The sequence below is a fragment of the Bos grunniens genome, chromosome 3 (genome assembly GCF_055505025.1).
Source record: "Bos grunniens cultivar Pamir isolate PY7600 chromosome 3, Bosgru_T2T1.0, whole genome shotgun sequence".
Lineage (NCBI taxonomy): Eukaryota > Metazoa > Chordata > Mammalia > Artiodactyla > Bovidae > Bos > Bos grunniens.
Genome location: NC_141167.1, coordinates 4,806,703 through 4,877,499, shown reverse-complemented (window position 1 = coordinate 4,877,499; position 70,797 = coordinate 4,806,703). Strand labels below are relative to the sequence as shown.

At 46.3% G+C, this 70,797-nt stretch overlaps 1 protein-coding gene and 4 long non-coding RNA genes across 9 annotated transcripts; 3 read left to right on the top strand and 2 right to left on the bottom strand.

The window, feature by feature from the left end:
* Positions 1–380: 380 nt before the first annotated feature.
* Positions 381–4,138, bottom strand: LOC147374883 (uncharacterized). Its single transcript, XR_015161481.1, has 2 exons — positions 3,436–4,138; positions 381–783 (listed from the first exon to the last, which is right to left on the bottom strand). It is a non-coding gene; the product is annotated as an uncharacterized LOC147374883 (long non-coding RNA).
* Positions 4,139–17,130: 12,992 nt separating this feature from the next.
* LOC147374882 (uncharacterized) lies at positions 17,131–19,171 on the bottom strand. Its single transcript, XR_015161480.1, has 3 exons — positions 19,015–19,171; positions 18,646–18,912; positions 17,131–17,762 (listed from the first exon to the last, which is right to left on the bottom strand). It is a non-coding gene; the product is annotated as an uncharacterized LOC147374882 (long non-coding RNA).
* Positions 19,172–24,835: 5,664 nt separating this feature from the next.
* Positions 24,836–33,345, top strand: LOC147374881 (uncharacterized). The gene is made up of 3 exons (XR_015161479.1): positions 24,836–25,161; positions 25,767–25,878; positions 30,204–33,345. It is a non-coding gene; the product is annotated as an uncharacterized LOC147374881 (long non-coding RNA).
* An 8,079-nt stretch (positions 33,346–41,424) lies between these two features.
* COPS8 (COP9 signalosome subunit 8) lies at positions 41,425–54,247 on the top strand. Of its 4 annotated transcripts, none has more exons than XM_086394193.1 (8): positions 41,425–41,580; positions 43,358–43,428; positions 44,528–44,576; positions 45,727–45,859; positions 49,298–49,405; positions 51,499–51,561; positions 52,508–52,555; positions 53,239–54,247. In XM_086394193.1, exons 1-8 carry the CDS (start codon positions 41,503–41,505, stop codon positions 53,316–53,318), a joined length of 630 nt encoding a protein of 209 aa, XP_086250319.1. In that variant the 5' UTR covers positions 41,425–41,502; the 3' UTR covers positions 53,319–54,247. The 4 variants fall into 4 exon arrangements, with proteins under 4 accessions (XP_086250319.1, XP_086250320.1, XP_086250321.1 ...); XM_086394195.1 differs by having other exon boundaries at positions 41,548–41,778; XM_086394194.1 differs by lacking the exon at positions 49,298–49,405.
* Positions 54,248–68,247: 14,000 nt separating this feature from the next.
* LOC147374879 (uncharacterized) lies at positions 68,248–70,441 on the top strand. Of its 2 annotated transcripts, none has more exons than XR_015161477.1 (3): positions 68,248–69,076; positions 69,489–69,883; positions 70,288–70,441. It is a non-coding gene; the product is annotated as an uncharacterized LOC147374879 (long non-coding RNA). The 2 variants fall into 2 exon arrangements; XR_015161478.1 differs by having other exon boundaries at positions 69,076–69,204.
* Positions 70,442–70,797: the final 356 nt, after the last annotated feature.

The window sequence follows — 70,797 nt, the reverse complement described above, 5'->3', positions numbered from 1 at the left end:
GACTTTCAACATCGCCTGAAGTAGGTTAGATGAAATTTTGAGGAGACGAACAGATCCACTTAGGGTGAAACTTGCACAATGTTAGGGAGTGTTTCCAACGCTTTGCGACATTTACCTCGTCTATGCAAGCTCTATCGTCAGTTACCTAAGTCTTTTCTCTGATTCGTTTGAAAATTTAAATAATTTATTTCCTTCCTGCACAATAATAACCAGTAAAAAACTGGTTTCATGTTCCAGCAATATGGTTGAGTTATATTCCAATTATATTTTCTCTAGTTCAAATTAAAATAATTATATCAGTAAAAAAAAAATTCATGCATCTGTCATGCAAAGCCCTCTCAAGCATCATCTGGGGAATCTTGCCACACTAAACAAATGCCAACTTTTTCAACTTTTTATTCTGTACTGGAGTATAGCCGGTTAACAGTGCTGTGATTCAAGCGCACAGCAAAGCGATTCAGCCGTGCATATACGTGCATCCGTTCTCCCCCAGACCGCCCTCCCGTGCAGGCTGCCGAGTAACACTGAGTAGAGTCCCCGGTGTTACACACTAGGTCCTTCTAGATGATCCATTTTAAATACAGTGTGTGTACCTGTCCATCCCCAACTAAGTAGACCTTCCCCTCATCCTCCCACCGACACCCCCACCACTCCTGGCAACCAGAAGTTTGGGCTTTAAGTCTGTGAGTCTGTTTCTGCTCTGTAAATAAGTTCAAGGAAATACCAAATTAACGCACCCATAATAGTCTTGAGCTTCTTCAATCAGCATCGTTGGCTCTGGACCTGAAAAGATGGCACAGGTCAAAACTCAGGAGGGCTGAAGGCAGTTTGTATGGTGGCCAAGCCCATACAGCCCTCCCTGCAGTCTTGGCTTTGGCGCCAGGCCCACTGCTGAGCACAGAACCAGTTTGCCTCTGTAGGCCTCGGTGTCCTCATCTACACAGTTGGAATGTCTCTTAAGGCACCGCGCTATTGTGAGTACTGACATCCATTCATTCATAGACGTTCACTGAGCACCTCTCATGGATACTGAGAACTGCACTTGACTCCTAGTTTCAAGCAAGTACCCATCCATGCAATACCCATCCGTCATCAGTCATCTACAGGTCTGTTCAGGAGATCTCTCTGTATATCTGTTTATTCAGAAGCACAGTTTAGTCGCTTGGAATCAACATCCTTATTTCTAACTTTCCATTTAAACAACTACTGAATACCTGGATTTTTGTGGACCCTACACACAATCAAATGCTAATTTTTTGTTGTTATTGAACTACAGTTGATTTACAATATTGTGTTAGTTTCAGGTAGACAGCTTCAGATTCTTTTCCATTATAAGTTATTACAAGATATTGGAGGGCTTCTCTGGGGGCTCAGATGGTAAAGCATCTGCCTGCAATGTGGGAGATCTGGGTTTGATCCCTGGGTTGGGAAGATCCCCTGGAGAAGGAAATGGCCACCTACTCCAGTACTCTTGCCTGGAGAATCCCATTTCAGAGGAGACTGGTGGGCTACAGTCCTTGGGGTCACAAAGAATCGGACACAACTGAGTGACTTCACTTTCAGTTTTACAAGATATTGAATACAGCTCAGTGTGGTATAAGTGCGTTCTTTTGTTTATATAGTTTATGCATAGTAGTATATATCTGTTAATATCATATTCCTAATTTATCTGTCTCCCTCCCCAATTGTTAATTTTAATGCAGACTAATTTCTGCCTGTCTGGATCTCCCTATCAACCTGTAGCGGAAAGAGACAGCAATCAACTAATTTCACAAGTGCACATATATATATATATATATAATTACAATCCAGGAAAAGTTCACAGAGCAGAAAGGGCATCCGAGCATGTAAGACAAAGGCCTTAACTGGGCTACAAGGTAAATATGATAATGTATATAAAGCCCATTGGAATAAGCCCTTGTCCACGTTAAGCTGGTGTTGATGATTAAACTAAAATACAGGAGGAATTCCCAGTCTTTGGTCCAGGCCAGAGACACTGGACCAAGGAAAAGACCCCATCCAGCCTTTCTGTTTAGAAGTTAATTGTTCATTAAATCACTCCATGAACATGGTCACCTACAGTACAATTAAGTTTCTTTTCACGACTCTCTATTTTCACTTTTCCTGTCAAAGAAACATTCTGTGATATTGTTTCTAAGAGAATGTCTGGACAGTGTAGACCCTGCAGAGGATTAAGTCGCTATGCTAATGATCAGTAGGGGCTGACTCAGGAGCTGGGTCACATTGCAACAGATCGCATATTTTCTAAAAACCTAGAGAACATCATTAAACACCCAACAGAACCCCGTGGAGGTAGCTGGAGATAGTCCAAATGACTGCACATCACGGGCTCCCACCTCTGTCTTATCTAACTAAGGATGTAGGGCGTTTAATCCGATAGCACAATAGCGATTTAAAATATTTATTTTTACCCTGACATATCGTTTATTCAGTTTTACTCCAAAACATCACCTGGATCTGTGCGTGTTGCTGCTGGAATCATGCAAAGGTAAACATTTAGATTATGGTTGGATGACCTAATTATTTGGAAAGTTGTAATGCTTTTTTTTTTTTTTTTAATTTCCCTTTCTCTTACAAAGGTACAGGAAATGGAGTACTTGTTGAAAGTCACTGTATATGTCCAAAGGGGAATTTATAATACTTAATGACTTGAGATTTCACTGCTGCTGAGTCCGCATTCTTCCCTGTGAGCAGCTGAGCCAAGAAAGGAAATCACAGAGGAGTCTTTGATGTCAAAGAAAAGCAACTTGAATGGCAGGGACGAGGATAATGGGAATGATTTCCTTAGAAAAGACAGGAGTAACATAAACTAGAACGCAGAGGGCAGCAAGGGAGCCCGAAACACTGCACACCGGGATTTGATGTTTACTCTATAATAATATCGAGTAAGCGTTCCTAATATTAGACACCACGCAGTCACACACCCCTTTTTCCTAGGGTGTGCTTAGTTCTTTAGAAAAGGTAGAAGCAAACCAACTTTTACAGGAAAAATGTAAAAACCCAGCACTTAACTACCTGGTTTTTCAATGAAATAAAGTAAAAAGTTTGGCTCAATACATTTCCCCAAAGAAATCTGACAACATGGTACTTGGATAGTTTTCCTAGCATTCTTCCCAAGGTTTATCATTTGAATGAGGTCATCAGGGTGACAGATGAAAGCCGTTACCATCTGTAGAATTTGTACAAAGGAAACTTGTGGTAAACTTGAGAACTCCAGGAAGATCTGTCCCTACTTTGTCACCTTGGCCTTGTTCTCCTTCATTCACTCATTCAATCATTGAGCCAACATTGGAGGAAGCATGTCAGACAGAGACAAGAGTTTGTGGGTCACCTGCGCCTCCCTGAAAACTTTGCAAAGCTGCCTCTGTCTCACTCACCATCACCACCCTTCCCATCAAAAAGACTCAGACGCACCTGATGATCTGGCACCATGCAGGAGCCTGCTGCTGCTGCTAAGTCGCTTCAGTAGTGTCCGCCTCTTCGCGACCCCATGGACTGCAGCCCACCAGGCTCCTCCATCCATGGGATTTTCCAGGCAAGAGTACTGGAGTAGGGTGCCATCGCCTTCTCCAACGCAGGAGCCTACGAGAGGGTAAATATTTTCAAAGGCAAGAAAGGTCGACTGCTGCTGGTAAAAGAAAGAAGTTTGGAAAGTACAAAGGAAATTCCAGCTGAAGCTCTCTGAACCAACCCACTTGTTAGGTGCATAACTTTGCAACTCTGACCAGTGACTGATTTGCAAAACAACTATCCTGATTTGTAAAAACCAGGTTAAATAAATGTGTTTCTTCTATGTTCTGTTTAATTTGTTATATTCAAAGTTCTATGAACGTGTAAAGTGTTTAAATTTTTGTTCATAAAAATTAGGTTCAATCCATCTGGTCATTTTTCTTGGATGAAACAACACATCCTCACAGCAGCACAGTTTGCCCACAAAAAGTAAACGGCAGAAGTGCTGCCATCCCCAAAACGTGTGTGTGGACTAATGAAAGCCAGGAATAGGGACTTCCCCAGCAGTCCAGTGGCTGAGACTCTGCACTCCTAACACAAGGGGCACAGGTTCAATTCCCGGTCAGGGAACTAGATCCTGCAAGCCACGCAGTGCAGCCAAAAAAAAAAAAGCCACACGTAGTGTCTGAGCACCAGCCATGTGGAGGAGGAGAGGAAGTTCCTAGCAGCAAGTGGGATGACCATTCTGAGTCCCCAGAAGGAAGCTTCAAGGGGAGCATGACCTTGAAGGAGCTATTTGGTGAGAGGGTTTGCTTACGAGTCGTGCAGAATTATCAGGAAATATGCAAGGGATGGTTCCCCAAAGGAAAACAGGGAGAGGATGCAAGCAATGGGCAATAGTCCACTGCCAACATGATAAAAGGCGACTAGATTTTCTAGAATATTCCGCCCCCTCTGATGAGTGTCACCCTTGAGCCCAGAGACCTCGTTCACAAGAGGAAAGGGGGGCACCTCTGTTGTGTAAAGCACAGGCCAAAAGGGAGAGTGAATCCGTGTCATCCTGTTCCCTGGTCCTGGGGTCCTTCGGAGGGAAGGCAGGGGGAGGGGGAGGGGTGCACACAAAGCACTCGGTTTGCAGGAGAAGGTCTTGTAGACGTGGACAGCTCAACATGAGAATCCATCCTCCCATGGAGAGAAGAGGGGCCCCAGCACGGGTGGTGGGGGACAGAAAAGCACTCTGCGAGCTGCTTGTCAGAGTGTCCCGGCTCACTCCCATCCTCACTCTTACTGCAAGCCCTCAAAGCTCTGTCTAAAGTCTGACTTACTTTGGAGAAGAAGATAAAAGGCATCAAAAGCCAGGGACTTGAAACATATCTGAAGAGTCACCTTTACCATGTGGCCTTGGGGGTGTTTTGAAACCCTCAGTCGGCTCACTGATTTCAGAGAAAAGGCCCAGGAACAGACACTAAGTTTTCCTTGCCAAGTGGAGCCACTACCTGAAAACAAGAGCCAGGCACTTTCTTACCAAGAATTTGGAAAGAAAGGAAATGCTATGAGGCTCCAGGAAAGAGACGGTCTATCGGTGAGGAGCGGGCCCTCGTCGGGAGGCTCCGTCCCATGTGGCTGGTGGTGGGCTCAGCGGTGCAGCAATGGGATGCGTCCACAGTTATGAGGACTGCGGTGAACTCTCCAAGAAACTTTTTGATGACAGAGCCAGCAGGAAGTCTCGGCAGTGGAGAGACAGACAGACCCTGATCATGTTTATCCAGCAATTTCCAAGAACAAGGGCCATTAAATAGAGTGGACACAAATATTCTGGCCACTAAAGTGATGCTTTCTGCTAGTGGGGAGAGGTTGTCAGCAGTCTCCACCTCTGCCCTGATTTTCCCTGAACCAATGTTCACCTGCCTACTTCCTATCTCACTTGACCTCCCGGGTCCACTAATCCTAAGCAGGGGGTCCTAGCTAGCAGACTTTGAAAAAGAAATATCACCTATGAAAAACTAATAAATCACCTTTCTGACTTATTTCATTCACTCATACCATCAATATTCACTGCAACTTCCTATATGCTAAATACTGTGCTACAGTTTGATGGCATCCAAATTTGAATCAGATACAGTCCTAACCCTCAAAGAGGCTCCATTAGCTTGACTCCATAAAGTCAAGAGACTTTATGACTCTAGAGACTTCGATAAAATCCTCTGACACTACAGTTGTACGGTCAGATGCACAAAGAGAAGCACCACCTAATTAGTCTGTGAGCTGCTCAGTGGTCTGAGCTAAGGTTAAATTCCTGTACAAGATTTGTCTGGGCTAAACCTTTAACCCACCCCATCCTTTAATGGGTAAAAGCTAAAAGAAGGTAGAGGAGAAGAGAAGAAAAAGCAAGAAGGTGTGTTATAGCATGGTACGTTTGAAAAAACCTTAAGAATTTTGGCATATAGTTTGAAGTAAGGAATGATGACAAATGAGGTTAATTACACAGGAGCCAAAAGTTTGCAGGCAAGTGTTTCTCGACAAAGGTTGAGTGGACTTCAGGGTGGGATAGGGTCCATAGTAGTGAGCTATGGGAAAGAGATTAATGCCCGGCCAGCAGGAGCAAATTTGCAACTTTACTGGGAGACATAAAAAGAACCCTCAAATAAAGGTTTATATATACTTGTTTATGAAAAGGATGGCTTAGTATCACAAATTCATCATTTTTCCCAAAGTCAATCTGATCCAATTCTAATGAGAGGACTTTTCCTGGTGGGATGGAAAAAACTTATTCTAGAATTCTGTTTTGGTGAATAACTAGAAGAAGAGATATTATTCTCCTTGAAATTCATTTGTTGGAGCCCTAACCCTTGATACCTTAGAATGTGACCATATTTGGGGAAAGAGTCTTTATAGAGAGGCAGCCAAGTTAAATTGAAGCCGTTAGACTGGACCTGAATCCAATATGACTGTCATCTTTATAAAAAGAGGAAATTTGGACACAGATGTGAACAGAGAGTAGATGATAGGAGACACAGGAAAAAGGTGTCCATCGACGGGTGGAGGAGAGATGCCTGGAACACATCTTCCCCCTGCAGCCTCGGAAGACACCAACGGAGGCAACACCCTGATCCCGGACTTCTGGCCTCAGAACTTCCTGTTGCTTAAACCAGCTTGTGGTATTGTATAATGGCAGCCCAAAACAACTGATACACAGTTGCTATTAAATAGATGCCTTATTAAATAGATAATGAAATTTATTATAAATCTATGTAACTGCACATTATTATACAGGAGCAAAGACAGGCAAAGAGACCAACACAACAAACAGAACATCCAGATGCATTAGAAAAGAAAAAATTAAATCTCACAATCCTGGTGCTGACATGCGGGCTCGGCAGGTACCTGGGCAGACATCTTGACAAAACAAATAAAACCAAAGATCCACTTGCCGATGACCCAACAATTCTCCTGTTAGGCACACACCGTAGAAAAGTATCACATGGACAAAAGATGAATATATCTGTACTCACTTCAGCCTTGTACAACATGCAAAGAGAAGGAAAGCACGTAACTGCCTTCGGTAGAGAAATGGACAAGCCCCTTACAAGAGATTTACTTCATGAAATCACTTTCTTGCTCTGAAAAAGTCCTTATTTCACCGTCATTTTTGAGACATATTTTCACTGGGTAAAGAATTCAGGGTTGGCAATTTTTTTCTTTCCAAACATTAAAAATGTCGCTCCAATAAGACACTGGGGCATTCTCACTTGCGTTGTTTCTTATGAGAAATGTGCTATCATCCACACCTTTCCTCCTTTTATCTTATTTGGCCTTTTCTCTTGTTACTTTGCCTGACTGCTTTTTAAATGTCTCTGTGTGATTGGTTTTGAACAATTTGATTCATACGTCTTCGTATACTTTTCTTCATGTTGCCTGTGCTTGGGATTGCCTGAGGTTCTTGGATCTGTGGGTTTATAATTCTCAGCCAATTTGAGAAAATCGGAGGTTATTATTCATCCTACCGTCTCTGTGTCCCCATCTCTTTAGGGATTCCCATTACAAGTGTATTAGTTTCCATGTAGTTGCTCACTACTCAATATTCTGTTCATTTTCTTCATTATTTTTCTCTCTGTGTGTTTCATTCTGTATTATTTCTATGGCTATGCCTTTAAATTGACCAACCTCTTCTGTAGTATCTACTATGGTGTTAATTCCATCCAATATAGTTTTCACCTCAAGGAGTTTGATTTATGTCGTCTTTTACTTTTCATGTCTCTGCTTAAGTTTTAAACATAGGAAATACCGTTATAATTGTACTTAAATGCTATTGTCTAACATCTAACACCTGTGTCAGTTCTGTGTCAATTTTTATTTTTTCAACCTTTCTTATTCATTTACTTTTTAATTGTTTATTTTAATTGGAGCATAATTACAATATTGTGATGGTTTTTGCCATACATCAACATATATTGGCCATACATATACAAGTGTTGATTGATTTAACTCCATTTTTGGCCATGATTCTCAGCTTCTCAGCATGCCTGCTCTTGAAACTTTGTATCTCTATCAAAATTATTGCGCTTTATCCTGAGATACAGCTAAGTTACTTGGAAACAGCTTGATCCTTTTGGATCTTGCTTTTAAGATCTTCTAGGTGGGAAGAGAGCAATGCTCAGGCTAGTTCTAATTTATTGCCCACCAATTAAGGTGAGCCCCTCCTCTGTGCTCCAGCCAAACATCTTGTGGGTCATGAAGTTCTCCAGTCTGGCTAGTGAAAGGAGGCACTCTTCTCTGACTGTGGTAGCAGCAGGCAGTCTTACCACTAATCCTTTTGAATGGTTCTTTCCCAAGACAGGTTTCCTTAAATGCATGCACCAGGGAACATTCAGCTGAATTGTCAAGAGTGACTCTCTTCATCTCTGGAGTTTTCTATGAAGCCCTTGCTCCTCTGTATTCTGACATGTGAGCACCATGATTTTCCTGGACTGCCAGCTCTGACTTCTCAACTCAGGAGTAATGGAGCTCTGCTGGGTCACCCCTGCCCTGCACGTGACTGTAACTCTCAAGGCAGCGAAATTGGACAGTTATCAGTTTCTTGTCTCACAGGAGCACTAGCTTTCATCATCCAAAGTCCAGCATCTTGAAAGCCATCATTTCTTATATTCTGTCTGTTTTTTGGTTGTTTCAGGCAAGAGGGTAAATCCAGTCCCTGTGTTTCCACCTTGGCAAGAAGAAAAAGCTCTTTTGACGGAATAGAATATTGCAGTTTTAAGAAATGAACTAGAGTAAAAATTAAGTTTATGCCCATTAATGTCTATCTTGAAACTAAGTATTGAGTGAAAAACATCAGATTTTAAAAGTAAGATATTCTGCCTGAAACCATTTACATAGTTTGAAAATACACAAATTTACCCTGTGTATGGATTTTGTATACTAAATGCATAAAAGTGTGGATAATGAAAACCCAAGCTAATGTCAGGATTATGATGCCTCAGGGAGGAGATAACTGGGGGACAAGACCAGGAAGTAATAAAAAGAGGGCTTAAAATTTATCTGTGGGACTTCCCTGGTGGTCCCGTGGTTAAGACTTTGCCTTTCCACACAGCGCAGTATGAGTTCGATCCCTGGTCAGGGAGCTCAGATCCCACATGACTCATAGCCAAAAAACCAAAACATAAAACAGACACAGTGCTGTAACAAATTCAATTTTCAAAAACTTTTTAAAAATGATCCACATTGAAAAAAAATTCTTAGAAAAAGACTTTATATGTGATGTCTTATTTTTAAAAAATAAAAATATGAAACAAGCATGTAAAAATATTAAGAAATTAGCATTACTTAAATCTGATGACTGGTTTATTAATGAACTATATTCTTTCTGTACCTTCAGATTATTTCATAATTTAAAACAACTATCATTTAGATTATTGGTAACTACTGCTATCAAGAATATTTGCATTTACCCTTGGGTCTCAGATTCTCTGCTTCCATTTACATAATTAAAAAGCTCACAGAGGTGACTTCCTGGGGGAAAAGAAGGCCTTCGTCTAAGAAAGAAATATCCAAGATAATACAGCTCCGAAGAGGTATATTGTTCTGAGTGATGAGATGTTTTTAGAAGCATAAGCAGAGTTCTAAAAGTACATTGCTGCAAAATATTTCCCTATGGAAAAATTCTTTTGTAAATATTCATTTAGAACAAACTATGCATGCAAATTCTGATCATTGTCTTGCTTCTAGGGAGATGACTATGCGTGTGTGTGTGTGTGTGTGTGTGTGCACGCGTGTACATCTTTCTCATTCAACTTTAACAGGAATAGAAAATCTCAAAGACTTGGGAAGATCTGTGTGCAAATCCCAGGACTATCACAAGGAATATAATTCACTTGACATCTACTGTATAGTATTACTTAAAGCTCACTAACACCCTGATACGTGAGTGGATGTTAAGACTATTATCACACATTACCTTGTTGGGTGAGGCGGGGCTAGACTATACTCCTGTGAGTACACGTGCTGTTACCCTGGAAGACCATGGGGAGCCACACTGTTCAATGTAACAAGAAGAGACAGTTCTGGGAATAGCAAACGAGCAATTGCATCCTTTCTTTGTCGGCATTTCTGCTAATCTGGCTTGGACTCTGATGCAGAGCCTGTGCTCTGAAGGTGGGAACATTGGTAGCAGCTCTGAGCATTTCTTGCGGTCGTTGTCCTTCCATTATCCCCCAAAGTTCCATTTATTGCTGCTGTTTACTTGCTCAGCCATGTCTGACTCTGATCTCATGGACTGTAGCTCATCAGGCTCGTCTGTTCATGGGATTTTCCAGGCAAGAATACGGGAGTGGGTTGCCATTTCCTTCTCCTGGGGATCTTCCCGACCCAAGGGTCAGACGTGTGTCTCCTGCATTGGCAGGGAGATTCTTTGCTGCTGAGCCACCAGGGAGCCCCTAATTCCATAAGTCCTTATTAAAAGTTACTGTCCTATCTCTGTGATGCCTTGGGGCAGCTACCTTGGTTGTTGTCAATGTAACTTGGAAATAATTGGAGGAGGACCACTTCCAACGATTGAGCTATCAGGGGTCTCTCAAGAGATCCATGTCTGACTTGTTGAAACGTGGTTTAGTTTGTAGTTGTGGATTGGTGAGGACAAGCCATCTGGACACAACTGTCAGGAAAGAAACAGAAATCTGAGTTTGGCGCTCATGACGTTCTCTTACTGCTCTGCAGCAGGAGCTCTCCCTCTCTTTTCTCTTTCTTGACCAACTCAACAGACACTCAGTCCTGACTGTCAACAGGGTTTAAGTGCAAGTGAGGAACAGCAGTGTTACTTTACCGATGCCCTGAACCCACTTACCCTCATAGAGAAGCAACCTTTACAGATGCCCTGAACCCACTTACCCTCATAAAGAAGCAACCTTTACAGATGCCCTGAACCCACTTACCCTCATAGAGAAGCAACCTTTACAGATACCCTGAACCCACTTACCCTCATAGAGAAGCAACTTTGGCACTTCAGTACCGGTATTGGCAATAATGACTCATGCCCAGGCCTGCAACTGATCGGTCTCTCAGGTGAAGGCGACCAAGCACAGAAGAGGAGGGGGGAGGAAATAAAGGAAAGAAGAAATTGTCAATATGCCTCTCCAATCAAAGACTTATCAGGAAAACGGAGCCCACTCTAGGTACTTCCAACAAAGGAAATGCAATACAGGAAATGGCTTAAACAGGTCCCGGGAAAGCAGAGCATTTAAACAGGGACAGCAGGCAAGGTAGAGATGGAAAACAGAGGGCAGCTCCTCCCAGGGCAAGGAGGTCATGAGGGGAAACCAAGAGCCGCCCAGGATCCGGCCACTCGGTAGAAACGGCAGTGGTGGCAGGTGGATCCGGCCAGAGCTGGAGCCCTGAGAAAGCTTGGTTGTGGCTGGAGATGCCACCAGAAGAAGGGAGGAGCCACAGAGCCTGGTTCTTCCTGGCCGCCTGCCCACCAAACCTACTTGTCCAGGACCCTGAGGGCAAGAGAGCCGGGAGATGGAATCCCAGTGAGGTACAGCAGTTCAGGGAAAAGGCAGGGAGTGGCTCTGAGTGCAGTTGCCAAATTAAATACAGATGCCCCATTAAGTTAGAATTTCAGATAAGCAATAAGTAATTTTTAGTGTAACTGCTTTATGCAAAATTTGGTACATAGTTATTCAAAAATTTACTCTTTTGCTTATCTGAAATTCAAATTTAACTGGGCATCTTGTGGGCTTATGTGCCAATCTGGCAGCTCCATCTGAAAGCAAACAGCAAAATGTTGGCACATACGACAGTGAATGCTAACATGGGCTCCAGAACACCCCTTAGTCCAGAGGGTAATACCTGTGAAGGAAGAGGGCTTTTGCAAAAGACTAAAGGTCCATTGTATGGATCAGGTCCATTTCCTGATGCTGAGAAAGATTGAAGGAGGGAGGAGAAGGGGACGACAAAGGATGAGATAGTTGGATGGCATCACCGACTCGATGGACATGAGTTTGAGTAAGCTCCGGGAGTTGGTGATGGACAGGGAAGCCTGGCGTGCTACAGTCCATGGGGTTGCAAAGAGTCGGACGTGACTAAGTGACTGAACTGAACTGACTGAAATGTCCATTGCCAAAAAAATGAGACTTAGGGAGAGATTAAGGAGTTAATACATCAGAGTCTTCAAAATATTTCATAAGAAAGATCAAGGGCAAGGGGATTCCTGTGGATGTTGGGAAAGAAAGCCTGAGACTGGGATCTGGGAGTGGGGTGTTGTACCTAGGATTGTTGATAATGGAGAGGGCCCCTGACTGAAGTCTGCAACTCATTAGAGGCCAAAAGATGCTCAGTGGCAAAATCCAAGCAGAAAGAACATAGTAAGGCATCATTTTGAAGGGTGAAGGGGAACAAGCTTTGTGTTCTTCACCTTCCTGTGCTGTGGTGAAATAGACAAACCAGAAAAGAAGTAGAGAAAAATACTAACCCTCTTTGCATCCCAGAGATGATTAGGAGTTTGGAGCAGGGCCAAGTGCTACCTTCTGTTCTTACAGAGGAAATTATAAAATTGCATAGATACAGGGGCTAATTTGGAGAAGGCAGTGGCACCCCACTCCAGTACTCTTGCCTGGAAAATCCCATGGACGGAGGGGCCTAGTAGGCTGCAGTCCATGGGGTCGCAAAGTGTCAGACACAACTGAGAGACTGCACTTTCACTTTTCACTTTCATGCATTGGAGAAGGAAATGGCAACCCACTCCAGTGTTCTTGCCTGGAGAATCCCAGGGACGGGGGAGCCTGGTGGTCTGCCGTCTATGGGGTCGCACAGAGTCAGACACGACTGAAGCAACTTAGCAAACTTAGCAAAAGGGGCTAATTTGGGGTATTGGATTACCAGTGGGTCAACTAGTCAGCAGGGCTGATCGAACCCAACCTCTCCCATAGGGTCCTCTTTTGTCATCCCTTTTTAAGCATGTACACACATGCACACATAAACACATTTACACACATGTATACAAACACATACATACACACACATACACACACATATAAACACATATACACAGACACACATACATACACATACACACACGCACGGAAGGCAAGGAAGGTGATTCAGAAACGATTCACACTGCCCACCCCACCTAAACACGTGATGAACCTCCCTTATTACAGAGCAGTTGAAACACCGTAATTCCCAGGCCTCACTCCACCATCAATATCCAAGTCTTGAAGTCACGAGGGCCTCAAACACACTTACAAACAATTACCGAGGGTGGATTCTCTGGGGCAGCAGCTGGGACTGGTCCGTGATGAGCAAACCATGCCATGAGTATTCGGAGGTGAGCTACTATCTCGTGAGAGGCGTGCTTCTAAATATTTCATCCACGGCGTTCCAATAACAAACACAAATGAAAAAGGCCTTGGTCAAAGGCTCAGATGTGGGCAACTATTCAAGAGAAAGCTTTTGAGGGGCTTAGGCAGAAAGCTTTCTCTTCTAAGCCCAAGTTTTGCACGCACATGAAGATTTTGCAAGAATTTTAAAGATCAGAAAGTAATGTCAAGTTTATGCAGCTCGCCCAGAGTAGAGTCCTGGCCTCAGAATAAAAGCTAAAAAATGATTTCTGCCGGCAGCAAGTCTCACTCTACCTGAAGTGGAATCAGTCTTCAATAACGTAAGTTATGGGTTAGAGGGAGTTATAGGTAGAAGAGACAGATGTTGAGAGTGGGAGAGGGTCTCTGCAATTCAAGACAGCAATTCTGGGACAAAAACACACAAGGAATGGGGCCTCCCGGGTTTTGATACTTTTCCTAAGTCCAACCTCTCTTGGCAAAATGATCCATTGGGCAAATATTTCAATAAAGCTTCCTCCTCAGGGTCCCTATTGGTAGTTATCATACACAAGTCCCACCACTGTTACCACACAGTCTTCAGAAGCAAAACACGGGGTCTTTAGATTTAGACTCTGAATCCACAAGTCCAGTATGGTAAGTACCAGTCATCTATAACAATCCTATTGCATACTGAACATGTGGTTGGTTTTTAAATTATATTTTACTTTAATTATAACTCAGTTGGTAAAGAATCTGCCTGCAATGCAGGAGAGCCTGCATTCCTGAGTCAGGAAGATTCGCTGGAGAAGGGATAGGCTACCCAATCCAGTATTCTTGGGCTTCCCTTGTGGCTCAGTTGGTAAAGAATCCACCTGTGATGCGGGAGACCTGGGTTTGATCCCTGGGTTGCAAAAGATGCCCTGGAGAAGGGAATGACCACCCACTCCAGTATTCTTGCCTGGAGAATCCCATGGACAGAGGAGCCTGGGGAGCTCCTGTCCATGGGGTCGCAAAGAGCTGGACACGACTGAGCGACTAACAGTCTGTGAATCTACCTCTTCAGTTTCATGAAGCCTAAATGCAGAGCAAGTCTTTCACATGAAAATTTAGCCTTGAGATGTAAGGATAAAATTCATATGAGATTTCAAAGACATGGTAGAAAAGATATACAGGTAATGGATATAGTAACTACGGACGAGAGATTGTCTTAATAATCTCTAACCCTGGCCCTAAAATAGGAATTTAATTGAAGGTTACCTCAGTCTTAACTGGAAGACAGCTGCCCAACGATTCTAAGGCATGTTTAGGAGTACATCTGGAGACTTCCCAGGCGGTCCAGTGGTTAAGACTCCGCACTTCCAATACCTTCCGCACAGGGGGTGCAGGCTTGATCCTTTGTCAGGGAACTAAGAACCCACATGCCATGCAGTGCTGCCAATTTAAAAAAATAAACAAAACTGCTTGTTAAGGTGATGTCCTAATCACCAAGCCTGACTTTCAGTTTTTCAGAAGTAATGATAGCCGCTGGAATATATGAAATCCAGGGACTGCGTAGAGTTCAAGTGCCCATCAGATAAGGCCAAACCTCTGAGCCATATTATGCCCATTTCATTAAGCAACAGAAACCATAAGCGGAGAAACAGAATTTTATTACATGATCCTGGGCTCATGGGTTGAAATGAAAGTGGCCAGTCATGGCTGGATTCTTGCCAAGTTTTTCTCTCTATGGTCAGATAAGAAAGGAGCCCAAAACCTTAGAGGTGAAATAATTTATTTGCTAAAACCCCAGATAACTGGCAAGGAGATCATATTATGACCCAAAAGAGTAGTTAACAGATTAGGGTCTTTGTTTGTAGAACCTCACTGAGTCACGTGATGGGAGAAGAATTTAGCCAGTGGAGCTGCCTGCCAATGGGTCTGCTTCACGCCTGGTGTTATGGGTCCACAGACACCGTTTAATTAATCTCACCGATGGCAAGTCTGCAGGCATCAGTGCTGAGCCAGGGGCTGGAACCAGGGAGAACCTGCCTGCCGCCTGGGAAACAGCCGAGGGAGGGGGCCCTGGGCAAGCCCAGACTTGCAGCGAACCCAGGCCAGCCCCTGCCAAGAGGGGCCTGGTGAGGGCTGTCAGCTCAGGTCGGCCAGCACACCCCTGGGTCCTCATCCATCTCAGTTCCACCCCTGGAAGATGTCAGATCTGCGAACCCTCACGCCTCTGCCAGAATGAACGGCGTAAGGGAGGGGCGGACCCGGGGCCCCAGGTGAGGGTGGGGGAGACAGGACTCCCTTGTCATGGGATCCGGGGAAACACAGCAGCAAGGAGAAGGCACAAAACCACTCATGTCCAGGAGGGGGCACTCTGCCTCATCGCTGATGAGCAGCGGGTATCTTGACAGTTATGAGAGCCCTAGCCCTTAGCTGGGGGTTTTGATAATATTTTTAAAGTACCAAATACCTCCAATGAATTGATGCTTTTGAACTGTGGTGTTGACTCTTGAGAGTCCCTTGGACTGCAAGGAGATCCAACCAGTCCATCCTAAAGGAGATCAGTCCTGAGTGTTCATTGGAAGGACTGATGCTGAAGCTGAAACTCCAATACTTTGGCCACCCAATGTGAAGAGCTGACTCATTTGAAAAGACCCTGATGCTGGGAAAGATTGAGGGCAGGAGGAGAAGGGGACAACAGAAGATGAGATGGTTGGATGGCATCACCAACTCAATGGACATGAGTTTGAGTAAGCTCTGGGAGTTGGTGATGGACAGGGAGGCCTGGCGTGCTGCAGTCCATGGGGTCGCAAAGAGTCAGACATGACTGAGCAACTCAACTGAACTGACAGCATCTTTATTTTTAAAAAAGAATAAAAATTTAAAATCATCCATAATTCAAATCCAAACACAGACAACCACTAGTAATATTTTTATAAAGCTTGTTATTATATTCTGAATTCACTATTTTTTTTAATACAAAGCATTTATTGTGACTTAAGCACAGAACTGTGCTGTGAGCCTGAAGCCTCCACTTGACATTCCCTCGGCCCCCCGGTTTGGGGGAATTCACTGGTTTTAGCCTGCTGTTTTCATTTCAGAACATCATTCCAGGTCACTGGGTATTTTTCAGTGTTGTCTATTTAATAGGTGCCCACTGCTCATTTTCTGATATGTACAAATTCATCTCTTCATTGTTGGGAGTTGAAGCAGAACTTATAGTATTAAAGGTATATATTCCCATCAAGATACATATATCTTGAGTTCACTACTAGAAGAAATCTTTTTTCAAAAGCTGCCATGTTTCTTCCACTTATCATTTCAGTTCAGTCGTTCAGTCGTGTCTGACTCTGTGACCCCATGGACTGCAGCACACCAGGCCTCCCTGTCCATCACCAATTCCCAGAGTTTACTCAAACTCATGTCCATGAGTTGGTAATGCCATCCAACCACCTCATCCTCTGTTGCCCCCTTCTCCTCCCACCTTGAATCTTTCCCAGCATCAGGGTCTTTTCCAATGAATCAGCTCTTCACATCAGGTGGCCAAAGTATTGGAGCTTCATCTCAGGTGACCTTCAGACAGCTGTATAATGTAAGCATGTGCTTCTTTACCCCTGATCTATCATCTACATCCCTTGCATCAGCGCCCAGCCAATGGCCAGGTGGGTCCGGTGTGTCCTGGGGAGAGGAAGGGCTGAGTCTTCTGAATGACCACACATTCTATCTGTGATCGTGGTGCCCAGATTGGACAGGCCTGGGACCAAAGCTCACCGACAGCAGGCCGGACCTTACAAACGCCCACCAAGGGCATTCCCCTTGTCCACAAAAAGCAGGGAGAATGCAGTGAGGATCACTGAGACAACTCTTGAAATTAATATTTTATTTACATCCACATCCAACACACTACAAAACTAACAAGAGGAAAAAATGTTGCAATGATTTACTTTTCATGGGACTTTCCAGAAGGATGCTAAACACCTTTGTTTGCAAAGGTCTGGGTTCCCTCTGCGGAGCAGTTTGTCCCTGCAGAGTCCTGTCACCCCCACGCCCCACGCCACATCCCCAGGCAGCACACTGGGCCCTGCACAGCACCCAGCTCTGGAGGCTGAAGGAGACTGCTTGTGCCATGGGATCCTGAGAGCAAACGGGGCGTGTGATCACGCATGCGGAGCGTGAAATGCCAAGGAGGACAGGGTGACACGGAAAAGCTAAAATATGCAAATGTGCAGAAACAGAATAGTTTTTGCATAAAACCAAATTTATCCCTACCCCTGGAATTTCCAGTTCAGGGCAAAATGCTAAATTCACATTCCCAAGGCTGGCCTGTCTGACTCTGACAGTGCTCTGGGTGGGGGGGTGAGAAACATTTATCCACCCAGGAAACCACTCATGGTGGGGTGTTCTGTGGCTTCATCAGCGTATTCAGGTCACTTTGAAGGTGGTGCGTCTCTTTCCCGGCCAAGTTCAGGACTGGCTTCCGCCCGTTTGGAACTAGACCTTGGGACAATATAGGGTTAGGTTGTCCAAATCAAGCTGCAAATACAGAGAAAGGAGGAGAAGGAAAGAACGCCCAGGAAAGCTCAACTTTCTTTTGTTCCTATTGCTGTGTTTGTATAGAGGATTAATTTAAAAAGCAGATTCCGTCTGGGGACGAAGCGGAGACTGGATCAGAATTCTTTGGTGCCGAGCGCCCCCCTGTGGTCAGACTCGTGAATTTTCCCAAGAGCACAGCCGCGACGCCCAGGCTTCAGGACAGGGGCTGCGGCTAGACAAACACACCCAACCTCCCCACCTGCGGGCTCAGGCCCACCCCAGACCCGCCCCACAGGCTCACCCCGCTTTCTGGGATTAAGACCAATGGCAGGGTTACAACCCTGCATCAGGGCACAGGAGTCCCATCACCTTCTCTGTGTCCCTGCTTCCTCAGGTTGCCCCACACCTGAGACCATCACCCTGCATGGCGCCCACCCCCCCTGCAGCCACTCAGGCCTGCTTTGACTCAAAACCACCACCCACCAGAGAACCCCATCCTTCCCTCCACATTCAGACCATCCTGTAGGCGGGGGGCACCTGAGATGACTTCAGATGTGGGCCAGGGACGCTGGCCTAGCTCCGTATCTGACACTTGGCTCCTCAGGATTCTTCCCCCACCCCAACAACTCTGTGGCGTAGTGATTATATCCCCCATTTTACAGATGAGGAGACTGAGGCTAGGGAGGTTAAAAATGCACTTCTCGTGAATTTCCCCAGACATCATCACCCTGTTGAGTAAGTCCTTGCCATTTCTACCAGCTTGTAGCTCCTCTCCAATGGAGGCAGCCCTAGCAACCCAGCAAGGACCCCTCCATCACTGGTATGCAGGCATCTCTGGTAAACTCACATGGGCTCTCCTTGCTCGCACCTCTGCTCACGGGGCCATGGGGGTCAGCACCCCCTTCTCCATGGCTGCAGGTGGTCTCTGGGAGAGAGATCAGGACATACCCGGGAAGACCCCGGTGTGTGGGCCTCCGTCTGCCCACAGCCAGGCCACACTCCTTATAGAAGGGGGCAAAGCCTCGTGTCCTCCCAGGCACCGCGTATGGTGGCCAGCCACTCAGCTGACAGCTGCTCCGTCCGGAGCCCTCTGGCCACAGAGGCATTCCCATCCCTAGAGAGCAGAGAGAAACACGTGGTTTAATGTCCCTGCTTCCTCTGGGTTGTTTTCATGGAAACAATGCAGAGCTCCCATACAAAGTCTTAAGCACAGAACCTGAGCCAGACTGGCTGTCACCCCCTGCGCTGCAGTCCACGTCTGTGAATCATCTCTTCCTCGCTGATCTTCCCTGTCCTCCCACCTCCACATGAAGGCAGCCACTTGTGATCCTTCCCACTTAGAACAACACAATCACAGGCTTGAGTGCCAGGCGCTGGACCACAAAGGGGAGAGAGATGTGATAAATAACATTTAAAGCGCTGCAGAGTTTGATTTTCGTGTCTCATATCTGTCTCTGGAGATTCTGCTAAATGTCTTTTATTCCTCTCTTCATAAATCCTTAGGATAACAGCTTTATTTTGGGAATTAATCCAGATTCCCATTACTCATTGATTTATACTTTCTGGGAGTGTAACTCCTCGTTGTTAAGTTACAAAGGTTTGAAAGCTACGTTAACTCTTTCTGGCTACAGTAGTAATAGGGTTGCTGTGGTTTAGTCACGAAGTCTCATCCGACTCTTAGTGACCCCATGGACTGTAGCCCACCAGGCTCCTCTGTCCACGGGATTTCCCAGGCAAGAATCCTGGAGTGGGTCACCATTCCCTTCTCCAGGGGATCTTCCCAACCTGGGGACTGAACCCACATCTCCTGCATCGGCAGGTGGATTTTTTTTTAACCACTGAGCCACCAGGGAAGCCCATAGTAATAGGGAGGTATTGCTAAATCTCAGGCATTTTAGAATAGTATCTTAAAAGCATTAATGTAGTTTTAAAGGGTTTCCAAATTAAAAGCGGGTTGAAAACTGGCTTCTGAGAGAACCCAATTTATACTATCATAGATACTGCTGCTGCTAAGTTGCTTCAGTCGTGTCCGACTCTGTGCGACCCCAGAGACGGCAGCCCACCAGGCTCCCCCATCCCTGGGATTCTCCAGGCAAGAACTCTGGAGCGGGTTGCCATTTCCTTCTCCAGTGCATGAAAGTGAAAAGTGAAAGTGAAGTTGCTCAGTCGTGTCCGACTCTTAGTGACCCCATGGACTGCAGCCTACCAGGCTCCTCTGTCCATGGGATTTTTCCAGGCAAGAGATGGTCCACATGCAACGAATGGGCTTCCCTCTTGAATCCCCTCTACAAGCAAGTAAGCTCTGGAACGGAACTTCCAGGGTTCAAATCTTGGTTCCATCTCTCACTGGCTGTGTGACCTCAGTCATGCTGCCTAAACTTTCTGAGTCTTGGTGTCCTCGTTTGTCAAATGAGGAAAGTAAGATCCGCTTCATGAGGCAGTGGTAAGGATAAAATGATAACCGTGTGACTTACGAGCTGAGAATGCTGCCTGGCAAATAGCAGCACTAGCTGATGTCTGCTAGAAGTAAGCAGGTAGTTCTAAGCCCTTGACACAGGCTGACTCACTGAGCCACTCACCAACCCTGAGTCTGGGCTCAGTGATCACTGGTCAGTTTCTGTCGGTTCTGACCCCTGACATTCACTGTCTCCAACCAGTGGCTCCTTCCAGATTTCAGCCAGAAACCCACACACAGCCAGCCTTTGAGCCCTAATGGGCTCTGGGTAGAGTCCATCACGTGACCTGGGTCTAAGCCAATCAGAGCCTCACAGCATCTCCGCGGTGACCAGCCTATCTGGCCCGAGACCCAGTGGTATGGGCTCCAGCCACCCTTGAACCTGAGGCTGGGGCTACTGCTATCCTGAGGGTAGGGCTGTCCTGCGAGGGGCCCAGCTCAGAGGAAACAGAGTCCCCATGGGAGGGGGGAAGCCGGGTTCATTGGCTGCATAAGCCCCCACTCAGAAAACCTGCCTGAAACACCCAGACTCGGCTTCTCCATGCCTCGTGCCCAACTCCTTTTAGGTTGACAGTTCAGTTGGGATTTCCCACACAAAAAGTCCAACCTGACACAGAAAAGTACAAATACGATTATAAACGGTGTGAGAAAATGAATCCCTTTCCCTCTATCTTGCCTCTTATCGTGGGAGCTTCTAGTCAAAGCTTTGACATCTGTCCCCTCCCCTCCGCCCAGGATGGGGGTGGGGTGCAAGCGGAATTGATTTGTTCGATGCAAGGCATTGCCTCGCAGAGCCTCTTTTTCTACAGAAAGTAGATCGGAGGTAACGGGAGTCTAGGGAGTAGGCGGTGGGGAGTCATAGCTGAACAGGTACAGACTTTGTATTTCTATACGGGGTGATGAAAAGATTGTGGAAATAGTGATCGCCACCACACAGCATGAGGCATGTACTTCCTGTTGTTCAGCTGCTAAGTGTTGTCCTACTTTTTCACTACCCCACGGACTGTAGCTCGCCAGGCTCCTCTGCCCATGGGATTTCCCACGGACGAGAACACTGGAGTACGTTGCCACTTCCCTCTCCAGGGGATCTTGCCCACCCTGGGATCGAACCCATGCCTCCTGCATGGCAGGGGGTTCTTTACTGCTGAGCCACCAGGGAAGCCCGGTGTATTGAATGCCATGGAGTTACACACTTTAAAACAGCAAACTGTCTATTATTTATGTGAAATTGTCTTTGATGTATTTAATCCTAATAAAGAAATATAGTAAAGCACCAGCTGTACTGAGGACAAGCGTGTGACTGAAGAGTCTTATCAGGGCCTCTGAATCCTCATCTTCAAACGGGGGAAACAGGACGTGCTGGGTACCGAATCTGATGACGGACGAGGCCCAGGGCCCAGCCAGTGGCTACAGCCTGACCAGTGTGAAGCGTCGGGGTGGCCTCGATGCCCTACACAATCCAAGCCTCCTGCCTTTGGGGTCTCACTCCCAGCCCTTGCCGGCCAGACCTCCCCAGCCTCTGTACTGCGCATTTTTCAGCTGGCCATTCTTCACGCACTCCAGTATTCTTGCCTGGAAATCCCATGATCAGAGGAGCCTGGGGGGCTACAGCCCATGGGGTCACAAGAGTTGAACATGACTTAGAGGTTCAGCAACAACAGTTCCTCATCCCCACCTCCCAGGCCTTGCCAAACCAACTAAAGGGCACAGTCTTCCACCATCAAGTCAGTCAAGACTCAGACTCCACCTGCAAGTTTAGGGGTCCCCAAGATTACCTCCCAACTCAGACCAATTGGCCACAAATGTGGGGGTCCCTATGGACACCCACAGGATTGATAATTTGCTAAAGTGACACAGAACTCAGGAAAACACTGCACTTACAGGGACGGCTTTATTATAGCAAAAGAAAATAACTCAGAACCAGCCCAAGGAAGAGACCCATAGGACCGAGCTAGGCATGGGAACATTTCAAACACGAAGCTTCCATATCCTCAGGGACACGGCACCCTCCTGTCGCTGATGTGTGACAGTCCACACAGGGCTCCCAGCCCAGCCAGCTCCCCCAAGCCTCCGAATCCCAAGTTTATCATCAGGGTTTCATTACAGAGGCGTGACTGATGGAATCACCACCTGCATGACTGACCCCCACATCCTGCCCCTCCCTGTCCCCACAAGATTTGGGCTGACAGCATGCGGATCAAAGCTCCAACCCTCTAATCACATCGCTGGTCTTTCTGGCCTGGCCAGCCTGCATCCTGAGTCATCTCATAAACATAAAATATCTGGGGTCCCCCTGAGTCACTCATTGGCATAAACTAGCAGGTGTGGTCTAAGAGGCCCACCATGAATAACAAAGACCCTCCCTCCGCTCAGGAAATTCCAAAGGTTTAGAGATTACCTCCTGGGAAACAAAGATCAAGGCCAAGGAGATTCTTTATTACACAACCAGCTACTGACATCCCTTTGGGTGTTTGCAGGCTCTAGGGCAGGAACGCTTCACATGTAAATCCTGTAACCAGATACTTGTTCAAACAGCAACATTGTAGCCCCATAATCATTTGCATAACATCTCTTTGGCCCTCCCACTTTTTGTGAATAACTTTGTTTTTCTCGAGTCTCATATTTAATAGCAGCATCATATGCCATTGAAGGCTATCTGTTTTGCCAGAGCTAGGTTATCCATCACCCTGAAATTCAGAGAATTCACCCTGCTTCATCACTCCAGTTAGGGAGTACATTAAAAGTTCCTGTAAGTTGGCACGTGCCTGGGGAACACAGGACGTGCTATTGAATATCAGGAGCCATTTCCCACTGAATTCTTCTGAGGATTTCAACTCACCAGCTAATTCAGATCCAGTAGCTCTAAAAGGAAACTAGTCTGTTTGTAAAAAAATAAAAATACATTTCACTCTTCCTTTGGGCAAATGGGGCAACGGTTTGCTAGCTGCCCCGTGATGTCAACAAGGGCTGAACCCTTCAAAGAGGTCATACCACATGGAAAGTTGCCAGAGACTTCTGGGAAGGAGAAGGAAACGTCAGCATCTGAGCTGCACAGGTTGGAGGGCTGCACGGGGTGGGGCCCATCAGAGTTTCCAGGACAACGACGACGGATGGTGGCAACAGAAGACCCAGGCCCCCGATGAGCAGGTCAGAGGAACCATCTCATTAGGAGTGACCAGCCTCTAAAAGGAATGCATTCTAGCCAAAGTGCTCAAAGGCTGAAGTGTCCTCTAAAATACTGCCTTTAAAGCCCCATAACGAAAGGGCTTCCCTGGTGGTCCGGTAGCTAAGGACCCGCCTACCAACACAGGGGACGTGGGTTCGATTCCTGGTCCGGGAAGATCCCACATGCCTGGGAGCAACTGAGTCCGGGGACCACAGCTACTGAGCCTGGCGGTCTCAGAGGTCTGGAGCCCATGCTCTGCAATAAGAGAAGTCACCGCGGTAAGAAGACAGGCAGTGCAACTGGAGAGCAGCCCTTACCCATCCTAACCAGAGTCGGCCCACACAGCAACGAGGGTGCGGCACAGCCAAAATAAACAAATAAATGACTTTTAAAAAACGCATTAAAACCCACAATGAAGACATCAGTTCTTACAGAGACCAGGCCTCTCTCTACCTGTGGATGCCTTTCTGAGAGGAAGGTCACTTTGGGTGCTAGAGAGTGGGAATGCAGGACTTGGATGTTTTTAAAACCCCCTCACCCCGGCCGAAAGAGGTGAAAGCCCCATCGCCTTCCCTGGAAATGAGACTTGGCAAAGAAACCGTGATTTCAGTGTCTTTGATCATGACCTTTTGGTGCACCTCGTGTATTCCATGTCTGCCCCCAATCTTTGGTATGATAGGCAAGAGAGAGGCGGTGGAAGTTGCCAGTCCTCTTGAAGACTGGTCCTCTTAGAGAATGGGCAAAGGAAGATTCAAGGTCAGCCCAGATTCTGGGGGCCCTTAGCTGCAGGCTCATACTGGGAATAATGGGTGGATGGGGACATCTTTGGAGTCAATGACTGCAGCTCACAAAGATATCCTTCGTTCCTTTTGATAGTTGTATTCCTCTAGAAACCCTTCTGTTGAGAATATGCCTTGGTTTAGCCAACCAATCGTCTGCATTTCTGCATTCAAAGAGCATTCAGTTACAAACAAGGCCTTAACAAATAAGACGGTGCGAATATTATTTGCTGCATCATTGGAGGTGTGTCTCCAGGTTAAATTCCTAGAACAGGCATTATTTGGCCAAAGGGTACCTGCGTCCATTGCCTCAGGCTGCCTCATACGCACTAGAACTAATCTTGCCTCGTACCACAGAACGTCTGGTTCTGGGGAACCTTCTGGCGGCTCAGCGGTTAGGACTCTGCACGCTCACTGCCCAGCACACCGGTTCAGTCCCTGGTAGGGGAACTGAGACCCCCAAAAAGCCACCCAACACGGCCAAAACAAGAGAAAAGATGGGATTTAAAACCACAATAATCTATTCCCTTACAGTTCTGGAGGCCAGAGTTCCAAAGTCCAGGTGCTGGGAAGGCCCTGCTCTCCAGGAAGACTCTGGGGAGAATCCTTCCTCACCTCTTCTAGCCGCAGCACAGCCGCCAGCCCCTGGCCGTCCCCGGTTCCCAGACCCGGCTCTGCCTCCTCGTCACGTGGTCTTCTTCCTGCGCCTGCGCCCCGGCTCTGCCTCCTCGTCACGTGGTCTTCTTCCTGCGCCTGCACCCCGGCTCTGCCTCCTCGTCACGTGGTCTTCTTCCTGCGCCTGCGCCCCGGCTCTGCCTCCTCGTCACGTGGTCTTCTTCCTGCGCCTCTTCTCTTCTCCTCAGAACACTAGAACCCGTATTGGGTTTAAGGCCCACCTACTCCAGGACCTTAGCTTAGCTAAATTACATCTGCAAAGACCCTATTTTCCGGATGGACAGAAAGGTGGGGAGGAGCTCTTCACCCAGTGCTGCGAGTGTGAACTGTGTGTATTGTGTGTGTGCTGTGAGTGTGTGCTGTGTGTGTACCGAGAGTGTGTGCTGTGAGTGTGTGTATGTGGTTTGGCTTTATTGTGTTGAATTCCCCGCCTTGAAGTTGCCCCTTGCTGGATCCTTGCAGCCTCCACAGCCAGCAATAGGCTGTGTTGTCAAGCTTTTGAGATTCTGCCAGCCTCATGCATGGAAAACAGTACTCCGTGTTCTAGTTTTCATTGTGTTTAAAGTTTAGCGTTTTTCTTCTGTGTTGGTCGCACATATTTTTGGATAGTGCATATCTTTGCCCATTTTTTCTAAGGAGTGCTAGGGTTTTTTTCCCCTCGATTTTTCTGATCAAACTTGTCCAGGGTTTTTCTTCAGTTCTTTTCTGTTTCTCTCTTTTGGTGTGCGGTGAAGTTTTCATGGCCAGTGAGACGGAATCACGGCTCACACTAGCCTCTCCAATCTGCAGAGCTCACTCTCTCTCTCTCTGTTATTCATGTAAAATGTTTTTGTTTTTGTTTTAATATGGAAGCTTGGTTTCTGAAATTTCCTGACTATGTTTCTCTTCTTCAGTTACAGGCAGATCCTCTCCTTCATGATTTCTCAATTGCCCCTCTTATGAAAAATGTTTATTCCACTCCCAGACATTTCTCCTGGGTACAGGCTCTTCTGGAAGGAAGCGCTGGTAAGTCCGTTTCGAGAGTCAATGGACACCAGGGCGCCCACCCGCCTTCAGCAGGGACCACTGCAGTCATGAGCTGCTGTGGTCAGCAGTGCCCACCCCCCACGCTCAAATCATGCTTCTCTGCTCTACTGTGAAAACCCACGGCTATCCTGGGATTTTCCTCTTCCTGTATCCATCAGATGCTCCTTTACTTGCTCTGCTTTTTCTTGCATGGACACAGAAACACGCAAGTCTTCACGCTGGTAATGGCTTATTCCCATTTGCTTGTATTTTGAGTTCTGAAGAACATCTTGTGACCCAGTTTTATTAGTGCTTCCCTCATAGCTCAGTCAGTTAAGAATCTGCCTGCAGTGCAAGAGACCTGGGTTTGTTTCCTGCGTCGGGAAGATCCCATGGAGAAGGAAATGGCAATCCTCTCCAGTGTTCTTGCCTGGAAAGTCCCATGGACAGAGGAGCCTGGTGGGCTACAGTCCATGGGGTCGCAGAGTCGGACACGACTGAGCGACTAAAGTACCATCACCAGTTTTATTATAAGTGTTACCTGCAGCTGTCTGCTTCTCTAGCTGTGCTGCCTGTTCTTATGGAGGAATTCAGAGAGAATGAAACATGAGACTCCTGTCAACGTGGCCATCTTCACCTGTCTCCGCTCCATCTTTAAGGATTCTTTATATGTTCCTGAAAATGGCTCTGTGCTTCTGATCTTTATTACAAGTATTTTCTAGCAGAGAGAGTGTGTGTGTGTGTGTGTTTAATAATGCATAAGACGCATTTTGGTATGCAGAGTTTCTTTTGTAATGCTTATGTGTTCAATTTTACTCACCTTTTCTTTCAGACATCTGGATTTTGATTCATAATGAAAAAACTTTTCCCCATAGAGGAATTCACTCATGTTGCCTTCTAGAATTTAGAATGTGTATGATTTTATTTTTCACATTTATATTTCCAATTCGTTTGGAGTTTATTATCGAGTATAGGATGAAGAATGATTATTTGATTTTTTTCAGCATGATTTATTAAAAGGTCAGTCACTTTTCCAGCATTTGAAATCTCTTTATCATAGACTTAACTTCCCTATGTACTTGGGTTATTTTTGGACTTCTGTTGATCCGTCTTTCTAGTCATACACCAACGCCCTGAGTTTTCCTTTCAAAAAATATTCTTTTTTATATCATATTGTGGTATAAATTTTTATACCATATTTTATATACCATTTTTATACCATATTTTATACAATATTATGAAATATTGAAGACATACCAAAAGGTTTAAAGAGTGATACAGTGATGACCCAGGTACCTGTTATCCAGCTTAAGAAAGAAAAAAAATCACCATAACAACGGAGCATGCTCCACCCCCTGCCCTGTGTGTGTCCTTCCCCCAATCACAGCAGCAGAAGCACTGCTCGCTGGGACTGAAGGCACAGCAACAGCCTTAAAGAGAGAAGGAGTGAGGCCAGCAGGCAAGAGAAGGAGAAAACCACTTGGCTGCAAACACGTCTTACCTTTCGTGAATAAAAGAAGGATGACTCAGATTCAGGAACCCAAGAGAGACATGGAGAACTATTCCAGAAATGATCACCATCTACCCGACCGCATTTCAGAGCTGCTGTGGACCAGCGCCTCCTGTGTGCCCCCAATTTCCTTCTTTTTTGAGCAGGAGCATCTGCAGCAATGGTCCTGTGCTCATCCCACCTGCAGTGCTCCGGGGACAGGAGATGTGTCTTCCTAGTTTCATCTACAGATGAAGACGAACTGCATTTGAACACACCTGGAGGCCTGTTCACACCCAGATCCAATTCAGAGGGTGAGATTATGGGCTTGGGGCTGATACAAAAATGGAATGGAACTCTGGGGGTCTTGAGGGGAAGGTGAGTGTACTTTGCACCCAAAAGGGATGTGAATCTTTGAGGGCCAGAAGGCAAACTGCGGTGGGCAGCCTCTAAGATGACCCCAACGTTCCCCCATTTCCAGCAGCCACACCCTTGTCTGTTGCTCACAGCTTTTCCACGAAGTGTGGGCTGCACCTAAAGACTTGATTCTAAAGAATACAAGACAGCGAAGTGATGGGATGTCGAGGCAGCATCCGGTCACAAAAAGGCGCTGGGGGTCATCTGCACTGCCTCCCACTCTGAGGCCAGCTGAGGCTGGCAGCTGGTCTTCCGCTGGCCCACCTGGCAGGAAGCTGAGCCATCCTCCAACCAGCAGCCCAGAGGGGCCGAACCCACCAAGGACCACATGAGGGCGCGGAAGGGATCCATCCCCATGGACCTCGAGAGGAGTCAGGCCCTTAACGACAGCCTGTGAGAGACCCTGAGCAGGAACCCAGGTGGACCACACGGGTCCCTAACTACAGGAAGTGTGAGATGATAACCGTCTATGGTGTCATCTACTGTGTTCTGGGATTCTATCTTTTATAAGCAGTTAATACAGAGCGGAGCAGTAAATTCTAGAAATGCTAGAAAGCACAGACCCAGGAGAAATGTCTCTCGGGAACACGGGCAGCCTGGGACAGAGGCTGGGGTACTTGCTCCTGCGATCACCTTTGGGCTGGTGCCAGGCAAAGAGCAGGCAGTGATCGAAGGACTGGACACAATGGAGTGACGTGACTGGACACAGTGGAGTGACGGCATCTTGCCGGGGAAGTGGGTGGAGCGCAGCCAAGTATGGAGCAGAATGGAACTGAGAGGATCAGGAGGGACGTGGGTCCACAACGTGGCCTCAGAAACTCAGCTGTGATCTCCCGGCCATAACAAACTTGTTCCCAGACTGCCACTGGCTCTGACTCCCAGGAGTCACGTAGCAGGAGAGAGTACCTGCTGGTGTCGTGGGGTCCCCCAGTCTCTGTGCAATGCTGCTGAGAAGGTGAACTTTGGAGTGGGGCAGCCCCGAGTTCAAACCTCTCATACTTACTAGCTGTGTGACCTTGGGGTAGTTACCTAACCTCTCTGAGCCTTGGTTCTTCATTTGGTTGTTGTAAAGATTGCAGGAGATGATGCCAAAAAAGGGTAGCTTAATACACGTCATTCAAATCCAGATTAATCCAGCTTAAAAATCATACTTAGCTCTATCTTAGCTTCCCGGGTGGCTCAGCTGGTAAAGAATCTGAAAGGTTGTTGTTGAATCACGAGAATACACCGGGATTCTTGGCCCCCGGAGGAGAAGAATTCAATCCGGGGCCAGAGATGAGGCTTGATCGCTCAGAGCTTTCGTGTAGTAAAGTTTTATTAAAGTATAAAGGAGATAGAGAAAGCTTCTGACATAGGCATCAGAAGGGGGCAGAAAGAGTACCCGCTTGCTAGTGTTAATAATGAGGTTATATAATCCAAAGAATGTCTGGAGGTTGTAAAGACCTCCTCTGACCTACTCTCATAATTTACATTTTAAGATAACACTGTCCTCAGGCAAGATACATCCTTGTAAAGACCAGGTATACTCCCATAATTAACTTTTTAAAATAACAGAAGGTTGAATCCAAAGACTGTCCTTAGGCAGGATACATTATTGGTATATAATCCTAAGGAATGTGGAGAAAGAAAAAAAGTTTGTCCTTTTTTCCTCCTTGAGAATTCCAGACCCCTCTCTCTTTGGGGACCCCTAGACTCCCTATCAACCTGCCTAGGAAATGACTCTCTCAAATCCACCTGCAATGCGGGAGACCTGGGTTCGATCCCTGGGTTGGGAAGATACCCTGGAGAAGGGAATGGCTACCCATTCCAGTATTCTGGCCTGGAGAGTTCCATGGACTGTATGATCCATGGGGTCGCAAAGAGTCGGACGCGACTAAGTGACTCTCACCTTAGCTCTTTCAGACTCTATCGTCCCCAGCCTCCAAGATATACGACGATGATGTTTGCACAGCCTCACCCTCGTTCCCACTGACCCTTCTTTGGGCCCATCAGCCTCCCCAGAACCTAGGAGGAGCCTGCCTGGTGCAAACCAGGCGGAGGCTCTGAGAAAGCGGGGTGAGGGCGCTAGGCAGATTCCTCTGGGGGCCCTAGGCCTCCTTGCTTGGAGGGAGGAGAGGGTTTCCCAGCTTTCCTGGGGAGGCTGATCATGACCTTTAGCCCAAGCCCCGCACACAGGCTCTGACCCTCCTCCACTCACTTGGACCATCAGTGCGCCCTACAGGGGACCGCCGGCCGGAGGAAGCCGGACAGTTTAGAGACAAGCACACAGGAGAGGACTCCTGGGGAGCACGGATCCTCGGGTTTCCACTTGGCCGTTTGGAGGAGGAGGAATTAACTGCCCTGAACTGAAAAACCGAGGATGAGGTAAGGACAAGAATCAAGCTCTTCAACCCAAGTCCTGTCCACATTCTTTCTGCAGGAGGGAAATTGAAGATTCTCGCGGTACGACAGTGTCACCTGGTGGGGAAACCTGAGATGGCATGTAGAAGGTTTCCAGGGTGCCCCTGCCTTTGCTTTGGAGGAGAGACACAGAAAATGGCCTCCCCAGGACCGTGATCCCTCCAAAAAACGAGTATAACGTCTGCTTTCCACTCTCAAAGGCTAAAGAAGCTGTGTCTTAAAACCTTGTGTGAATAAGGTTATGGGATATTCCAACTCAACATCCACATGGCTTGTGGTTCAGTCTCAAGTCAAGCCCTAGTCTTTGCAATCCCATGGACTGCAGCACGTCAGCCTCCCCTGTCCTCCACTATCTCCCAGAGTTTGCCAAGATTCATTTTCATTGAGTCAGTGATGCCATCTAACCATCCCATCTTCCGCCGCCCCTTTCTCCTCCTGCCCTCCCTCTTTCCCAGCACCAAGGTCTTTTCCAGTGAGCCGGCTCTTTGCATCAGGTGGCCTAAGTACTGGAACTTCAGCTTCAGCATCCTTCCAAATGGCTGCTTCCATCTGGTTAGCAATAGTCACTTCGTATTTTCCCAGGCAGGGGACTGGGACTCACCTAATTCAGTGCTCAAAAATGGCCTTGCAGGGTCGCCCCAGTGTTACCTAGTTTTGACAGGAGCAGACATAGAGCTGGAGAGGGGCTGAGGGACTCGCCCAAGGTCAGTGCCAGGATCCTAAGGCTCCTTCTGCTCTAAGTTGCGTGGGAAACAAATGACGGTTTCAGCTTCGAGTTCCCCAAATACCCGACGGGTTCTCCTTGGTTTCCAAAATTCCTACATTTCTTTCCCCAACTGAAGACTGACTTTCTATTAATCAACTCCAGATACTGCTTTCTAGGAAAGCATAAATCCTAGGAAAGTATAGGAAAATATAAATTACCTCTCCGAGAGAGTGTGTTGATTACATGGGAGCTGGGTTGGGTGCTGGGGGAGTCAGCAGCAGGAGCCTCACACTCTGGGCCGGTGGTTAGCACAGACCCCAGGGCACAGGGTCACCCGAATCACTCTGGTGACTCCCATGCAAGGCCACACTGAGCCTCTCAGCTGGGAGATCAAGCAGAACTCGGTTTATTACCACGTATGTGTTGTGGCTGTGAGTCCTGGGTTAGGCTTGGGGGTGTGCTGGGACTTGGGGAGCCCTGAGCAAGCCGGTGGAGGTGGAAATGGCAACGCACTCCAGTATCCTTGCCTGGAGAATCCCATGGACAGAGGAACTTGGCGGGCCACAGTCCATGAGGTCACAAAGGGTCAGATGTGACTGAAGTGACTGAGTACACAGCCGCACACGAGCAAGCAGGAAGCAGGAGAAGAGAAGGAACAGAGGCAGAAGTGCCCAAGGGAAGTACCATCTTGATCCAGCCTGTGGAGATGCTCGAGATGGAACCTGATCCAGCCTATGGAGCTTGGCACCTCTTTGCTGGAATGAAGGCCACTGCCCAGCTATTCAGCCCGGTTATGCAGAGCTGCTCACCAACTCTGACCACTGGTGGGGACTGGCTGTAGTCTTTGTTGAGGGGAGACGCTAAGACCACATCCAGGCTCCACTGGAAAGAAGATTATGCTTGATTAGCAAAGGCTGCAGCAGTGGCAGGACCCAGAGCTGTCTGAGATGGACAGTGGAGTCCCAGCAAGGTGGGAATGGATGGGGTCCCAGGTGGTCCTACTGTTGCAGGGAATAACCAATCCAGTCTCCACGTAGGAAGACATGCTTCTCTGACTCGGTTTCCATTGTTTTTGTTATTATGTTCACACATGACGGCCTGCCTCAGAGAACCCTGCCCCTCTGCCTGACCATGAAGCTGAAGAAGCTTTTTCAGGACCCTGTCCACCTGTAGATGGCAGGCAGGAATAAATTAACACGTCCCCTGCCTGAGGCTTGCCATTCTAGGAGATGTTTGCAAGATGAAAGGCCTTTGTACTTGGCTTCTCACCTCCCCCGTCTCTGATCTGCATAATAACTTGACATCCAGACCCCGTAAGATGGTTATTTTGAGACGTCAGTCTGCCATCTTCTCCGTCAGCTGGCTTTCCAAATAAAGTTGCATTCATTGCCTCAACACCTCGTCTCTCAGATTTATTGGCCTGCTACAAACAGAGAGAGCTTGGAGTCACGGTAACACCGCAGCCCAGGGAGTGTGAAGATGATAGAAGTCATCAGCACAAACAAGCAGGAAGTGTCACAGGACAGAAGGCTGGTGTCCAGGCAGAAGCGCTGGTCCCTACTTCAGAGGGCACTTGGGAGGTGTCTCCATGGGTGTTCTGTCCTGGGCTCTCTGAAGACAAGGGCAGTTCTGGCTGTGCCCCTGTCCTGATGTCTGGGTGCAACAGGGAGCAGATCCCCACAGGTGGGGAGGCGAGAGCAACATCCTTACACTCTTGGTCTTGAGAAAGGTCTTCTTCACCAAATTGCTCCCAGAGCTGAAAGCCCTTGCTGCGAGGAGATGGAGATGTGGAAGGAAATAAAGAGAGGATTGACAGACAGAGAGGAAGGGCAAGCCAGGCAAGGTTCTGGTCTCAGCGAATAAACGAAAGGAACGTGAGCACACATCAGCACTCATTCAACAGAAATTTACAGAGAACCTTCTGCATCAGATACGCCCACAACACAGAGTGTGGCACCGCCCCACGGAGTCAACGGAATCAAAACAAAGCAAAGTGAGCTGCTCTACATTCCGTCTCATGTTGCAGCCAAGAGACACGTCTTCACCCAGGAAATGAACAGTGAATGTGACAAGGGGCTTTCAGTGATGACGTTTTCCTATGAGACCACCCAGTTCCCCATCTATCACGGCTCTGGCTTACCGTCGTCCCTCTGCTGTTCTTCCCTGCTTTATTTTTAATGCCTTTGCTTCCACCGCCACCATTTTGTACCACTCTTCTTTATTCCTGCAAACTTTCCCTAACATTCATCTGCCCTTAGCTCCAGGATCTTTCAGAAGTTTTGCAAAAATGTTCTCTTTTATTATTCACCTGTGAGCACGAGTGTTAGTCAAAAGGGGGAAAAAAAGAGACAAAAAAAGAGAGACATGTCCTATTTTTTAAAGTTTGGATTGTTAAAGCTAAGACTTGGAGCAAAAGGAAATCACCATTAAAATAATTTTACAATATTTAAAAAAATTTTAAAAGACAGTATTTTTTCAGTCATCATTTATCTCTCTAACTTTACAAGAGTTTTCAATTCTATGTTCCCTTGCAATATTTGGACTTCCCCGGTGGCTCAGATGGTAAAGCGTCTGCCTACAATGCGGGAGACCTGGGTTCGATCCCTGGGTTGGGAAGATCCTCTGGAGAAGGAAATGGCAACCCACTCGAGTACTCTTGCCTGGAAAATCCCATGGATGGAGGAGCACGGTAGCTTACAGTCCATGGGGTCACAAAGAGTTGGACATGACTGAGCAACTTCACTTTCACTTTGTAATATTTATCCGTAAATCTAGTCTGGAACATACTAATAGCCAAGAAGTATAAACCATATTATTTTCCGTATTTTTCTTAACATTATCTCAGAAAGACTGCTTTTACAAAAACTTGATGTTTATGAGTTTGACAGCTACAAAACACCCCCTCGAGTTGACTAAGCATGACATGTTAAGCCGTTCACTTATTAGACATTTTTGGTTGTGGTTGCTGTCGTTCAGTTGCTCAGCCGTGTTCCACTCTTTGTGGCCCCATGGACTGCAGCACGCCGGGCTTCCCTGTCCATCACCAGCTCCCAGAGTTTGTTCACGTTCATATCCACTGAGTCAGTGATGCGATCTAACCATCTCATCCTCTGCCACCCCTTCTCCTCTTGCCTTCAATCTTTCCCAGCATCAGGGTCTTTTCAAATGAGTCAACACTTCCCATCAGGTGGCCAAAGTATTGGAGCTTCAGCTTCAGCATCAGTCCTTCCAATGAATATTCAGGACTAATTTCCTTTAGAATGGACTGGTTTGATCTCCTTGCAGTCCAAGGGACTCCCAAGAGTCTTCTCCAACACCACAGTTCAAAAGCATCAATTCTTTGGCACTCAGCCTTCTTTATACTCCAACTGTCACATCCATACATGACCACTGGAAAAACTATACTTTGACTAGACAGACCTTTGTTGGCAAAGTAATGTCTCTGCTTTTTAAGATACTCTCTAGGTTGGTCATAGCTTTTCTTCCAAGGAGCAAGCGTCTTTTAATTTCATGGCTGCAGTCAACATCTGCAGTGATTTCAGAGCCCAGGAAAATAAAGTCTGTCACTGTTTCCATTGTTTCTTTTGATGCTATTTGTTTGTTTGTTTGTTTATGGCTGTGTTGGGTCTTGGTTGCTGTGCTCGGGCTTTCTCTACCTGTGGTGAGTGGGGGTATTCTCTAGTTGCAGTACACAGGCTTCTCACTGCGGCGGCTTCTCGTTGGAGAGCACGAGTTTCAATAGTTGTGGCACATGGGCTTAGTTATCCCACAGCATGTGGGATCTGTGGGATCTTCCCAGACCAGGGACCTAACCTATGTCTCCTGCATTCGTAGGTAGATTCTTTGCCACTGAGCCACTAGGGAAGCCCCGAAGTTGTTTTCTTCATTTCAGTTTGTTCATGGGCACTGTATAGAAATACACCTGATTTTGTATATTGATCTTCTATCCTGCAATCTTGCTGAACCCAGTTATCAATTCTAGTTTTTTCTAGGGGATTCCTTAGGAACCAGATGAAATGTTGAGATTCTGAATTAGCCACCCTAACCTTTCCAACCACCTGTCAGTGATGGAGCATCTCTTCTGAGGAGAGTTGGTAGAGAAAGGGCAGCTTGCACAAGGGGGCTAAGCCAGGGGGAATAGGTGTGCGACCTGCATCCTCCAGCCTTGGGGGCCCACACTTCCCTTCAGCACAGTGACCTATCCTTCCCGGACACCCTCCCGCATCCCTAGAGGCAGCATCCCCGGGGGAGAGGAGCTTCCTTCTGCTGGACCCTTCCCTAGTGCCTTGCTTTTGCACCGTCTGTATCTCTTCTGAGTCCTTCCTCCTGGAATTACTGCCTTCATTACCACACTGCCCTTTACCATACCCTTTTCATTTCTCCTATCACTCAAAGTTTAAGGGGAAAAAGATGATGGTGCAGAACCATCAGGAACAACTTAAAACGGAGTAGAGCCAGCACCGCCCTGGAAATCAGTCAGGCCTTCACTGCCATTTAGAGTTCCCTGGGTGAAGATCAAGTCTCATCTTAGGCCCCAGTTATTCCATTCACCCCATAGCCACGGCTCTCTCTTCCTCTCCCAAGACTCTCTTCCTCCCCTCTGTAGTTCCCAGCCTCCAGTTCCCAAATCCCTGTGCTTGTCTGCTAAGGAATAGTTTGGTCCTCTGAAAAACACCCCAAACTCTACCTCTAACTGGTAATCGTATTGCCAAAGCTTCATTGCGATTTTCTGTTCATCAAAAAATCATATGTTGTCTTCACCTTTTACCAACACAAAGTACCTGCCAAAGCTTTAAAATCATAGTTTTTCCTTTAAGTGATCAAATTTCTGGAACGGGCTGAGATGTTTTGAACTAGCTATTTTCCCACTGACTCTTCTTTTTTTTTAGCCAGAAATAGGTTGGGAGCCATTATCACACGTTGAAAATCGAAAATCCTGCTCCTCAAACTTAAATGAATGACCTCAGAATCATCTCTCCTCCCTTCTCTTTTTGCATGATTAATGAAATTTTGTTGCTTTATTCCTTCAGGAAACTCTACTTACACCAGCTGTTTGATACTTTCTTCCTATTCAAGGTTGGCAATTCTGTGAGGGGCTTTTGTGGTCATTTTTTATCTTTCTCTTCCATCTAAAGCCTTACTAAACACAACCATTTCCACATGGAAACAGTGTTGATTCTGCAAAAGTAATCAGTGAAGCCATCACTGTCTTGGAATCCTTAGAATTCTATCTTCCAGCTTGTGTTTGGTAAATGAGATTCACAGGGACAATGGAAACAAGAGCACAGAGATATATTTCAATGTGTTTGCTCTCTGCCACTCCAAAGAGTGCTGAAAATATTCCGCAGATATGGAATTTCCAGTGGACCCTCAGTGGTGGGAATTCAGCAAGACCCAATGTACGCACAAAGCAAGTGTGTTGTGTCTGCAGTTGAGTACTCTGGGTGCTGACAGCCCTGAAAGGCCACATTTTCCCTTAGAACCTGAACTGGCTTCACGTGTATGATGTAGAGAGTGGCATCCTAAGAAACATGGACAACCAAGGGCCTGGATCATATTCTTTCTTACTCATGTTACTTCCTCGTACGATGCCACTGAAAACAGTAACGTAACAGTGAACAGAGAGATGGGGCAACCCATGGTTCCTTCCGCTTTCAGTCCTTCCTTACGCATCAGTCAGCCTAAAGGTAGGGAGTACTAGTAGGGCTTCTGCAGAAAACAAAGTGCAGTAAAAACTGTGGAGTTCGTTTTGTGAAGCATGTCCACGGTTCTGATAAGGGCAAAATACATATACATACACGAGCTATCAAATACAAAATGTGATTTTTTATTTTTGTGATTCCACAAATGAGTCTAATGCAGTTTTATTTGCATTTAAAACTGACTTTGCAATGGCTGGATTGGGAATTTGGATTAGCAGATGCAAGCTATTATACATACATTATATAAACAACAAGATCCTACTGTATAGCACAGGGATTATTGTCAATATCCTGTAATAAAAAGTAGAGACTTCACTTTGCCAACAAAAGTCAATCTAGTCAAAGCTATGGTTTTTCCAGTAGTCGTGTACGGATGTGAAAGTTGGACCATAAAGAAGACTGAGCGCTGAAAAATTGGTGGTTTTATATTGTGCTGCTGGATAAAACTCTTGAGAGTGATTGGACAGCAAGGAGATCAAACCAGTCAATCTTAAAGGAAATCAACTCTGAATATTCACTGGGAGGACTGATGCTGAAGTTGAAGCTCCAATTCTTTGGCCACCTGATGTGAAGAGCAGAGTCATTGGAAAAGACCCTGATGCTGGGAAAGACTGAAGGCAAGAGCAGAAGTGGGTGACAGGATGAGATGGTTGGGTGGCAGCACCAAGTCAATGGACATGAGTTTGAGCAAGCTCCAGGAGCTGGTGATGGACAGGGAAGCCTGGTGTGCTGTGGTTCACGGAGTCACAAAGAGCTGGACACAGCTTAGGGCCTGAACAACAACAATGCTCAGTAAAAAACCATAGTGGAAAAGAATATGGAAAAATGGAAAACGATAATGACGAAGAACACATAGACACATATATACAACTGAATCACTTTGCCATACACCAGAAACTCGCACAACATTGTAAATCAACTATACTTCAATAAACAATTAAGCAAAACACAGTTGGCTTCACATACTATAAAACTGGATGGTAAAATTCATTCTAATAACTTAAAATGTTACTTTTTCTTTACTTAGCAGGTTTTAAAATGCTCTGAAAATTTAAGACATGTTGAATAAAGCGAAAAGTTTCATAAAGATTCTATTAATTTCAATGGTACTTTCCCCTGTTTCTTTAACAAGGGACAAGTGTTCTCAATTTGCTCCGGGACCACAGTGTAGCCAATGCTGCAGCATAGGACAAACGGAAGCCACTTTCCCGGTGGTTTAGCCAAGGGCAGCAAAACAGAGATGTAACTGAATAAGGCACAGTGTAACTTCACTAGCGACAAGCAGGGCTTCCTTGGCTCAGCTGTAAAGAATCCACCTGCCAATGCAGGAGATGCAAAAGACATGGGTTCACTCCCTGGTCCAGGAAGATCCCCTGGAGGAGGAACCCACTCCAGTATTCTTGCCTGGAGAATTCCTTGGATGGTGGAGCCTGGTGGGCTGCAGTCCATGGGGTCGCACAGAGTCATATAGGCCTGAGCACGCACAGCGGTAAGTACTGTGCAAATAACTAAGGAGGACAAGGATGGCCAAAGCAAGTCAGAAGGCATCCAGGAATTAGATTTTGAAACCCTGCCAGGTTAGAAATGGAGTACTTCCTGCCGTATCAGTCAACAAGGTCAGTCTTCAGGGATTCCAGCCCTCCAAATGTGAATTTCTGAGCCCTGAGGGCACCCAGGAAGGAGAACAATACCTGCTCATCTAGCAGCCATCAGATTGCAGCCACTCCCTACAGTGAGCACTGAGGAACTCAGAAAGTGAAACACACAGGAATATGGGCCCAGAGAGCTCAGATGCATGTGAAGGAATGACTTCAGCGAGCCCAGACTCTTGCATCTTCCTGTACACAGAAGAGCACTAAGTTCCTTAACTCAAGATATCTGGCTTTCTCTAAACAATGATAAGAAAGCCTTCCTCAGTGATCGATGCAAAGAAATAGAGGAAAACAATAGAATGGAAAAGTCTAGAGATCTCATCAAGAAAATTAGAGACACCAAGGGAATATTTCATGCAAAGGTGGGCACAGTAAAGGACAGAAACAGTATGGGCCTAACAGAAGCAGATGTTAATAAGAGGTGGCAAGAATACACAGAAGAACTGTACAAAAAAGATCTTCACGACCCAGATAACCACGATGGTGTGATCACTCACCTAGAGCCAGATATCTTGGAATTTGAAGTCAGGTGGGCCTTAGAAAGCATCACTATGAACAAAACTAGTGGAGGTGATGCAATTCCAGCTGAGCTATTTCAAGTCCTAAAAGATGATGCTGTTAAAGTGCTGTACTCAGTAGGCCAGCAAATTTGGGAAACTCAGCAGTGGCCATAGGACTGGAAAAGGTCAGTTTTCATTCCAATCCCAAAGATGGGCAATGCCAAAGAATGTTCAAACTAGTGCACAATTACACTTATCTCACACACCAGCAAAGTCATGCTCAAAATTCTCCAAGTGAGGCTTCAACAGTACATGAACCATGAACTTCCAGATGTTCAAGTTGGATTTAGAAAAGGCAGAGGAACCAGAGATCAAATTGCCAACATCTGTTGGATCATAGAAAAAAAAACAAGAGAACTCCAGAAAAACATCTACTTCTGCTTTATTGACTACACCAAAGCTTTTGACTGTGTGGATCACAACAAACTGTGGAAAATTCTTCAAGAGATGGGAATACAAGACCACCTTACCTGCCTCCTGGGAAATATGTATGAAGATCAAGAAGGAACAATTAGAACTGGATATGGAACGATGGATTGGTTCCAAATTGGGAAAGGAGGATGTCAAGGCTGTATATTGTCACCTTGCTTATTTAACTTATTTTCAGAGTACATCATTCGAAATGCCAGGCTGGATGAAGTACAAGCTGGAATCATGATTCCTGGGAGAAATATCAATAACCTCAGATATGCAGATGATAGCACCCTTTTGGCAGAAAGCAAAGAGGAACTGAAGAGCCTCTTGATGAAAGTGAAAGAGGAGAGTGAAAAAGTTGGCTTGAAACCCAGCACTCAAAAAACTAAGATCATGACATGCAGCCTCATCACTTCATGGAAATAGATGGGGAAACAGTGGAAATAGTGAGAGATTTTATTTTCTTGGGCTCCAAAATCACTGCAGGTGGTGACTGTAGCCATGAAATTAAAAGATGCTTGCTCCTTGGAAGCAAAGCTATGACCAACCTAGACAGCATATTAAACAGCAGAGACATCACTTTACTGACAAATGACCACTAGTTAAAGCTATGGTTTTTCCAGTGGTCATGTATGGATACAAGACTTGGACCATAAAGAAAGCTGAGTGCCAAAGAATTGATATTTTTGAACTGTGGTGTTGGAGAAGACTCTTGAGAGTCCCTTGGACTGCAGGGAGACAAAACCAGTCAATCCTAAAGAAAGTAAGTCCTGAATATTCATTGGAAGGACTGATGCTGAAACTGAAGCTCCTATACTTTGGCCACCTGATGCGAATAACTGACTCATTTGAAAAGACCCTGATGCTGGGAAAGATCAAAGGCAGGAGGAGAAGGGGATGATAGAGGATGCAATGGTTGGATGCCATCACTGACTCAATGGACATGAGTTTGAGCAAGCTCTAGGAGTTGATGATGGACAAGGAAGCCTGGTGCGCTGCAGTCCATGGGGTCACAAAGAGTCGAACACGACTGATCTGAATTGAACTGAATCTTTTGATGTTCAGACCACCTACCCTTTGTTGTAAGACTTCTGTATAACCTGACTCCTCCCTGCCCTGCTCTTTAGAGCAGTTCTCTTAGGACTACTTGAAAACACAACTCTCAATTTTTAAAGTTGTGGCTATTTTTTTTAAGCCAACACAAGCAATGTCAAACACTGGAGTTTAGGGATTTGCTGTTATTTTTATCATTTTCAGAAGAATAACGAGATCGGATCATGTTTCTGAAAATCTCATTTCGGCTGCAGTGGCCGCGTGGGGAGAGCAGCGCGACTGTAAGTCTACAGAATACTGCACCTTAGGGTTCGAAGGTCCAAGCCAGAGAAGCTCCACCTGGAGGCAAAAACGTGGGGGCCTGCAGGAGGGGAGCCCGGCAGGCAGAACTACAGCGCCTTCACTGCTGTGGGAGGGCTGCTGAAGGAGCAGGTGTAGGCGGAAACAAAAGCTAGTTTAAACGTTTAAGTTTGCAAGGTCTCAAAGTAGACTTTAAAAAGTCTTCAGTTCAGCTCAGCTCAGTCGCTCAGTCGTGTCCGACTCTGCGACCCCATGGACTGCAGCATGCCAGGCCTCCCTGTCCATCACCAACTCCCAGAGTTTACCCAAACTCATGTCCGTGGAGTCAGTGATGCCACCCAACCAACTAATCCTCTGTCGTCCCCTTTTCCTCCTGCCTTTGATCTTTCCCAGCACCAGGGTCTTTTCCAGTGACTCAGTTCTTCGCATCAGGTGGCCAAAGTATTGGAGTTTCAGCTTCAGCATCAGTCCTTCCAATGAATATTCAGAACTGATTTCCTTTTAGGATGGACTGGTTGGATCTCCTTACAGCCCACGGGATTCTCAAGAGTATTCTCCAACACCACAGTTCAAAAGCATCAATCCTTCGGCGCTCAGCTTTCTTTACAGTCCAACTCTCACATCCATACACGACCACTGGAAAAACCCCAACTATGCACAGAACTCCTCCCGCCCAGCCTTTGCCATGTGCTGGGACCGCGGCTCCCAGAAGCCGGGTCAGTCCTCCAGAGCACCGAGAGGGCGGGTCAGAGCGGCGGCGACCCCGTCCCCGTCGCAGCGACGTCTGATGACGCAGCGGAACCAACGGGGCGCTTGCGCAGGGGCGCTCGGCGGCGCCGTCGGCTTTTACGTCATCGCGGGCGCGACGCCCCGAGGGACAGAGTGGGGCCTGGTTCTGCTGAGGAGGCGCGGCGGGGGACCGGCTTGGAAAATGCCAGTGGCGGTGATGGCGGAAAGTTCCTTTAGTTTCAAAAAGTTGCTGGATCAGTGCGAGAACCAGGAGCTCGAGGTAGCAGTCGGCCTGGTGGGGTCGCGAGGCCTCGGGCGGCCTCGGTCTCCAGGGTAACGGGGCCTGGGGCCCGTGGGGCTCGGGGCCGGCGCCTGGAGGGCGCGGGAGCTGGCGTGAGAATCCCGGGGGTCTGGGCTGAGCGCCCGGGCCTGGTCCCCCCAGACTCACCGGGAGCCTTTCGCTGTTTGTGTTCAGCTAGTGAGTCCGGAACCACTGTGCGTCCTTGCCCCTCACACCCTCCATACGCTTCTGTGCTGGACTAAACGCCCTTCCTCTGCGCTGTGCGGAGAGGTGCAGAAATGTGGGTTTATTAAGACTGTAGTGCAGGCACAGGCACAGACGGAGGTGTGACCGCTGTAGCCTTTGCTTGATTCAGAAAGCCGTTCTTAGTCTCACGTTAGCTCGGAAGCTTGCCGTTTGTCGTGTGTGTGTCTCTCAGTCGCGTCCGACTCGTGTGTGTGTGGGGTGTGTGTGTGTCGCTCAGTCGTGTCCGGCGCGTGTGTGTGTGGTGTCTGTGTGTGTCGCTCAGTCGTGTCCGACTCATTTGTGTGTGTGTGTGTGTGTGGTGTGTGTGTGTCTCTCAGTCGAGTCCGACTCGTGTGTAGGGGGGGGGTGTGTGTGTGTCGTTCAGTCGTGTCCGACTCGTGTGTCCGCGTATGTGTGTGGTATCTGTGTGTGTTGCTCAGTCGTGTCCTACTCGTGTGTGTGTCGTGTGTGTCCTCTTGTGTGTGTGTGTGTGTCCTACTCTTGTGTGTGTGGCTTAGTGTGTCCGACTCTTTTGCGTGTGTGTGTTGTGTGTTTCACTCAGTCATATCCGAGTCTTTCGTGTGTGTGTGGCTTAGTGTGTACGACTCGTGTGTGTGGTGTGTGTCATTCAGTCGTGTCCGAGTCTTTTGTTCGTGTGTGTGTCCCTCAGTCGTGTCTGACTCTTTTGCACCTGTGTGTGTGGTGTGTGTGTCGCTCAGTTGTGTCCGACTCTTTTGACCCCAGGAGTCCACAGGCTCCTCTGTCCTTGGAATTCTCTGGGGAGGAATACTGGCGTGGGTTGTCATGCCCTCCTCCAGGGGATCTTCCCCACCCAGGGATGGAACCCTGGTCGTTGTCCGCATTGCAGGCAGATTCTTTACTAGTCTGAGCCACCAGGGAAGCCCCTTGTCTTCAGAAGGACAGGTGAACATTGTATCACGCAACTACTAAAGTAATAAGGTTTTTTTCGAGGAAAGGCACTTAATGGCATTTATAGTGTTGATATAAAAAGTTAATTAACCAAAGGAGACAGCTGCCAGAAGCAGCAGCTCTCCAGTAGACACTTTATAGATGTCTTCTGAATGAACTGAAATTGAGTGAGGAGAAGAATGTTTTTGTAACTCAGCTCTTTTGTAACTCAGCTAATGTTTTTCTCTTTATTATGTGTTTACTTAGATATTCAATGTATTTGGTATCGTGGGCAGAATTAATCATATTGCTTTAGGAATCTGTTGGAGACATTTCTTATAGTAGTACAACAAAGTAAGAATTTGAAAATTGGGAAAGGGATTGCGTTTAAATATTCTTGTGTATATGAATACACAGAGGCCCAGACAGAGGAGTCGCAGCTGAAGAAAGAGCTAAGTGTAATCCTCTGGGTTTAGTGTCTGATGCTTCCTACACCGTTTCTCCATCCATAATAACAACTGCTACAAAGTATGCTTACTCTTTAGGTGACTTAAGAAAACACTTTTTAAAATATAAAAGAATAAATGAGGTTTATTTCTCTTTGTTTTTTTTGGCCTTATAGGCTCCAGGAGGAATTGCTACACCCCCAGTGTATGGTCAGCTTCTAGCTTTGTATCTACTCCATAATGACATGTAAGTACCTTCTACCTAAAGCTGAGAGAAGCGTCTTCCTCAGGATATTATTCTTACATTGAAGTAGTATCACTGAAACATGGGTCCAAGGAGCTTGTTTCATGTATTGAATCATGACTTCAGAAATTATCATTAGGCTGAGTTGTTTTAAAATACACCTGTTTTATATATGTCTTCTAAGAAACATTCCAGTTTATTATGAGAAACTGCAGTGTCAATAAATTCCTTTAAATCTGTTGATCTTTTTTTCCCTCTGGTTATCAAACCTGTATTTTTTATGACCTCTGTTTATTTAACTTCCCGTGTAATCAGTAGACTAAGAGAAACTAAAAGGGGAAGTTGAGAAAGCCAAAAGGAATTTGTTATCAATGTATAACATTTCTTGAAAGGTTTTGTTTTGTAATTATTCCTAGTTCATGTTCATTGAAGAAAAGTGGGAAAGTATAATTGTGCAAAAAGAGTCCCTTGTAGTGCTGCGTCCCACTGATGGTTACTGTTAAATTTTGCTTTAAATTCTTCTAAACCTTTTCATTTTGTACCTTTTAAACTAAACCGAGGTTTTCATTACTCATGTAGCATACAAATTATGTTTCCTGTTTTATAATGCTTTCGTCATATGCTTCTTGTCATTCAAGCTTCCAAACTCTTTGAAAAAAGAAAAAGCTGCCTTGAAGTTTTGGTGCCTGTATGCTCACTCGTAGGGGGAGAGGTCATGATAAGGAGAAAAGCGTTGTGTACTATGCATATTGTTAGGAATGCTAGGCCTTTGAAAGTGTATGAATTGGTTTATTTTATATATGAATGGTTTAGACAGTTCTATCTAAGTCTTTACATTGTTGCCTCAATTTAAGATATGAATTATTAAAAAGTTTACTAAAAATGGCAGAATATTAGTTTGATAAAAATATTTCATGTCTTATCTGGAAAACCACTCTTACTTTCCCTGGACAAATTCATGTAAAACTAAATTTCATTTTGTATTGTATAGAGAATTTTAAAGTATACTTCTGTGTGTTTGCAGTGGGATCTAAAACTTTAATTATTTACTGAGGCGATTTTTTTAACATTGCTTGTTCTTTCTTGGGGGGATGTAAATTAGGAACAATGCAAGATATCTTTGGAAAAGAATACCACCTGCTATAAAATCTGTAAGTATTCCTCAGAATATCTTACTGCTTCAATATAGTGATGCCATTCACTTAAAAAGCAAAGTTTCTGTTTTCTTTTCCATGTGATTCACGAAAGGTATTAAACTGCCTTTAAATTTAAAGAATAGATCTAGATTCCTCTAATCTTAATTTCCCTTGGATGGAGTAAAAATCTGTGCTCAGCTCCTTCCGATCAGGTTTCCTAACATACTTTATAGGTGTCACTTTACCTGACAAACAACCGGCTTAGTTTAGATAGAAGTTTGGGTTTTGTTTTATTATTTTATTTTTAACTGATTTGTGCAGTTTTCTAAATGTTATTTATTTTGCAAGTAATATTATTTACAAGAATACTCTTAACAATAATAGTTATTCAGAGCATTAAGATTTTTTTTTTTTGGTAACTAGGATTTTAGATTTCTTGTATTTCATGAGAGAGTAGATGAACTCACTTAATAGTTTCTTCCAAGATGGAAAGAAGTAAATTTTTGATTTCTGATGATCCACTGTGTCTCACATAAATGTGAAGTGAGTTTCTTGTATGTTCACAAAACATTAACAAGAATTTACCTAAATCCCTTTCTTCATTATTGATATTCAGCAGCAGACCAGATTAGTATTTGTACTCTTTTTCCTCCACATTCCATTAAGTAAGTTTGGAATGTTCCTCCAGTGTCATTGACTTAAAGATATAAATTATATGCATAGTTTCAGTGTTATTAGTAGAAATGCTATCCTTCTGCTACATTTTATGACATCTTAGATTGAGAGTCTATATCATTAGCCATTTTGCTATTACTTTTGCCCTTAGGTGTATGTATTTTATGTACATGTATATATAGATGTTAGGTGTTCTATATGTTATATATATGAAATGTAAATAAAACATCTGTTTAAAAAAGTGTTTTATATAATTCCTAAATTATATGAAATATTTTTGGAATACTTTCGTGTGCCTTAATTTTTTAATAAAAATCAGTATAAAATATGCCAATAAATTCTATAGTAGTAATCAGAGCGTTTAAACACCTTTTTGAAAGTGATGGGGCCGAAGCAGTTACAGCTCTTAAATGCTGCATTATGTTTTAAGCTTCAGTTGTTGGTATATGTGCAGAGTGAGTGTCCTCAAAGGCAGTAACCTTTCTTGCAGGCAAACTCGGAACTTGGGGGGATCTGGTCAGTTGGCCAGCGGATCTGGCAGAGGGACTTCCCCGGGGTCTACAGCACCATCAACGCCCATCAGTGGTCTGAGGCCGTCCAGCCAATCATGGAAGCTCTCAGAGGTAGTGTCCTCTGTGAATAAGAAATGAGACTGGACCTTAAGTGTTGGAGTAACTCAGTGTGTTTGAAAAATAGATATTTTGCTTGGTGAATTGGGGAAGTTTTCAGAATTCTTTTTTAAATTTGCTAAAATCGTGCTTTGATTTCATGTCACTTGAGTTTGTATCAGCAGTTGAGGGCCTTGCTGCCTCTTAATTTAACTCTAGACTGAAGTTGCTTATCAGTAAGAAATGATTTTTCCCACTGAAATGAAATTTTATAATATTCCAGTAAGTTCAAGGGAGTAAGATTTAAACCCCACATATTTGAAAGTAGAGACTGCTATGGACTCTGTGAACCTCAGCCTTTCATGGACTTTCTTCCACTTCTGAATTTATGACTAATCAATTTAGTATATAGATACTCAAACTTTTCTTTAACCCTTTTTTTTTAATCACAAGTTAATGCAGTGTAGCACAGCAGAACTCTGCCCTGCCCCTCTCTCTCCATTCTCCCACCCCCGTGTTGCTTCCTCTTTTATGTGCTGGTATACCGTCACTTCGTATTGTTGCCTTGTGTCTCTGGTTAATCCCTGCCTTCATTATCCACTCTCCTGCTCTGGAGGGTCAGTGAGCAGGAATTCTTGAATACTGCTCATCACTCTGGCAAGGGATGTCAGCTTTTCAGGGGAGAGAAGGCAAAGATCGCCTCTGAAGTGTACCGCATTCTTGGCTTGGTAACGCAGCACAGTGTGCGTGACAAGCAGGAGAATAGGCTGCCCTGGCGCAGGAGGGGTGGCTTTGGATATTCCCACAGGAAATAACCTTGGCGTCATTGCGTATGTCCTGAGAAATTCAGATCCAGAGCAAGACGGAGGGGGTTGAGGAAGTACATCCCCTGCCCTGCGGAGCCACGTTCACCCAGCGAGCCCAGGTGCCAAGGCCTGGGTGGCCAGCCTCCCTGGGGTTTAAGGGCAGAGGTGGGTTGCGAAGGGCAGCTGGCTCACCTTCCCCTCTGTCTCTAGCACTGGCGTTGGCAGTTCCTGGTAGATCATAGGCACACTGAAGTATTCGTTGAGCAACAGAATAAGCGGTCTCTCAAGGTCTCCCCAAGACTTTGTCCCGGGAAGAACTGCCAGCGATACTAGGTGCCAGCTCAACTTAGTCCACCTTCCTGCTTGTGATGCGTGCCCTCCTGAGGCTGCACATCTCACTGCTGAGGTTCCCGGTGCCCGGCCAGGATGCAGACGTCAGGCTCGTTTGTGCTGAGGGGTTGAAGGCGGCCTGAGGGTCTCGGCCTCTGGCCGGTGCCGTGGTTCACGCAGCCTTTACGCCTGCTGCCTTGCCCTTCTGCTCTGCCTTCCCCTGGGTGTTCCTCTTCTCTCCACTCTGTTTCGCTTTCATTCACATTCTTTTCTTGTTCTGTTCCCTTTTTCAACTCTGAAAATCTGACCAGAGTACTTGAACCTGAAAGTAAATGTTTGTAAGATACGGGAGGCTTATCGAGTGCACGTAGCTTTTGCTGCACACTTGTGATTCCTCTTTCATTGTTGCTCTGGGTTCTTTTCCGTTGCATGTCTGTAGCTTTCAATAGAGAAAAGCTCCGTTATCTCTCAGCTGTGTTAGAAGTCCACTTTAAGGTCATTTGCTGAAAATAGGAATGAAGGAAGGAGTTGGAAGAGAAGCAAATAATGGCTCAGTGAAAGCTGCGGAGGCAGTTAGGCTCAGGGAGAAAGGAAGCCACAGGATCGCCTCTCAGCGATGTTGAAGGAAGAGGAGAGCCCAAAGGCTGGGGTCGGGCCCACCTGGGTTCCCGTGAGACCTTCCACAAGCCTGTGTGCAGCACACCCTTCCTTAGAGGTGCTGGGCACCTTGGGGGATCAAAGGACGTGAAAGCCCGCCTGTAGAGAAGTCCGGGGGTGGGGGCGGGGGGGGTGTGGAGGGGAGGGCTGCAGTGCCCACTGTGGGTGGTAAAAGATTGCCTGTTAAGTAAGTAAGTGATGCTATGAGATCAGAGAAGGGCGGAGATGGCAGTGAGCTCCAGCGCGGAGTTTATAGATAGACCCAGGAAGAGAAGAGAGGGCGGTTCAGACCGCATAGTGAGGCAAGCGCAGCGCCTCAGGCTGAGCACAGTGCTGAGGAGGCGCAAGCAGAACCAGCGGGCTGCTTGGAGCAGAGGGTGTCTGCGGGGGTTGGTGTGGCTGTAAGTGTCTCAGGAGTGGGGGGCGGGTTTTCTTATGTTCAGGGCTGTCTTGTATGTGTACACTTGCCTATTAAATGTGGAAGGTAAACTCCATGATTCCTAAGCATGTCGAAGTCACGTGGAGGAGCTTTTGTGTCACTGAAGGATGGGCTGAAGACAGGCCAGCTGGGCTCTTTTTCTACCATTCCTTTATTGTCTCTGCTTCATCCCTGAATTACTTAATGTGGAAATTTAAGCCTGGGGGAGCCCGTGTGTGGTCTCTAGGGAAGTTTTGTTGCTGGAATTGTTTACAGCCCCTTCCTGTGGGGCTCAGGGCTCCACCTTGGGATTTGCACTTGAATGATGTCAAGTCAAGAGTTCAGAGCAGACTTGAAAGTTAGGAAGGGGGCTCTGGTTATCAGGTTTGTTCAGCGGCTCCCAGCTGTGATCCTGTGTCAGAAACTCTGCTGAGAAAGGACCCCTGATCATGGGAGAAGGTAACTTCTGCTCCATTCAGTCCAGTGTTTGTAAGTGGAATAAAGAGAAATTTTGAAATATACATCCCAAATACAAATGAAATTTTCTTAGAATTGGAGTCCTAGCCATAGTAACTTTTTTCCATCTTTGTAATTTTTGTTATCACCTGAGTTTTTTTTAACCTGAGATGTTTTTCATTCAGAGGAAGTGTAAGAAATGCATGTTCCCTGGTGGTTCAGCTTCCCTTACGGCTCAACTGGTAAAGAATCCACCTGCAATGTGGGAGACCTGGGTTCAATCTCTGGGTTGGGAAGATCCCCTGGAGAAGGGAAAGGCCACACTCTCCAGTACTCTGGCCTGGAGAACTCCATGGACTGTATAGTCAGTGGGGTCACAAAGAGTTGGACACCGCTGAGCAGCTTTCACTTTCACTTTCTTTGGTGGTTCAGTGGTGAAGACCCCACCTGCCAATGAAGGAGCTGCAGGGGACACAGGTTCCATCCCTGGGTCTGGAAGATCCCCTGGAGGAGGGCATGGCAACCCGCTCCAGTGTTCTTGCCTGGAGACTCCCATGGACGGGGAACAGAGTTGGACTCAACTGAATGATTTAGTGTGTTGGTTCAACAATATTTGAGCCCTTCTTACATGTTAGGTGCCTATAGCTGTGCCTGTGAATGCAGAAATCTTCAGGTTGATCTAGTTTTTCTTATCAAAGTTGGAGAAGGGCTGGGATGTAGTTTGTGTGTTTCAAAACTGGCAGCTCTTTTGGTTCACTGTCTGCCAAATCTTCACTCCCACGACAGATGCAACCCGGAGACGAGCCTTCGCCCTGGTCTCCCAAGCCTATACCTCCATCATCGCCGACGATTTCGCAGCCTTTGTTGGACTCCCTGTGGAGGAGGCTGTGAAAGGTATTTGGGGCCTACTTTCTGCTTTCAAAGAAAATGGAATGTAAATCATAGGTCCACAAGCCCTTATCTGAAGCCTTTGGGACAGGACACATTTTGGAATTTAGGTCGTGTGTGTTGTTTAAAAAGGTGATAGGAGACATACACCGCACGGCTCCCAGGCAGCCAGCACCTGGTGACCAAGCCCACTCGTAGTTCCCGCAGAGCACACGTGTCCCCGCAGTTGGCGTGAGAGGAGACTGTGCATAGACTTCGGGGTCTACATGAGTTTTGCCACCACATGAGTTAAAGAAAGGTTTTTGATTCATAGAATTTTTTGGACGTCTGAGTGTGAATAAGAAATATTGGGTTTGTGTTTACCTGTAAAGTGCTTTTTACCAAAGATAGGCACCATTTAAAGATGTCTTAAAACAGGAGCTTTGTGAAAGAATGCATTGCCATTTCTATGAGATTAAAAAGTGACTTTATCTTTGAGATGAGGCCTTGTTGCATGTGATAACTCTATTAATAACTCTTTCCGTACTGAACCTCCTTACTGTTTGTATAGTTACTTCTTATCATGGCACCCGTGGTCTGACCCCTGAATATTTTCTACTTTTATCTCTAATACCTTTGATCAACTTCTACTCTCTACTAAACAGTGGTGAGCCCTCCAAGTTGATGTCCAGGAAGGAAAAATTAGAGCTGCTGTTGACTAACGGAGGGAGGGAGAAGGAAGGTGGAGAGAACTGTAGGTCATTGGAGGAAAGAGGCAGTGGATGAAGGTGTAGGCTCAAGTGTTTGATGACATTCCCACCACTGAGCCCCCGATTACATCATAGCTTTTACAGGTGGTAGAACATGTGTGTGACATGGAGGAAAATTCAGGGTGTGCACGTCATATGCTCTTAAATGTGCTGGGTGGGTAACATTATATTCATAATTCTAAGCTTAAACTTCGTTAACGTCTTTATGTATTTTCCTTTGAAAATCAGCATGGAGGTGGGGTTTGTTTTAATGGATCTGGGCCCATAGAAACGTTGTTTCACCCTTCTTAGTGAAGGCAGGCTCCTCCTCGTACGCCTTTTCAGCCCAGTTCTTCGTCACCATTTCTTACCAGTAACCTCGAGGTGTCTGCACCCACTCTCACCCGCTGGTTTCCAGATGTGCGTCTGCATTTCCATTTCTCAGGTCCCGACCAGCCTACCCTCCCCTGGCCAGGTCGCTGTAGAATGTTAATACTGCAGGTGTCTTGCGGCATTCTTCTATGGGGTTGGGCATTTTGGATTCTCCAGTCGAAATGTGTCTCCATTAAGCACCACGTGTCATAAATCTCCAAGGCCTGCCACAGTCATAGGTGCATAAATGGCAGGCTAATGGATGTCCTTGGAGGAAATCACACTGTCACTTAGGCGCACAGACATGTGTTTTGACTCTTCTTTTAAAACTAATCCATAATTTATTAATTATAGATTAAAATATATTAAAATTAATCCATAATAAATAATATATCCCAAAGTCCATACTTGACGACTGTCTTCCTGTGATCCTGGTCCACTTCACCATGCTAGCTGTGCAACCTAAGACAAGTTCCTGGGATTCTCTGAGCTTCATTTTCCGCATCTGTGCAGTTATGATGAGCTTTACAGAGCTATCAGATGACTGCATAACATGATCCCTGTAGGAGCGCCCAGCGCAGTACCTGCTGACCAGCCTCCGTGTGGTGTCGGTATGCTGTTTTTATCCTCACTGTCATCTTTGTTATTCCTGATGTCAGGATTAGAGAGAGTACTGTAGACGTCTTCCTTATGTCTCTTTTTAATAGTTTGATCTGGTTAATACCGTAATACATATATTATAGAAAACTGATCACTTTTTAGTGATTATGTCAGCCTGATAGAATAAAATGAGGCTTTCATGGATGTTTCAGAAAGGTATTTCCCAAATAAGTTCCCATGAGAATGCTGTCTCTAGGATACCTCTGTAGTGAAATACACGTTACAGGTTCATCTACCACGTTGGACCTCCCGTACAGGTAACATCATTGATATGTTGTGGATCTTGTAAGTAGAGTTTCTGTTTTTAAAATACATTTCTGTGTTAAATACACGATTTAGGTATCCTCGAGCAAGGCTGGCAAGCCGACTCCACCACAAGGATGGTCATGCCCAAGAAGCCAGGTAGGTGGAGCTGCTCGTCCGCCGCGCAGCCTGAACTCTGAGGCCGCTGCAGGTTTCGGGTGTTGCCTGTGAATAATTTGATACAAAATTCTGCCATGCCAACAGCAGGAAAGTAACTCATATTTAATACACATAGAGGGTGATGGACACTTAGGGTAGAAAGGATCTTAAAGATTATCTGGTTTTACTTTAATTTTTTTAATGTATTTTGTTCATTAAAAACCTGTATGTATATGTTTCTATAATCCTTATTACAACTTAATTTTGACTAAACATTAATCTCTCATCCTTTTATTTATTGGGCCATTTCTCACTGCTTATTTTTAATACCTAAACTGCTGCCTTTTAAAATGATACTTAAAATATTCAGAAATTCCCCTTTTCTCTTCATGTTGTAAACATGTAGACTCTTCTCCTAAACAAGACTTTGAGTGGCTTTAAGTTTCACAAAATTAAGTTATCTGGCCTGCTCAGGCCTTAACAATTGGGCCTGTCCTCATTGTCTCCATCTGAGTTCCTGGTCCCTGAGCCTTCCTCTCTGAAATGAGCCACTTGCCTTGCTGCTTACCAGGAATGTCCTTTTCTGCTATGGCTTTAGAGCTGGGCTCCGTGCCCATCTCCATAAACGCTCAGATCGGCTCCCTCCCAGAGTTCCACCTGCTCTGGATTCCTATTGTTCAGATGTTGTTGACCCCACGGTAAGGAAGTACACAAACTGCCGTGTGCGCGGCCCTTTGAGGGTGCAGGAGAGGGGTCAGACGAGGGCCCAGCCAATGTACGTGGTGAGAGAACGCTGCTGTAGTAAAAAGACCAGAGTGATCAGGTAGAGCGTGCTTGCTGTTTCTCTGAGAAGTGAATGGCTGGGATGCCACTGCATTGGAAATGCCCTGTTCTGTGTGAAGGCTCTGGGCAGGGCCTCTGTAACCGGGCTCTGTGTTTGGTTCAGTTGCAGGGGCCCTGGATGTTTCCTTCAACAGGTTTATTCCCTTATCAGGTAAGTGTGTTCATGTGCTCATTTTAAAAGTACTTCGTTACTTTTCTCTCTTGTTTTTGTAGTATTTCTTTTTGTTAGCTCTCATCTTGTAGACAAAGGGGTTAAATCCTAGCATGGTATTTATAGTACTCCATCCAGTCACAAGGTTGCACGGGGGCTCCCCTCTGTAGCCTCCCTCGCGGCAGTGGGCCCCTCCCACTGACATGGTGTCATGTCAGGCAGGCCTGATGGAGCCCCTCGCCAGCCCTGACTCAGACTTGGCCCCGGGCCGACGTGTGAGAACTAAGCTTTTTGAAAAAGGGATCCTCTGTGGGTTTTCTTTTCACTGACCATTTAATATTCTGTGTGGTAAGAACTGGGTGATTATTAAATTAATGTCATATGGGGAGGGGTCTTTCCAAGAAGAGCTGTGTTCTCTTGGGAGAGGTGTTGCCTGGTAAAAGTGTTTCTAACCTTCACGTGGAAACTTGAGTAACAACAGAACCAAACATGCCTCTATTCCCAGTTTGGGAAAACTACTCATAGAAGTTGAGGCTTCTTAGCTTGTTTTTTTTAAATGTCCAAGATCAAGGCACATCTAAGAAAGTTTCCTTCTTCATAAGTAAAAGGCATTGGAGGGTGTCAGTGGCAGGACCACGGCTTTGTGACCCTGGTGTCTGACTGTGTTTCTCTCTAACGTGCAGAGCCCGCCCCTGTTCCACCCATCCCCAACGAGCAGCAGTTAGCCAGACTCACCGATTATGTGGCTTTCCTTGAAAACTGACCATTCTGAGTTCAAGATCCACCTTCAGAAGCCTGAATACTGACAAGTAGAGAAATGTAAAATTTTTATTTTCAATTTTATTGGATGGATGAATCACCTCGGCATACTTTACTGAGTATGTGATAAAATACATATATAATATCAAGTATATTATATATATTTTGTCCTTAAAACATGCTGAATGGTTGTTGAAACATTTCTCGTTTTGTAATGTTTGACAATTTGGAGTCCAGCAGTATTACGCAGTTTATATTTCCTAGTGACTCGTGAATACAGCCCTCCTGCGTCTTGTAGAACAGTGGTCGTCAAGTGCCGTTCCTGCCGCAGCGCCCAGCGTGTCCTCCCGCCTGCACCGTAGGTCGGTAGTCGCCGTGGTGCGTTGCGGTGTGAGGAGGACACCCCAGAGGCAGTGTCTGCATTGCTGGGGATGGTAATTCACACCCACTTTGGAGACTGTGCTCTTTTCCTCTGCCCACCTGAGAATCACAAATACAAAATGCCGAGACCGAGCTGAGGAACAAGACCATTTCCCTGGTAAACCAGTTTGCTTTAGATTTTTTTCTGAGAGCGTGAGTACATCCATTGCTGGCTGTGGAGGGCTTGCCATGAAAGTGCGACTTATTTAAGACATTTGTGAGAAGTATGGAGCTGTAATATTTCCTTTCAGAAGAAGGGAGATGTCAGTGTGGAATGCATTGTTGGGGAAAGAAGCTATTACATGATACACTTTGTACAACTGGTCTGCAGCCTATAGGTTGCTTATGTTTATGCCTTGGGTCAGGTTCTGCCCATGGGAGAAATACTGAACACGTCTTTCCTTTTTTTGTGTGACAGCCCTCTGAACATTTGAAGTTGTGTATTGTATTTTCAGGTTAAATCCACCCCCTAGTTCATTTATTCTGCATTTGTTCAATAAATATTTAATTGAATTCTTCAGCTGTTTTACTGAAGGTAGTTTCTAGAGGTGTCACTATCCTGTCTTCCTGCGGATGTGTTCTAGTTTGTCATTGTCTCTATTAAAGTACAAATTTCTTAATTATAGAAATGACCCATATAGTGGTAGTGACCTGACTCATGTTTTCACTCATTTAAAATCTACTTTACTGGCTATTTCAGCTACTGTTAACATTTAAATGTTAATGTTAAATGTTAATGGTTACTTTAAATACCTTTTAAGTTAAGGTTTTGCTGTGCTGGGCTTCTTGATCATGAAAGACTAGGAGTAGCGAGGTGCCTTTGTATAAACTAGAGTAAACCGTTGGTAAAACTGCAGCTGGAGAGTAACAGAAACCATTCAGATTGAAGCACTTAGAGAAAAGGTAGCCTACCGGAAAGAGTGCTCGGTACATGGCTGCAGAGCAGAGAGAGAGACCAGGCAGTGAGTGGACGCCAAGGACGAGAGAGGATGGAGAAGGAAGGTAATACCTGAAGCACTGGCCAGGAATTTCCAAAAACTGATGAGAGAAATCAAGCCACAGATTCAAGAAGCTCAGAAAACCCCACACAGGATAAATACAAAAAATCACACCCAGAGACGACATAGTAAAACTACCGAAAACTGAGAACAAAATATTAAAAGCATGAGGGTCAGGGGAGGGAGGACTTTCTCTTCAAAGAAGCAACAGTAAAGCCAGGGGACGATGAATGGCATTTTTAAGTGTCAAATCATAACTGCTATTACAAGAGACACTTGTGAAACTTTCAGTCTTCTGTGTTGTTAAATTTTTAAACGGGGGAAAGGTACACCGATGATACACTAGAAGAAGCCTGGCGCAGCTTCAGTAGTGTTGGAAGGAGACTTGAAGCCCAGAAGCCTTATTAGACACAGAGGTGGAGTTTTTTGTGGAAAAGGTTGCATCAGGTTCCTATTGCTGTGGTAGCAAATTACCGTACACTTGAGGGCTTAAAGCCACAGGGTTTACCCTCTTACGGTTCCACAGCTCAGAAACCGGAGCTGGTCTCCTGTGCTACCCTCAGCTGTCAGCAGGCTGCATTCCTCAGAGGCCATTAGGGACACTCTTTGGCCCGTGGCAGCTCCCAGAGACTGCCTGCCTCCCCCGGCTCATGGCCCTCTTCCTGTGTCTTCACGGCCAGCAGTGTCGGGCTGAGTCCTTCACACTGCCCCCTCAGGTCCTCTTTCCTGCCCTCTTCCATTTTGAAGGGTCCCTGTGGTTACACTGGTCCCACCTGGAATTCCAGGATAATCTAGTTTTAAATAGGATGATTCAGTTCAGTCGCTCAGTTGTGTCCGACCCTTTGCGACCCCACGGACCGCAGCACACCAGGCCTCCCTGTCCATCACCAACTCCTGGAGCTTGCTCAAACTCACATCACCTTCATTTTATCTGCTATCTTAATTTCTCTTTCCCACGGTCCCAGGAGTTAGGGTATGGACATCTTTAGGAGACCATTTTCCTACTACAGCTGTTAAGTCCAACGGGCAATGGAAATATGTAATTCTAAATGTGTAAGTAACTCCAGTCAAGCAAAATGGACAACTGAGAGTCCTCTGCAGTCACGGTGTGAGGAGCACTGTGCTAGCAGATATCTAAACAGTGCAGAGCCTCTCTCATTAACACAGCAAGGCACTGGAATGGCAGTGCCTTGTGAGTAGCAGACAGCCCAGGGGAACCGAACAGAGAGATGAGAAATAGACCCAAATGAATACCGGATAAAGGTGGCACCTCAGATCACCGGGGTAAAAGTAGGCTTTGTACTAAATGGTTCTGGGAAGATTGGTTAGCCACTGGAAAAGCCAAAAGTCCATTAGAATAAAGTTGGAATAGATCAGGGATCTTGATGTCAAACAATGAAAGCGCACCAGTCCTAGAAGAAAAAATGGAGGAATTCGTCTTCCACCTGGGCAAACGAAAGGCTCCTGTGGCTCAAAATTCTGATTAAAGAAAAGAACAATCAGTTTGACGGAAAACAAAACATTTGCATGGCCAAAAATAAACCCAGTGTCTGAGAACTGAGAAAAAATATTTACAACATAAAGAGCTAGTAGTATTCCTAATACAAAAATTGAGGGAATTTAAAGAAAAAAAATGACAAAAGATATGAACACACAACTCACAAAAAAATTACAAAAGTGGCTCTTAAACATGGATAGATGTTCAACTTTATAATGAGATGCAAATTAGAACAGTGCACTTAACCCATGCAGTTGACAAAACTAAGAGTACAGCATTGCATTCTGGTGCAAAACTGGGAAATTGGTTCTCATGCTTTGCTGGTGGGAATTCACGTTGGAAGTTTTTACAGAGAAGGATTTGGCAATAGCTAAGGATTGCATATGCATTGATGAGCTTTTTGTTGCCGGAACTAATTTTTAGGAATTCACCCTGAGGTTTCAACTCCCACAATATAAATACACACACACACACTGCGTTATTTATTGCAACACTGTTTCTGACTGTAAAGTGTTTGGAAACACCCTGATTGCGTACACATGCATAGATGATGGCATTTACGTTTGAAGGAGTACTACCTATCTCTAATAAAGGATGATCACAGTCACTGAGGTGAAGTGATTTTCAGATATGTCATTAAAGAAAGAAGCAAAGTCATAAAAATGTCTAGAGTCTGCAGTATTTTGTGTGAGAGACGAGTAAATACACATACATTTGCTCATCACTGGGAAATACACAGAAAGCAAACAAGGAAAGTAATGGAGTTGTTTGCTTTCAGGGTATGGGAAGGACTGAGGTGGAGAGGACTGAAAAAAGGGAAATTAGGGTCAGTTCTCTATCATACAGTTCTCACTTCTGGAATTATTTTAACACATTATTTCACACATTCAAAGAAATAAATGATGATTGGGGGCAGGTGGCGTGTAGAGGAGGAGTGACCCACTCTTGTATTTCAAATAAATAACTTCCCTGAAGGTAAGGGATATAACAAGTAAATTTTGAACATACTATTTAGATGATAGGTCCAGAGGTTAAAGACAAAAAGAACTTTAAACATACACTGAACTCCAGTTAATGGTTTTCTTTGTTGCAAAAGTGAAGTCTAATCATTCTAAAACTACTTTCTGTGTATTCTGCTGCTGCTAAGTCGCTTCAGTCGTGTCCAACTCTGTGCGACCCCATGGACTGCAACCTACCAGGCTTCTCCGTCCATGGGATTCTCCAGGCAAGAACACTGGAGTGGGTTGCCATTTCCTTCTCCATTCTGTGTATTCTAGGACTGAACAAATAAATGTAGATAATGGGATCCAGGTTTTCCACTGTTAGAGGAGTTACAGTTCTAGAAAAGAGGAAGCATTATTAGACTGAGTCTGAGGTGCTGGACTAGACTAGAGACCTTGCATAATAAGCTCCTGGCTTTTAAGATGGTTGGGTGGGTAGATGGGTGGATGGATGGTAGACGGTTGGATGGATGAGTGCATGGTCGATGATGGGTGTGTGCATGGATAGAAGGGACATAAGTATATCTCCCAGTTCCATCCACTGAGAGACACGGCTCTGTCCACGGTAGAGCAGTGGCACCTGTCCTCAGGTCACCACCTCCTGAAGCACCTCCACTAAAGGGAATGGGGACTTCCACTTTCCTGTGTCTTTCTGATACAAAACCAAGAACGTTTGAAAAACTGTCAGAAACTAACGGGGCGCGACAACTAAATGCAGCACTGTAATAAAGTGTATCACAGAGCACATCCCGGGAAGTGATGAAATCTGAGTAGACTACGGATTACATCAGGAGTTGGCAAACTACAGCCTGCAGCCAAGACCAGGCCACCGACCGTTGCCGTAAGTAAAACTTTTACAGGCACACAGACGCGCCCACTCGTGTGTACAGCCTGTGACTGCTTTCACACGACAGCAAAATGAGTAGTTGAGACAGACACTTGTGTCCTGGGAAGGCTAAAATATATATTGTCTGGCCCTCTATATTAAAGTCCCAAATTTCAGATAATTTTGTTTCAACGTTAATTTTCCTAATTTTGTTGATCCTACTATAGTTACAGAAGAGAGCATCCTTGTTTTCAAAAAAAATAAACTAACTTAGAAAATGAAATAATTAGAAACATGGTGTATGTACACATATATACACACATATATATGTATGTGGTGGACGGTGACGGCAGCCATGAAATTAAAAGATGTTTGCTCCTTGGATGAAAAGCTATGACAAGCTTAGACAGCATATTAAAAAGCAGAGACCACTTTAACCAACAAAGTTCCATATAGTCAAAACTGTGGCTTTTCCAGTAGTCATGTATGGATGTGAAAGTCAGACCATAGAGAAGGCTGAGCTCCAAAGAATTGATGCTTTTGAATTATGGTGCTAGAGAAGACTTGAGAGTCCCTTGGACTGTAAGGAGATCAAACCAGTCAATCTTAAAGGAAATCAATGCTGAATATTCATTGGAAGGACTGATGATGAAGCTGAAACTCTAATACTTTGGCCACCTGATGTAAAGAGCCAGCTCACCTGAAAAGACCCTGATGCTGGAAAAGATTGAGAGCAGGAGGAGAAGGAGGCCGCAGAGGATGAGATGACTAGACAGCATCACTGAATCAATGGACATAAATTTGAGCAAAATCTGGGAGATAGTGGAAGACAGAGGACCCTGGTGTGCTGCGGTCCAGGGATCGTAAACAGTCGGACACAACTTAGCAACTGAACAACAAGACATAGTTTACATATATGTGTGCTTGTCAGTAACAAATATTAGAGCTACTTTTGTAGTGAACATTGAATTCTCAGAAGTTCTCTGTCACCAAGGCTGACAGAGCCCTCCACAGAGCACCATTCCTGAGAGAAAGCAAATAACCCATTGGTGGCAAGTTGATCATCTTGGCCCTTTCCACCCTGTTTCATCCTTATTGGAAGTGGCATCTAGTCAAGGTGTGGTTTGCCTTCCACACTGATGGCATCATCTTCTTCATCACCTCCCAAGAACATCTAAACATCATTCCACATGGTCCATTGATTTTAAGCCTTTCCATTGATCCTAAATCCTTGCCTAAAAGCACCCAGCCTAACAGAATGGTGACGTCCCAATGGTGACGTGCTGCTCAAGGTTCAGCAGATCCCAGCTTCAGGACAGCTTCCCTCCACAATGTGGAGCATTTGCTGAACCAAACCATAGCCATCAGGAAACTGTCCTCAACAGCAAGAAGACGGGCATGAGAACAGAGCATCATTGGATCATTAGATACCCTCCCCATAATGCCAAGAGGTCTATTTACAGAGGTTATGCTTTTCACCTAAGGTTGTAAGAACAGCCTTCATTCTCTGGTTTCTACAGATTAAGCTCTGAATAATGAGCCACTAACAACCGCTTCTTGGCTTTTTGTCTAAAATAAAGTGTAGTATTGGGGCTTCACAGATGGCACAGTGGTAAAGAATCTGCCTGCCAGTGCAGGAGATAGGAGAGAAGCAGGTTCTAATCCCCGGATCAGGAATATCCCCTGGAGTACGAAGTGGCAACCCACTCTAGTATTGATGCTTTTGAACTGTGATGTTGGAGAAGACTCTTGCAAGTCCCTTGGACTGCAAGGAGATCCAACCAGTCCATCCTAAAGGAAATCAGTCCTGAATATTCACTGGATGGACTGATGCTGAAACTGCAGCTCCAATACTTTGGACACCTGATGTGAAGAACCGATTCCTTAGAAAAGATTATCCTGATGCTGGGAAAGATTGAAGGCAGGAGGAGAAGGGGACGGCAGAGGATGAGATGGTTGGGTGGCATCACCAACTCAATGGACTTGAGTTTGAGCAAGCTCTGGGAGTTGGTGATGGACAGGGAAGCCTGGCGTGCTGCAGTCCATGGGGCTGCAAAGAATCAGACAGGACTGAGTGACTGAACTGAACTGAACTAGTATTCTTGCTTGGGAAATCCCATGGACAGAGGATCCTGGTGGCTATAGTCCACAGGGTCACAAAGTGTTGGACACAGTTGAGCGACTGAGCCCCACAATCCACAACTGATAAGGGCCCGGCTGCTTCACAGCGCTGTGAAGTCAGATACATTCCCTGGGAGAGCCCAGTGAGAGCTGCCTCAGCTTAGTAAAGAGACTGCCCAGCGAGACAGCAGCAGTCATTTTCCAAATGGATACATAATCCTTAATACTTGTAGGAGGAATCTTTTTGAAGAAGATCTGTAAGACATGAGAAGATGAGCTGGGGTGATGATTGTCTTCAGATATTGGACCCAATATCCCAAGAGTCAGACATGACTAAGCAAAGGAGAACTTTCAAACTGTCTAGACCAGCCCTATGCAATAGAAATAGAAGTTGCATCCATACGTAATATTAAATTTTCTAGTATCCACTGTAAAAAATAAAGTGACAAAGGAAAACATGAAATTAATTGTAGCATTTTATTCAGCCCAATCCAAAATGTTATTGGTTCGACCATGTCATCAGTATCAAACATATTAATGAGATATTATTTTACATTCTTGTTTTCCATACCAAGTCTCTGAAATCCTGGGTGGATTTTATCCTCCCAGCCCAGCTCACTCTGAACCTTCTTCTGGGTGTTCACCAGCCACCTGTGCCGAGCGCATACTACACAGCAGCGGTCTGCACTGTCTCAGAGACCAGAGAATCCTGTCCACCAGGTATCCTTGGTACAAAGTTAAAGTAGCTGCTTGTTCAGGATGTTTGGAGGGAATATTCACACGCATGTTATGTCAGGGACAGTTTCCTCGTCTCCCTCTTACCTCATATCCTCTTCGTGTAGCAAAAGGAAGAACAGAATCCCACCCACTAGCAATCCCACCACCCAAATTATGGCAGAGAAGGCTGATACGCCTTCTGGAAAAGACTATCAGTTTTCCCAGAGTCTCCTAGCTCTCAGTAAGTTGGGGGATCTTTTAAAAACAACGTGCAGTCAACTCTGCTTTGAAAAGCAGAAAAACAAAACCGTCTATTGACTCTTGGCAGCTCACGACTTGGAGTAAATACATCAACCCTTGAACAACACGTGTTTGAACTGCACAAGTCTACTTATGGGCAGACTTTTGTCAATAAATAGATTGGAAATTTTTTTATTGCAGGTGAATCACATTGCCTTGAAATGTTGATAAGATAAAATTATAAATGCATATATATATATAGTTTGTCCTTATATAGGAATAAGGTAAGTGATGTTTAATATAAAAGTAGTAATAGGTTACTTATTATTTTATGTCTGTGCTTTCAAAGAATGACATCAGTGTTCAGTATGTCTCCTAATTAGAGAAACTGGGTGTTGGTCTGTCATCACAGGTAACTGGTTTTTTTTTAATGTGATAATATTTCCAATGCTGTATTATGAACATGACTGTAATACTCCGCTATAAAAATTGTATAATGATGTGTTCATTTTTGATGTCTAGTGTTAGTAACATGTGCAACATCTGCAGTGTTTTGTGTCATATTAGACAGTATTGTGGAGAAGGCAGTGGCACCCCACTCCAGTACTCTTGCCTGGAAAATCCCATGGACGGAGGAGCCTGGTGGGCTGCAGTCCATGGGGTCGCTAAGAGTCGGACACGACTGAGCAACTTCACTTTCACTTTTCACTTTTCTGCATTGGAGAAGGAAATGGCAACCCACTCCAGTGTTCTTGCCTGGAGAATCCCAGGGACAGGGGAGCCTGGTGGGCTGCCGTCTACGGGGTCGCACAGAGTCGGACACGACTGATGCGACTTAGCAGCAGACAGTATTGATGTAGATACTGACAGACATACAGTACATCTTGTAAACAGATGACATAAGCATATGATATTGATAAACACAATACCACATTGTAAATATATTGTCTTCCTTATGATTTTCTTAATAACATTTTCTTCTCTCCATTGGAAATATGTACGTAATATATTCATACAAAATACGTATTAACTCTTTATGTTAATACGTAAGGCTTCCAGGACTTCCCTGATGCCACAGTGGATAAGAACCCACCTGCCAGTGCAGGGGACACAGGCTTGATCCCTGGTCCAGGAAGATTCCACAGGCTGCAGGGCAACTAAGCCCGTGGGTCACAGCTACTGAAGCCCACGAGTCCTGGGGCCCAGGCTCTGCAACAGAGAAACCACTGCAACGGGAGGCTCGCACACGGCAACTAGAGAAAGCTCAAGCAGCAGCGAAGACCCAGTGCAGCCATACATAAATGAGACTTCAGGGCAACGGTAGGTAGGAGTCATTAACTCGAGAAAATCAAAAGTTATCCATGGATTTTCCGCTGCATGGGCGGCTGACACCTCTAATCCCCAGGTTGTTCAAGGATCAGCTGTGCCTCGTTTTCAACAAATGCTGTGCCCTGTGTATCCCCTCATGAGAACCACGATAACACTGCAATTTGAGGACAATGGAGGCTTGCTTTTGTCATGAAGTTGATAATCTTGAGTAATCCCATCGTTTTTTTAAGGTTCAGCAAAGTAATAAACACCCCTGATTTTGTTGCTCCTCTAAGGAAAGGAAGTTTGCAGGACACAGTGGAAAAGTCAGTATCATTCGGTTTAAATATGTCAAGACAAGCTAAAATCAGAGTGGACGTTCTGTTGATTTAAGTGATCAGTGACATTCTCCTGGATCAGTTGAGATGGTGGGAAACCAGTTCTTCGGACATTTCTTCAAGAAATGAGTGAACTTCACTGCTCCCGTGTATACACCCTGGATGTGAGTCACGGGATCGCTCCTGGGTGGAGCTGCAGGCAAAGGTTTCACTCTGAATAAAAGAGGAACCAAGCCATTTTCCGCTGGTGAATCACATGATGGGAGGAATTGCCAAAAATCAGTTTTGACTTAATAACATCTTCCTCATCGTATACTCGTGCCTAGATCATAGGAGGAGCCAATGCAGGACAGCCAGCCAGATGCCCCACACATAATACTCTTATGGTGACAGAAACTGATTCACAAGCGTCCCACGTTAGTTAAATAGCAGCTTGAAAAAGGAATAGGTTGTTTGTGAGGTTGGATGATGAGTGATGTCAAAGAAGAAAGGGCCAAGAAGTTGCACATCCAGCTGGCAGCCTGAAGCCTACTGGACGCCTTCTGTAAAATCTAAATTTCCAGCAAACTGCTACACGGGTTTCTGAGCCCACATTCCCCTAAAACACAAAGAAGGTGGGTGGAAATACGGGGCGTGTCCTCGGGGGCTTTCGTCTTGCCCGAAACACTTTAATCAGGATGCAGCTCAGAAGGTCAGGAGGCTTCTGTCTCCAGCCACGTCTTCCGGGGTCCACGCCGTCTCTGCTCAGTGCCTGTGTGGATACCATCTGATGCCTGTGTGCCCAGAGCTGCTGCTGCCAGCGGGATCCTGTGCGGGGGGAGCGTTTCTTCACATCCAGCCACGCCCCTTGCAGGGCAGCTTCGGGTGCCAGCCAGGAAAACCAAACACTCAGGGTCCACACTGCACACTCTGAAGCCCACGGTTTAGCCAGAGCCGGACGTCTGCTTGATTCTTACCCGGCACTGTCCCTCAGCTTTCCGTTTGAAAACCGCTGTTGTAGTTCACTTGGTGGGCAGGGTCATTCCTGTGCATCCAGGCTTTGGATTCCAGGTCACTCACTGTAAAGACAAGCTAAAACCAGGGTAGAGGTTCTGTTGATTTAAGTGATCAGTGATGGAAACACAGTCTGAAAACAGTCTCAGTAGAGAAATAAATCTTTCCTAAAGGAGACAGTGCCATTACTAGATATTTTTGACAAATAGGAGTTGTGTTTTCTTAGTTTTTAACATTTTTGATTAACCCATGAGATATCAGTCCTTTTGTCATAGGAGTGGAATGGGTGAGTTTACTAAGACTTGGCAAGACAGAAAATTGTGGTGAATTTGGAAGCAAATTCCTAATAATTAGGGGAAAAAATCAAAAGACCTAGCCAAGGCATATTTCTTGGGGTTGGGGGGAGCGGTTGTCACATACTTGTAATTCATCAGTTCAGAAGACCAAATCCAATTGTAGGCTAAGTTTTAAAATTAAATAATAAAAAATAATAATACTTAAATATTATAAATTTTGGTTAAAAATGAAATAAATTTAAAATAAAAAATTTTAATAAAATAGACAAAACCTAACTGAATAATCCTGGATGTTTACTAAAAGAGGTCACCTGCAGGGTCAGCACAGGGAGGTCCAGCTTGGGGTTGAAGGAGGACATGCTCTCCCCACCCCCAGGAGGAATTGTAGAGGCGGTGGCTGCAGCTCCAGTCCCGGTCAGGTCTCAGCACCACCGGGCTGAGCCCGGCCCTGCACGTGTAGCATCGGCCCCGCACATTCAAGGGTGTGCCCTGCCCTTAACTGCAGCGCGGGGTGTAAGAGCACCCTGCTCTCGTCAGAAAGTTAACTCCAGGTTTTATCAAATTCTCAGCTGTGGAAAGTCATATTCATGGTGGGGGTGGGTCCCTAAAGCCCTGGTTCTCAAAGTGTGTTCGCTGGACCACAAGTCAGGCATTGCCTAGGAACCCCCGTTCAGACAGACTAAATGGAAACCTGCCATTAGGCAGGGTGGGAGGCTTGTTCTGTGGAGAGAGGGCTTTGGGCTGTGGGGACCTCAGCTGTCTCTGCTGTCAAATACAGCCATGTCAACCCTGGTGATCAGTCTTTTGCGTCCTGGTTTATATAGTGAGAGAACAGAGAGCTTGATTCCTATTGCAGTCTTCAGAATTGTGGTTTGGGAAACAGATTTGGGTAAGTCCCAAAGAGTGTCCCAGGGAAGAAGAAGAGTCGGGGGCTTACAAGGACAAAAGCCCCACAGTTGTTAGTTGCCTAGAGAGACCTGTCATTGACAAGCCACAAACCAGGAAATCCTTGTCCTTCGGGAGTCACATTTTAGGGTAGGAATCCAATAGGGAGATAGGCTATCCCAAGGGAGTTTAGGGGAAGGGCTTGAAAAGTATCTTGAAGAGGGCAATGCATAGTGAAGAGATCATGCTCAGTCGCTAAGTCAGGTCTGCAACCCCATGGACTGCAGTCCACCAGTCTCCTCTGCCCATGGGATTTCCCAGGCAAGATTACTAGAGTGGGCTGTTTTTTTCCTTCTCCAGGGGATCTTCCCAGCCCAGGGATCAACCCCGCGTCTCCTGCAGTGCAAGCAGCTTCTTTGCCACTGAGCCACCAGGAAAGCCCAAGAGGTGACATTGGTGAATGTGGAGAGTCACCATGTGGGTCTTCCTGGGACTGGATGCCCATCACGCAGGGGGCCTTGCTCAGCCTGCGAACCCTTGTAGGAACCAGAGAGAGCTTTCCCCTCTCATAGCACAGGAGAGAAAGGGGCACCTGCTTGGAGTGAGAACTCTGTTTTTCCATCTAAGTCAGACTGTTAGAATGCTGGTTGTTCGTGTTTGTTTTGGGGGCAAATACAAAACAGGGGCTTCCCAGTTGGTACCAGGTAAAGAATCCACCTGCTAATGCAGGAGATGTGGGTTCAATCCCTGGATCAGGAAGATCCCCTGGAGGAGGAAATGGCAACCCACTCCAGTGTTCTTGCCTGGAGAATCCCCAGGGACAGAGGAGTCTAGTGGGCTATGGTCCATGGGGTCTCGAAAGAGTCGGACATGACTCAGCGACTGAGAACACATGCAAAATAGAGCTGGCATGCTGCATGCATTTTTGAGGCAGTCACACACCCCTGTGCTGTTGTCCACTTTTTATGGAGCTTGGCTACAACCAACCTTAGTTTTGTCCATCCAAGTCACCACAACCTGGCCCCTGGGACAGCGTCCTTTCCCCCTTTCTCTCTGTGACCCGCTAGTCCTTCATGTATTAGAGAAACCAGACCCCAAAGACAGAACCAAACCGGTTCCCAGACATCAGTACCGGTCGTGACCAATGTCCTCAGCTCCCTCAGCCTCTGCTGCCAGGGGAGTAGGAGTTTTCTTGAAGAAGTTAATCATTCAGTTAACTTCAAAATATACTTAGAAACTTTGGCATTTATGAAGCCATCCTGTAATTAAAAACACAAAGAGTCGAAGGTTTTTCCATTGTTAAGAAGCATCGGTTTAGACTGAATCAATTATTTTGTGGCCGTTTTCTGTGTCTGGTTTGGTCTAGACAAGAGTTAGGAGGGTCACTAAGCGCTTAGTCTGTTTTCTAACATCATAATAGGTTTGTGAATTTTAACAGACTAAATATCCTTAATGTCAATCCCTGGAAAGGAATTTGCAGCTCTTCAAAAAGTGAGAATTTTTTTAAAAGGCCCAAGCCCAAAAATGTGTCTCAACATTTTAAGAAAAAGAACCAGCATTTTTGTCTAATTGAGTAAATTTGTCTACCAGGAAAAGGATTTTATTTCTTTAAAGTCTGAAGTGTAACCCTTGAACCACTCTGGCATCATCCAAATTTAGAATACATTTAAACTTAAATATATGAGGATATGCATGCATGCTTAGTCACTTCAGTCGTGTCTGACTCTTTGCGGCCCTGTGGACTGTAGCCCACCAGGCTCTCTGTCCATAGGATTCTCCAGGCAAGAGTACTGGACTGGGTTGCCATGCCCTCCTGCAGGGGATCTTCCTGACCCGGGGATGGAACCCTTGTTTCCGGTATCTCCTGCACCAGCAGGCAGGTTCTTCACCACTGTGCCACCTGGGTAGCCCGTATCACTGTGTGTGCGTGACACCACATGCTGTGTGCATACACACATGCTGAAGACCACCCACTGAAAGTTGAAGGGTAGCAGACATGATTCACCAAAACTCACTTCATCTGGCTCCTTCCTTTTCTTCCCACGCACCCTTTGCTCTGTTCCCACCCAAGCACCCCCCACATGGGTGCCCTCCCTGGACAGGGCGTGGGGCAGCACCAGGGGAGGCCCGGTCCGAAGGTTCCACCCAGACTGTACACCTGGCTTCCCTCCTGGGTTCAGTGGAGGCCCCACCTCAGGTTCACTTTAAGGACTGCTAAGGGGGCCCTGTGCCGACCTCGGCTTTGAACCAGGGTCTGCACGTGGGCTGCAGGGTTTCTGCAGGTCATGCAGTTGCATGCAGCCACGGGGACAGGGCAGGTGACTGCTCTCTGCATCTGTAGGGGACACAGGTGTGGAGCACCCGGCCCCAGGCCAGCCCCTGGCCAGGAGGATCGACCCTCAGCTTGCCCCCCTGCCCCCCGCCAATCCTCTGTGCTGGGGGAGACCCGAGGCTGGTCCAGGACCCCTGGGTGCCCCGCACCCCACCCACTCTTGAGTCAGGCCTGAGTCTGGTTTTCAGGCGCTCCCTGAATGAAATCTGAGCCCAGGGTCCCACGAAGACCCCAACTCCAAGCCACCGGGCCGCCCTCCCCAGCGCCACCCGAGGCCACTCTGAGCCGTCCCAGGTGAGTGCCTGGAGCCCCGCCTCTATGCGCCGCAGCCTCAGTTCCCGCTTTGAGCCCACCCCTTTCTGAGCGATCTGGGTTTTGTTTCCTGTAGTTCCTGAAGGACAAGCGGGGCTGTGGAACTGGTTTTTGCACCCCTCGAGGAGGCCTCTACAGGGGCTCCTTCCCCTTGAACCTTGAACCTGGTGGGAGGCCTCGCTGCTCGTTAGGCTCGGGAGGCACGCCTGCCAGGTTCACCCAGAAGGCCCCCACATGCGGCACAGATGGTCTGCTGGGAAGGGCGTCTCAGCTGCATTTGGCCCTCCGCGAGTCACGGGATCTAAGCTCCTTAGAGAAGCAGTTTCCTAAGTTCATGCATTTCTGGCGGCTAAAATATTCTTTGCCTTTTGCCATTAAAAAAAAAAATTAACCACTACGCTGAAGAAACAGAGACAGCATTACCGTTCCTCAGCTCCTCCTGATCCTTATCAACATCTCTCAGATAAAGGCCCTCCTGAATCTCAGGAGAGGACATTTATTTACTAAAACATCCTGTTCGCTGGGATTTTTCTGAATGCCACGTCGGCTCAAAGCAAAACGTCTCTAAAGCTGCTCTGACTGAGCTCCCTCAGCGGAGCCGGAGCCGGTGAGGGGCGGGGGGGGGGGGGGGGGGGTGGGGCGGCAGACGCCCTTCCACGTCAGATTTCCCCGCAGCATCTAACCCGGCTCCTGCGGGAGGCAGGCTGCTTCCTCCTCCGGTGGGGAGCAGGCGGCCCCCGCCCCTGGCCTCTGCTCCCGCTGCGGGCGGGGCCCCTGGAGGCCCCCAGGCTGGGCGCCAGCGGGCATCTCCTCCACTCACAACTCCGCTCTCCATCCCTGGTCCAGGGTGACCCTGCTTTTCTCCCACCCTCCTCCCCCGCACGTCCCCAGCCGCCCAAGAGAACACCTGGACCAAGCCCAGCTCCTCCAAGCAGCGACACAAACACGAGGCTTGTGACTCATCACGGGATGAGGCGGCTGGAGGACGGAGCAAGCCCAGTGCCAAGCACATCATGGGAGCCCTGAGTCACAGCGGGAAGAGGGAGCCGGGTGTTGATGGGCTGAGAGCTGCGTGGGAGTGTGTGAGCGCGTGCGCCTTCGGGCCACTAGAGCTGGCTGTTCTCTGGCTCTCTGTACGCCCCTTCCCACCTAGCCCCTGCTCCACCTGCTCCTACCGGGTCGAACAAGCCTGCCCCCAACCCCAGCTAATTCTAACCCTTAGGCCAGATGGCTCCACCGGCTAGTTCATTATGGGCGAAACTCTGCTCCCTGCCCCACTGCCATGATGTTTAACCTGAGGGAATGTGACCCAGCTGCTGGTTTCCATGACAACCGAGGAGCCCACCTGACATCAATTCCATCTATGCAAGTCAGCCTCCTCCTCCCCCTACCCCGAGGGGTGAAGACTGCTGCCAGGTCCTGCCTGTTGAGTGCTGTCCTCGCTGGGGAGTCGCTCCAGGGACTCAGCTCCAGACGTGTAAGGACCCCCATCCAGCAGACACTCGAGGTCCCTTGTCACTGTCTGTGGGCTCTTTCTTCAGCCTGGCGACTGGGCAGTGACAGGCCTGCGGCGTGCGGCCCAACAGCATGAGAGTCTGTGTGTGGGTCAGTGAGTGTGCGAATGTGTGTTAGCCTTGTGTGAGCATGAGGAAGCGTGTGAGAAGCTGTATGTGTGTGAGCTTGTGTGTACACCTATGTGTAAGTGCAAAGTGTGCGTGAGAAACTTGAGTGTGCTCGGGGGTACACCCATGTGTAGGTGTGTATGTCTGTATGAGAAACTTGAGTGTATGTGAGACTGTGTGCATGTGTGTGCATGTGTGTGTCTGTGTATGTGTTACCTGCACACGTATGTTCTAGCTCCCTGACTCCCCTTTGCCTTTCCCAAACAGCTTTCTCACGAACAGGCCCTGAAACAAGGCTCTTCAGTTGGCTTCTGACTTAAGTCAACTCTACAGAAATGGGGCCAAGACAACAGTCATTGGCCAACCTGGGCTGCGTGGATCCTGAGGCTTCGCAAAGCCTGCTTTTCCAGCGCACCACACCCATCCGTACCCTTGGGGGTCATTTCACTCAGGAGAAGTTGATGAAGGTCTCACATCTGTCTCGGTCATGTGGAGCTGTCAGTTCTTCCTGGTTCAAAAGCACGAGCAAGACTTGATGTGGCAGCTGGCCACCGCTGAGCTGTTTCTCACCCACCATGATGAGAGGGAGAAACAGCATATTAAAAGGAGAAAAGGGGTAACTATGAATAGAAGCCCAACCTCAACCAGGAGAGAAGCATCAGGTGAGGCTTTTCTGATGCTTTACAAGTGTGAGGCCGTTCAGTCCTGCCGAGAAGCTCACAGGGCCGGGTGCTGTTCTACAGTCTAAGGAAATTGTCCGCCACCCCCAGAAGCTCAACCCTACACGGTGGCAATGACTCAGCCCAGGTTCTACCCGCCCTCTGATTCTAGCCCATTCTCTTTCCTCAATACCAAGTGGTCTCAAATATTTTTAAAAGGTATTAGAAAGCATACTACTACTACTACTACTAAAGTCACTTCAGTCGTGTCCGACTCTGTGCGACCCCATAGAAAGCAGCCCACCAGGCTCCCTGTCCCTGGGATTCTCCAGGCAAGAACACTGGAGTGGGGTGCCATTGCCTTCTCCATTAGAACGCATAAACCTTGTCATTTATATATCTTACAGGAAAAACCACCTTTCGAGCTGGGAAGGGCCTGCGGTTGTCTGAGAAAGTAGCCTTGAACATGAAAGCCGTTTTGAGACCTTTGACCTGGAGTCCTAACCTTGCCTGGATTAGCTTCTCAGTAGAGGAGGAGATCATAAAACAAATCCAATGAAATTGTGTGACTGTCACAACTAATTGTCCAAAACCTGGACGTCCCCACAGCTGAGGATGATACCCTAAATCAGTGATTCTCAACCAGGAGCAGTTTTGGCCCCCAAGATTCATTAGGCAATGTCTGGAGATATTTGGACCTCCACTTTGGCGGTGGAGGTCACAGAGGTCAGGAATGCTGACCACAATGCACAGGACAGCCCTGCCACAAAGAACACTATGGCTCAAGGTGTCAGTTCCTAGAGTAATTCCTTTCTTTACTGGCCGCTGGCATGGGGAGCCCAAAATGATGGTAGCCTCAATTCCAGTGGAACCGTTACACCGCCCCCTAGTGAAAGCAGGATCTGTAATGCTGCTGC

Bases quoted from the DNA above. Each gene is read 5' to 3' on its own strand.
- COPS8 (XM_086394193.1), top strand. From the start codon at position 41,503: ATGCCAGTGGCGGTGATGGCGGAAAGTTCCTTTAGTTTCAAAAAGTTG. The intron at 43,429-44,527 runs GTAAGTACCTTC...GATGTAAATTAG, and splicing joins TATCTACTCCATAATGACAT to GAACAATGCAAGATATCTTT. The intron at 49,406-51,498 runs GTATTTGGGGCC...TACACGATTTAG, and splicing joins TGTGGAGGAGGCTGTGAAAG to GTATCCTCGAGCAAGGCTGG.